General features: G+C 44.7%; 2 protein-coding genes, 1 long non-coding RNA gene and 2 pseudogenes across 4 annotated transcripts; 2 read left to right on the top strand and 3 right to left on the bottom strand.

Moving 5' to 3' along the window:
- The first annotated feature begins 7120 nt into the window (after nucleotides 1-7120).
- On the top strand, nucleotides 7121-10070 carry LOC124664204 (annotated as a pseudogene).
- A 19204-nt stretch (nucleotides 10071-29274) lies between these two features.
- On the bottom strand, nucleotides 29275-31362 carry LOC124666912 (fruit protein pKIWI502-like). The gene is made up of 5 exons (XM_047204243.1): nucleotides 30848-31362; nucleotides 30190-30289; nucleotides 30014-30109; nucleotides 29853-29933; nucleotides 29275-29374 (listed from the first exon to the last, which is right to left on the bottom strand). Exons 1-5 carry the CDS (start codon nucleotides 31360-31362, stop codon nucleotides 29312-29314), a joined length of 855 nt encoding a protein of 284 aa, XP_047060199.1. The 3' UTR covers nucleotides 29275-29311.
- A 7019-nt stretch (nucleotides 31363-38381) lies between these two features.
- On the top strand, nucleotides 38382-39504 carry LOC124664203. Its single transcript, XM_047201780.1, has 3 exons — nucleotides 38382-38600; nucleotides 38719-38961; nucleotides 39153-39504. Exons 1-3 carry the CDS (start codon nucleotides 38382-38384, stop codon nucleotides 39438-39440), a joined length of 750 nt encoding a protein of 249 aa, XP_047057736.1. The 3' UTR covers nucleotides 39441-39504.
- A 5196-nt stretch (nucleotides 39505-44700) lies between these two features.
- Nucleotides 44701-46791, bottom strand: LOC124664202 (annotated as a pseudogene).
- Nucleotides 46792-51173: 4382 nt separating this feature from the next.
- Nucleotides 51174-59455, bottom strand: LOC124667723. Of its 2 annotated transcripts, XR_006991384.1 has the most exons (7): nucleotides 57902-59455; nucleotides 57199-57471; nucleotides 56927-56974; nucleotides 55273-55334; nucleotides 54183-54244; nucleotides 52144-52302; nucleotides 51174-51535 (listed from the first exon to the last, which is right to left on the bottom strand). It is a non-coding gene; the product is annotated as an uncharacterized LOC124667723 (long non-coding RNA). The 2 variants fall into 2 exon arrangements; XR_006991383.1 differs by lacking the exon at nucleotides 56927-56974.
- Nucleotides 59456-72089: the final 12634 nt, after the last annotated feature.

The following is a 72089-nucleotide window of genomic DNA, read 5'->3' as shown; positions in this document are numbered from 1 at the left end:
TTTTCAAATTTCTTACTCGTTACACATGATATACATGATATAATACACGTGATTATTGCCGGTGAGGTGGACATGTGAACAAAGACGCATGTTAATGAATATCTTTCAATGTCAAAAACCATCCATACGAGCATGAGGTTTGGGTCTTTGTTCAAACTACAACCGTGCTCTTTAGCACCATAGAAGGACACAGGTATTTCACATTGCACCATCTTTCTCTACTCTTTTTTTTTTTTTTGAACCACACCATCTTTCTCTACTCCAGTGCTCTTTCCCTGGAAAAATTATAGGCACGTCAAACACAACAACGGTGGAGATCTTTCCATACCTGTTCATAAGTGGAGGCACGATCGTAATTTCAGTGTAACCGTCCGTGCAGCCCTGTACGGGCCCGTATGGCCCGCGTTGTGTTATAGCGCGTATAGCACCGCTAATAGCCGCTAATAGCGTGATTAGCATCATAGCGAGCAAAATGTACATAGCGTAGCGAGATTCACTTTCCAAATACGCTATAGCGCTGCTATAACGCCGAAATAGCGCTCTATTTTTTCGTTGGTTATACCTCATTTTTGTATGTATCTACGGTCTCCGTGCGTGTACCGAAATAGAAAGGTCCTATAAAAGGACGTTGGCGTCGGCGATGGCGGAGACGACCGGCGCGCGTAGCGATTCCGTCCTCTGGCGGCAGATCCCAGCAGAGGAAGAACCCTACCACCCATCACGATGGTTGATGTGCCGCCACTAGGGTTTCAAAACAAGGCGACGTACACATATCAATACAGACATGTATACATAGGCTGGATATGGGTTTCGATGGACCCAACACAACAACAACAACAAAAAACAACTATGACCCTTCAACTTCGTTTAGGGGGAGCACCGGAGCAAGCTCTACCTCCCCTATCTCTCTCATAAAACATAGAATCACAAAAGCACGAAAAGTATGCATATGTCACATATTTATCACTTCTCTTTTCCCATTAGGCCCTTAGTTTAATCTCTTTCACCATTACATCATTGGTGTTCTACAAATCATTGTTGTTCTACATATTGGGCAACTCGAATACCATGTCACTCGCCGCAACACGCCGGTGTTCTGTCCAACTCGAGGAATTCAACGTAGAGGCTCACATAGCCCATGACATTGGAGATATTGCATCAATCACCATCTCACTTTAAATAACATTAAATCATGGTGTGGTTTTTCCACAATTTCCTTAGAGTTTTAAAATATGTATATACAACCCTGGATAATATTTTCCAAGATTCCAAAGCATAATTTTGCAAGATTCAAAAGCACCAAATGAGGCTGGCTCTTCCAAGCTTAACAAAGTGTGTATTGCTATGTACACCGGCTCTGGCTCCGCACTAGGGCGATTGAGCTGAAACTGCCCGAGGTAAACCCGAAGCTTCAACACCCCTCGTGCGTTTGCTTGGGAGAGAGGAGCGGCAGGATGCTCCTCATGGACGGTGGTATCCGCTGCATGTACATGGTTGGTCTCGAGACTGGGGCATTGGAAGAGGTGACAAACCAGTTCGAGGGTCATGTCTATAATCGCATTGTGCCCGTGGAGTTAGATTGGCCCCGATTCACGGCTCGAATCGAATCTCTTAATGGATTGTACTTATAGCATTCCAAAATTACTAGTGTCACACTATTTTCTAAGAATTATTGTAGATCCAGGTTATTTATCTCAGACAAGTTGATTCGCTCATTTTACTCGCTTTATCATAACTCTATTGTTTCAAAAGGAAAAAAATGTCACTAGTGCATTGTACTGATTCTGTGTTCTCTTTTCTAATAAAGTTCAACTGATGAGGAGAGAATAGAGAAGCGAATGGAAGAGAACTCTGATGATTGGTTTGCTTGAATGTCACTCTTTGGTAATTCAAGTGCAAATTTTACACGGTTATCATAACACTGCCCTTATTATTTTGATTCGAAAGAAAAAAAAAATGCCACTACTGCACTACTGATTTTGCATTCATCGCATGTGTAATGGATTATACTTATAGAATTCCAAAATTACTAGTGTCACTATATTCTAAGAATTATTGTAGACCAAGGTTTTTCCTCTCGGACAAGTTGTTCTGCCAATTTTACTCTCTTATCATAACATTATTATTATTTTTGAACGGGACTACGGCAGGCTTACGCCGTCCTGAACTTTATAACCAGGGGAAACCAAAAATACAGCGGTTCTGTTACAAAGAGTAGAGGGAAGATAAGCTAGCTAAAACAGGTGTTTAAGTGGGATCATAGTTAATACACGGTTAGTTATCGAGAAGAAACGCCAAAGCAGAAGTGGTATAGCGAAACTCCCAGAGGCGGACATCTTCAACGCACCGTCGTTGTCGAAGACAATGGTGTTCCTCCTCTTCCAAATGCTCTAGGCAATGGCAGTGTGGATGGTAGCCTGCACGTAGTTGTAGCAGCGCGAGAGGAGGAAGTCGTCGAAGCAGAGGGCGGCGGGATCAGCGATGTCGAGGTGAAAGAAACTCCTGACCTCACGAGCTTGCGGGCAGGCGAGTAGCATTTATCATAACACTATTGTTTCAAGGAAAAAAATTTGTCACTAGTGCACTGTACTGATTATGTATTTATTTTTAATAAAGTTCATCTGACGAGGAAAGAATGGAGAAGCTAATGGAAGAGAACTCTGATAATTGGAATGATTGAATGTCACTCTTAGGTAATTCAAGTGCCAATTTTATTCGGTTATCATAACACTGCCCTGATTATTTTGATTTGAAAGAAGAAAAATGTCACTGCTTTTTTTGCATTCCTCTTAAATATAGCAAAAAAATCGAAACTTATGTGACCAGCCACATGTCTGTTCAACTATGCCATCTACTGCAACGATCTGAATCTTCTATTGACACTTTGTACAATTCTACTTTGCACACAACTGTCAAGGCTTGTTACCGCATTTCTGAACCTTGTTTACCTATTTTCTAGAAAACTTTCTCACCTTGCTTCATCAGGCACCCATCCCTGTACCGTAATATCATTTTTGTTTGTGTGACAAGCCGGGACCAAAAAACAGTTATCTCAGCCTCGGTGTCACCAAGGTTATTCCATTACGATGCTCATAATAGTTATATCCGTGCTTGACTCACTTCAGTCAAGAAGACACCATCCCACTGGAATCCCTTGTGGATCCTTACGATGCTCCTAACTTGTCGGCCGAGGTAATTTCATTGTCATCCGACGCATTATTTTTAACTTTAGATCTCTTGGTAACTTAGCAGGGCACTACTGTTGCAAGGTGCTACACTTCTCCGCCCGAAAGTGGGATAGTACCCGAAGACGACGAGGAGTTTGGGCAACCCCGGACAGTTCGGAGCGTCTTCTGTGCGCTCATCGACCCCAGCTGTTCATCCTCTCTGAAACTTGCCATATTAAAGCTATCTTAGAGCATCTCCAGCCGCGTCCCCCAAAGCGTCCCCCCAAAGGGCGCCGGATCGAGCCTTTGGGGGACGCGTTTTCTTCGTGCCGCGTTTGGGGGACGTCGCTTCTCAGTCGCGTCCCCCAAACACACCCCCAAATAAATAAAAGTGCACGAAAATAAAGATTTCCATTCAAATTTGATTATATATTACAAGTTTGAATGAAAACGGCTAGATTTTACCTAACCCTATCCTACTGGCCGCCCGACGGTGCGTTCGACGGCCCCGCCCCATCATCGCTCCCCCCTCCGCCGCAGCTACTGCTCCGCGCGCCGCCTCTCCCTACGGAGGGTGACGAGAAGACGCCGGTGCTCCATGAGCGCGTCGTTGCCTGCCCTCCCCTGCTGTGCCGCCTGGAGGGAGAGCTCGATGGAGCGGCGAATCTGGACGTCTTCGCGGGCACGAGCGTCGTCCTGGAGCTTCTTCTCCGACTCGAAGGACTCGACGAGCGCTCGTTGTTTATCCGCCGCCTCTTCTGAGTGCGACCCGTCGTTGTCGTACCACTTGAAGTCGTCGTCCTCCTCCTCCTCCTCCTCCTCCTCCTCCTCCGCCACCTCCTCCTACTCCATTTGCGCCGCGAACGCATCGGCCTCCGCCGCCAACGCATCCGCCCGCGTCCCCCCAAGCCACCACCGCTGCCGCCAGCGCCGCCTCCCACTACTGATGGTCCTACGCCGCCTCCTGCTGCTGACGCTCCGCCGCCTCTAGCCACCGCTGCTCGATCGCCTCCCACCGCTCACGGTACTAGAGATCCTGCTCCATGAGCAGGAGTTGCCGCTCTCCAGGCCACCGCTCGCCCATATCCTCCGCCCGGTGCCACCGCACCTCTTATGTCATGGCGGCGTCAAACGCCGCTATGGTGTCCACCAGCGCGCCTCCTCCCGCGCCTTGTTCACTGCAGCTTTCGGGTCGATGTCGAACTGCGGTGCTTGAGGTGGTGGTGGAGGTGGTGGTGGAGACTGTGGTGGAGGGAACTGGCCGGGGCAGTTCATCATTGCGCAGTGGTGTTTATGCGACGAGGGCTATGCTTGCGGCGGAGAAAGGGGTGCCGGCGGCTGTGGTGGCTACCATTGAGCGGGGGAGACCTTTTTTAGACGCCGGCGTCGCCAAAAGAGGCAGGAAGATAGCGTGGGAAGAGGCTAGAAGCGGTGGGAATAAAGCGCGGGAAAGTGCGGTGGCGTGCGCACGCCGACGACGCTTGGAGGGTGCGCAGTGCCGACGAGACGTCTCAACTGCCCCTCCGTCGCCATTAAGGCAAAGCTGTGACGCTTCGTTCGTGAGTCGCTAACGCATTGGCCCCGCCACTCCCGGCCTCGCATTTCATTGTGTCCGGCGTGCCCGGATCATCCCCTGTGTAGCGGGGACGGGCTCGGGACGCCGGACACCGTATTGGGCCGCGCCGGACGGAAAGGGCCTCTAGGGCACGCGGCTGACGACATTTTTTTGTCCGGCGCACCAAATCCCTTTGAGGGACGCGGCTGGAGATGCTCTTAGATAGTCTTTGTTTGAGATTAGGCCTTAAGCATTGTGTTTCATTTATTGACGAAGGAAAAGGTGGTGGTGTCGCGTTGTTCTGGGACGAGTCTATAGAGGTAGAGCTATTTAAAATAAATAGCAGAATTATTGATGTAATGATCCATGATCAACAAAATAATATGAAATGGAGGAGTTCCTTTATTTATGGTGAGCCTCGTAGGCATCAGAGATATCTGATGTGGGATTTGCTAAACAAAATGAAACCTATGCAAAATGGTCCATGGCTTATGTTGGGAGACTTCAATGAAGTCATGTGACAATCAGAGCACTTCTCTAGAAGAAAAAGAGGAGAAAAGCAGATGGCTGAGTTGAGGGAGATGTTTTCCTTTTGCAATCTCTTTGACCTTGGCTATTCTGGACTTTCTTGGACTTTTGATAACAAATAAAAAGGCCCTGAAAACGTTAGGGTCAGGCTTGATACAGTCGTTGCCTGCCCTGACTGGACCAACACCTTCCAAGATTTCTTTGTAAAGCATTTGGGTCAGGGACGAAGTTCACTAGGAAAGGGAGTGCTCGCTCCAGGAGGAAATCCAAACCTCTTGGAAAGGTCAGCCTCGTGTCAATAATCTTGCAAGACTGGAGAAAGACTGGAGAGTAAAAGAAAACTTGCAAGACTGGAGCAAGAAGACAGTGGAATTCATCCCTAGAAGAATTGAAAATCTAAGAAGAGATTTGGAAAGAGCCAGAAGATGTAGAAAATATCAGAACGGAAACAAAATAAAAAAAGATAGAAAGTGAGTTGGATGAGTTTCTACACAGAGGAGAGATCTTTTGGAAACAGAGATCCAAGATCATGTGGTTAAAAGAGGGTGATAGAAACACCAACTTTTTCACAGAAAAGCAACCTGGAGAACAAAAAAGAACAAGATTAATAATTCGAAAAAAGAGGATGGTTACCTGACTCAAGACCAACTCGAGATGGGGGTGCTGGGCATTAGAAACAATCTAGATGAGTACACCCAATTACAGCAAATAAAAATGAGTCTTTCTCTGCTCCTTCTCCCTCTATGTCCCCCTCTTTCTCTCAACCCTCTCCTCCTTCTGTGCACGAGCCTGGCACGGGCGAGCAGGGAGGAGGAGAAATAAAATGGGGAGAGGATGAGTGAGCAGTGGAGGCCACGAGAAACCATCGAGGCGTAGAGGCACCGCCAGCCGCTGGAGGAAAAGGTGGGATCCGAATTGGGAGAGGAGGAAGCGAGGGGATTGGAGGAGAAGGTGGGATTGGAATTGAGGGTGAGGAGAGACAACCGATTGGGTGGGCGGTGGCTAGGGTTTCATTGCATGCTGGCTCTTTATACGACGAGGTAACAAAAATGAATTGACGAGATGCAGCAACATGGAAGATCCGACGGCTGAGAATCTCAAATCATTGTGAGCTCCCCATGGAGGCGCGCCTATTATACTTTTAGAAACGTTAATATCTAATAGAAAATTGTTTGGGGGTCGGGTTGGGGAACGCGGCTGGAGAGGACGTACGCCCCTCAAGCGCGACATCAAGGTGCGATGTCCCAAACGACCGATCCAGCGCTTTGACCGAATACCATTTGGGAGACACGACTAGAGATGCTCTAAAGTTTTGGATAAAACATTTCATTTGAATGTGCACCCAAAATACTTTTACACTTGCAACTAGCTAGCATAGCCAACAGCCCACCTGCTTTGCATGCATGACAAGGATGCACCTGCTAGTTCAGCGGCCCTGCATGCATGCTGGGCGCTGGGCGAATGGATTCGCGGTGGTGGACAAAAGAAAGAGAAAATGTTTCGCGCAAGTGGTGGCCACGAAACAACGGAAGGAAAACAGCGATAGCACTATTCCCTACAGTTTCTTGACAGACTGGTACTGTGCAGACGTTGCAACTTGCGATAATTTAAGAGTTTTATTACTAGAAGGAACGATATCGCCCGTGACACTTAAGTCACCATCTGATGGCGCGTTCGAGAAGATCACGACGATGTCACGGGTGATGTGGGTTTTCTGCGTATACGACCACGTGCACGGCACCATTGAACCGAAGGCAGGACCGGTGACCTTGACCCACTTGACTTGAGTAGCTACCTAGGGGGTGAGGGGTAGCGGCGTCGCACTACTATTAATCGAGCTCACACGGCCAGTAAGTAAGTTCCAGCAAATATGTCTCCGACAAGCATCCTCCTCCTCTTCCACCTTTACACCACCTGCTGCTTCCTCTTCTCCTACAATGTTGTAGCGGAATCCGATGCCTCCGCCTTCTCCTTCAGCTTCGACTTCTCCAACGGATCCATCTACCGCTCAAATGACCTCCTGTTCGAGGGCAACGCCAGCCTCAACGGTAAGCTAGTCGACCTCACATGTAACACAGAGGGCGAGTCCAGGCAAGGTTGCCAGGGGCGGATGTCCTACAATCACCCGGTGCCCTTCTACGACACCCGCACTCGTGAGGTGGCGAGCTTTTCCACGCGTTTCAACTTCGTGATTAAGGGCTTCAATCAGTCCATTGCAGCCGATGGCATGGCTTTATTTCTCTCCAGTTTCCCATCCGTGTTGCCGCTGGACGCTGGCGGGAGCACCCTCGGCCTCCATGGCGGAGACGGGATGAACGCCAAGGGCGCTGACCGGATCATTGCCGTCGAGTTCGACAAATTCAGAAACTACTTTGACCCCTCATCCGATCACATAGCCATTGACATCAACACTGTTAAAGCCTCCGCCAACACTACAACCTTGCCCAACGGCAGTCTCAGAGGCGCCATGACGGCGACCATCACTTTCAACAGCACCACTCGCATGCTAGTGGCCACTCTTCAGTTTGATGACAATCCTTCTCTTGGCCCCGTGCAAGTCAGCACAGAGTTACCTGATCCCGTCACAGATTTGCTCCCGTCTGAGGTGGCGGTGGGGTTTTCTGCGGCCACCGGAAGATACTTCGAGCTTCATCGGATTATCTCCTGGTCCTTCAACTCAACACTTCCTTTCAAACAACAAGGTACTGACTATCTGCAAACCAGCTTTACAATTGTTGATTTTCAGTTTCTCCTTTTCAACTAAGATCATAGTGGTGGTGCCCGGCGTAGACGTGGGCGCCGCCATTGCTCCCTTATGGCATCATTAAATTTTGTCAAAGTTTAATATTTCAACACGCTTGGTCCAAGCTTATTTGTTCGCTCTCTTCAAAACAATTGTTCACCGCACTCCTTAATATTCTTTATATATCGTTTAACTACTATTTATTCAGTCTAGTCCTAAATTATATCGATTTTATTCACTTATCAAAAAGTTGAAAGCTACAAAATCTTTCACAGAACAGGTCACTAAAACAATAATAGAACACACGTCACAAAATTAAAAGCATAAACTATCGCTTCAGAGTTGTAATTTACCAAAGACCACCATTTTACGTTTGCATAACAAAAAACCACCGGATTTTGCCAGATTTTTAATAAAAAAACATAAACAAGAATTGATTCTATTTTTTGTATGGGTCTAATACGTTGATGTGGTTCATAACCCACTTGTCTGCTCAATTTTAAAAAAGTACAGTAAGAAATCCCCTTTATCCCCTACATGTTGACCACTGCCTTTCAGCCTAACTACTTGGATCACATTTAACCACTTCACGTGTCCGCCCGTTCGGCTTGTCACCCCTTGGACACATAGATAAGCCACACTTTACACTTTGTTGCTCATAGCTCCCCTATCTCTCCTATAAGAATATACCTTGGGTGCTCGCCCATGGGTCTCTTTTTTTTCCTTTTTTTTACAATGTATTTTGATACACCATTGAGTTTGATATAAATTGCTGACCAAAGAGCGTGTCAACTCACACCAATAATGATGTTTATGCAGAAAATCGGAAACAGCTGATTATTGGCGGAGCCCCTGTGTCCATCATAGTATTGGTTGGGATTTTCCTGGTTTGGTACATTCTGTCATATTTCAGGTGGTGCCGCACACGCGATTCCTTCTCGTCGGGAACAACCGTTAAGAGATTTGAGTACAGCGATTTGTGCGACGCGACAAGCAGATTCTCCAAGGAAAGCGTACTTGGAGAGGGTGCCTTTGGCACAGTATATAAGGGAAGGTATACAGATGACAACGGCAATACTCAAGACGTGGCTGTGAAGAAAAAAAAGAAGACTACAGTTGAAATTGAGGATTTCCTGGCCGAGCTGAGGATAATTAGTGAAACGAGGCACATGAATCTAGTCGAGCTGAAAGGGTGGTGCTGTAGCAGAAACATATGGGACTTGTTTGATTTTATGTGTTGGTGCAGGAAACAAAAGGTTAACCTCTTTCTTGTCTATGAATTGGTGCCGAATGGTACCCTTGAGGACCACCTACACCACAGGGAGGAAATTCTACCATGGGAAAAGAGGTACATTACAACATGTAACTTTTCATGTTTTGGAAAGTAAAATGAATTTCCACCAAGAGTAAAAACACGATCACATGTTATATGTATGGCTTGACATTTCACTGCACTCTTAATTTATTTCACAGGTATCAAATTGTAAAGGGCATAGGGTCTGCACTTCGTTATCTTCACCATGAATGCAATATATCCATCCTGCACAGAGATATCAAGCCAGGCAACATACTGTTGGATTTAGATTTCACTGCCAAGCTCGCTGACTTTGGGCTATCCAGGATCTTCGCCAGCAAAAACGATACAACACTGGTTACAACTGCAATAGGGACAGTGGGATACATTGATCCGGAGTGCATGAAAAATGGGGATGTCAAGTTCCAGCGTAAGTCCGACGTCTACAGCTTTGGAATTGTTCTGTTAGAGATTGCATGTAGAAAGACAAGGGAGGAAGTCTTGGAGCGTTACAGAAGCAAGGCTGAATCACGTATGGTGGAGGCCGCTGACGAGAAACTAAATGGTGCCTTCGACGAGACGCAGATGGAGCGTGTAATTGTGTTGGGCCTCAAGTGCTCTGACCCACAGGGGAAACAACGTCCTTTCATGCTGGATGCAATGAAATTTCTGGAGGACGGCATAGAGTTGCCTGCAATAACAGAAATACAGTGACAACAGGGTGCACCTGGCAGTAGTAACTCTGACGAGCATACACTTTTGACATCTAGGCTGCGCAGTTGATTCCTGGGTCAACACTTAATCATATCAACCATCTGTATTTCTACAGCTATCGATTCATTATCTATTATTCTTTTAGGGCTGTAATTAGACATCAATTCTATTGCTTCTATGCCTTGTTCACTATGGCGAGACATTTTTCAATTTTTTTTCTTTTGTTCTCTTGGCCATATATTCTTGATGCTTTGACTAGCTAGCTCCTGGTATTATGATGTTGGTGAGGCCGCATGTAATTGGTATATGATATTAATATATTTTCTTTCTCGAAAAAAGCATGCAATTGCTGATCACCCATTCCTAGGGCAATGCATAACAGTATATAAGTGCACCTAGTGATTAATGATTACTCACTATATATTATTAGACATGTACAACCATGATATTATTAGTCTTCTGTAGATAGCAATGATAATGATGCTAGCTACTCAGCGATATATTCTTGTGACAGTGCTCATCTGCAATGTAACTTTGGTTCTCTGCTCTTCCTGGTGAGCGGACGAAGGAAACCATAGAGGTCAAGGTCACCAGGCAAGTCCTCTTCACTCATCATGTAGACAACATGTTCTTTTTTGGGATATAGTCCAAGCTTATTTGTTCGCTCTCTTCAAAACAATTGTTCACTGCCTCCTTAATTTTCTTTATATATCGTGTAACTACTATTTATTCAGTCTAGTCCCAAATTCTATCAATTTTCTTCACTTATCGAAAAGTTGAAAGCTACAAAATCTTTCACAGAACAGGTCATTAAAATAATAATAGGACACACGTCACAGCGTTAATAACGTAAAACCATCGCTTTAGAGTTGCAATTTACCAAAGACCATCACTTTACGTTCGCATAACAAAAAAATCACCAGATTTTGCCAGGATTTTAATAAAAAAAACTAAACAAGAATTGATTCTATTTCTTTGTCTGGGGCTAATATGCTGATGTGACTATGACCCAGTTGTCTGCCCAATTTTTAAAAAGTACAGAAAGAAATCCCGTTATCCCCTATCTGTTGACCACCGCCCCTGTCTCCCCTGCTCCAACGGGCGTGGGCGCGACCGATGCCACCGAGCATCGCCGCTGCCGCGCTACTGCTCGCGGCTGAACGCCGATGCACGCCTCCTCCTCCCCTATTCCACTCGCGCTCGGGCGCCGCCACCGTGGTCCTACATGCCTCTTCCTCCCTGGTCCGCTCGCACGAAGGCACCACAGAACGCCGCCACCGCGTGGCTCCTGCTCACTCGCTAGCAAGCACCAGAGCGCCGCCACTGCACTTCTCCTCAATGCTGAGCGTTGTTGCACGCCCCCTCCCGGTCCACTCGCACGCGGGCGCCGCAGAACACCGCCGCTAACGCCTGGCTCCTGCTCGCGGGCGAGCACCGCTGCATGCGGCCACAGTAACATCCTAGGTTTAGAGGTTGTGTTGATCTTCTGCAAAGAATTTACGTGTAATTCTATAGACATGTCTTGGACTCGCATTTGTCACTCCGAGGGATGTAATACTAGTGGAACGGTGTTTTACTATTCTTCTGCAAAGAGCTCCTCCTCTCACACGACGGCGGCGACTGCTCATTGTTGTGCCACCAACAGGACGTGTTCTTCCCGCACGTTGCTCTGCTGGAAGCGAGGACAGAGACAAGGGGGATGAAAATGGGCTACGCCCCATGCGTGTCACATTCTTCATAACCTCACTTGGTCTGCTAATCTGAGATTTTTTCTGAATTTTGAAGCAAAGTGAACTTTCTAGGCCCATTCTGAATTTTGAGAGAAGTATACCTTTTTTCTTCTTTTGAACATGAGAAGTGAACTTCCTTGTGTGCTTCCAAATTTTCTAGGCTCACTGAAACCTCTTGGGCACAGTTATTTGCTTTCAAAGTTCTGTATTTTTATAAGGTAAAAAAGAGTTTTATTGATTATCTGAATGGGGGATTACACTCTAGATGTACCAGTTAAGAAGCATTGAGGGCTGATGCAGCAGCGATACTACAGAAAAAAAGAACACACAGAAACACATAAGCATTCGGAGAACTGAACATATGTAATTTGCAAAAGACAAAGAAACTTCTAAGCAGAACAGCTAGACCGCACGCTGAGCCAATGGGTCGAGAGCACCGGAAACAACATACACATGATGGATTTGTGGAATTGATCAGGAACTGAGGTCGATGTGCACCCGATGAGTCGATGACAACAAGGAAGACGAACGTGAAGCTGGAGTAATCAAAACCCAAAAAAAAACCCAGCTCGATAATCAACCCTACGGATGGGAAACTGCACACCTCGTTAAATCATCATGCACCGCATCCCACGATCCATCTCCTCTACCCCTCGTCAATCTCACGCGCTTGCCAAGTCCACGTCACCGATCTTGGTGTTTAAGAATGAAATGATTGAGAGAATCAAGTGATCTTTCATTGATGATTGTTGGAGGTATATATACCCACCGAACAGACCCCAATAAGGCGGTTACAAAGGCACCTCTTCGGAATTACAGCGTTTGGACAGAACTAACTAACTACTTAGCTTAGGACCTAAGCTAATCTTAATAACTGCCTAATTAGCTTAGTACCAAATCTATCCTACTTCTAACACTCCCCCTTGGACAACGCTGTTTCTTAAAAATATCTTGTGTAATCTTCAAGATCTTCTCGCATAGTCTTGAAAGTCTTCTTGCTTATATATGAGGATGTCCTTGTAAATAACGGTGCTCTTTGTAAATATTCTATCATCTTGAAAGTCATCATCTTTAAAATCTCTCCCCCAAAACCCTATGGGAAAAATATGAGGAAAGTTGTATTTGATATGTTGTTAAAACTCCTTTAAACCATGTTGGAAAAATAAGGAGAAAATAATACAACATATAAAGATTATTGTCTCTTGAGAACTCATATGAGCAAAACCTTGATAAGGAAAAATCTCATTAGTGAGTTTAGAGATCAATAAATATGCCTTATATACTTCCTTTAAAAACCCCAGTGGGGAAAATAGGAGGTACGGCATATAAATATTGCAAAGAGTGCAATATGATGTGCCACCGAAAACTCCTTTAAAATCCAATGGGAAAAAAAAACAAGGAGAAAGCAATGTGGCATATCTAGACACTTGTATTTATATTGTCTCATTAAAAACCTTTTATGAGAAACCATTAGGAAAACTCATTAAGGGAAAAAGAATACGATATATATGATCTAATGATCATCACCGGGTTATAATTTGGGAGTTTTTACTCCCCCTGAACTTTGCAAATCTAAAAGTTGTCTCACACCAATCCATGAACTTAAATTCATGAGTATGAGAATCTGTAAAACAATCTATTAGATTTTCACATGATATGTTTGCAAAGTGTTTATCTTCCTAGTTTGAAAAATATTAATTTAACCCTTATGCATTTGAGCAATACAAGTGGTATTATCTGATAGATAATGGTGGGTGATTCTGTTGAATCTTAACCACATGATCTTGAATGTGGTCAGTCGAGCCTATTTTGTTCTATTAGTTAGAAGGCTCTTTCATTGAATTCAGTCTATGATATGGCATTTTCGGGATCGATAATTATAGCCAATGTAGATTACATGATGGTCAAATCTTGATATTCTTAAGGGAATTAATTAAGATCATTTGAGCCTTAAATATATCGAAGGATATTACTTACACCAATCTTTTAGTTGGGGCTTGCACTTTAAAGAAGTTGACAACAAAACATTCACATTCATGATGTAGTTTGTATTGATATATGGAACAAGAGGTCCAATATCACTTCATCACTACTACAATGTATGAATGAATGTGTATCCCTGTTAGGGATAGTGTGACCATATGTATCTTTGATTTGATTTATCCATATTTAATTTCTCCAAAATTTTATGGACATGTAAAGACTGGTAGATATGTATTCCGAAGGTGTAGGATAACGTAGCATAGAAAACAAAAAATTTCCTACCGCGAACACGCAATCCAAGCCAAGATGCAATCTAGAAGACGGTAGCAACGAGGGGGTATCGAGTCTCACCCTTGAAGAGATTCCAAAGCCTACAAGATGAGGCTCTTGTTGCTGCGGTAGACGTTCACTTGCCGCTTGCAAAAGCGCGTAGAAGATCTTGATCACGATCGGTTCCGGCGCCACGAACGGGCAGCACCTCCGTACTCGGTCACACGTTCGGTTGTTGATGAAGACGACGTCCACCTCCCGTTCCAGCGGGCAGCGGAAGTAGTAGCTCCTCTTGAATCCGACAGCACGACGGCGTGGTGTCGGTGGCGGTGGAGAACTCCGGCGGAGCTTCGCTAAAGCACGCGGGAGCTATGGAGGAGAGGGGGCGGCTAGGGTTTGGGAGGGGGTGGCCGGCCACTCAAGGGGGCGGCCGGGTTGTGGTCTTGGGGTGGCCGGCCCCCTCCCTTGGCCCCTCATTATATAGGTGGATCCCCAAGAGTTGGTCTCCAAGTCTTCGAATAAGACCCGAACCAAAACCTTCCAAAAGGAGGGGAAACCTAGCCAAGCTAGGACTCCCACCAAAGGTGGGAGTTCCACCTCCCATATGGGGGGTGGCCGGCCCCCTAAGGGGAGTCCACTTGGGACTCCTCCCCCACAAGGGTTGGCCGGCCATGGAGGTGGAGTCCCATGTGGACTCCACCTTCCTTGGTGGTTTCTTCCGGACTTTTCTAGAACCTTCTAGAACCTTCCATAGAACCTTCCGCGACATTTTAATTCACATAAAATGACATCCTATATATGAATCTTATTCTCCGGACCATTCCGGAACTCCTCGTGATGTCCGGGATCTCATCCGGGACTTCGAACAAATATTCGAACTCCATTCCATATTCAAATACTACCATTTCAACATCCAACTTTAAGTGTGTCACCCTACGGTTCGTGAACTATGCGGACATGGTTGAGTACTCACTCCGTCCAATAACCAATAGCGGGATCTGGAGATCCATAATGGCTCCCACATATTCAACGATGACTTTAGTGATCGAATGAACCATTCACATACAATACCAATTCCCTTTGTCTCGCGATATTTTACTTGTCCGAGGTTTGATCTTCGGTATCACTCTATACCTTGTTCAACCTCGTCTCCGACAAGTACTCTTTACTCGTACCGTGGTATGTGGTCTCTTATGAACTTATTCATATGCTTGCAAGACATTAGACGACATTCCACCGAGAGGGCCCAGAGTATATCTATCCGTCATCGGGATGGACAAATCCCACTGTTGATCCATATGCCTCAACTCATACTTTCCGGATACTTAATCCCACCTTTATAACCACCCATTTACGCAGTGGCGTTTCGTGTAATCAAAGTACCTTTCCGGTATAAGTGATTTACATGATCTCATGGTCATAAGGACTAGGTAACTATGTATCGAAAGCTTATAGCAAATAACTTAATGACGAGATCTTATGCTACGCTTAATATGGGTGTATCCATTACATCATTCATACAATGATATAACCTTGTTATTAATAACATCCAATGTTCATGATTATGAAACTAATCATCCATTAATCAACAAGCTAGTTAAGAGGCATACTAGGGACTCTTTGTTGTTTACATATCACACATGTATCAATGTTTCGGTTAATACAATTATAGCATGGTATATAAACATTTATCATAAACATAAGATATATAATAACCACTTTTATTATTGCCTCTTGGGAATATCTCCAACAGTCTCCCACTTGCACTAGAGTCAATAATCTAGATTACATTGTAAGGAACCTAACACCCATGGCATTCTGGTGTTGGTCATGCTTTGCCCTAGGGAGAGCTTTAGTCAACGGATCTGCTACATTCGGATCAGTGTGTACTTTGCAAATCTTTACTTCTCCATCTTCGATGTACTCGCGAATCGAGTGGTAACGCAGCTTGATATGCTTCAGCCTCTTGTGTGACCTTGGTTCTTGTGCATTGGCGATGGCACCCATGTTGTCACAAGTATATGACTAGTGGGTCCAATGCACTAGGAACCACACCGAGCTTTACAATGAACCTCTTCATCCATACCGCTTCGATGAAGCCTCGAAGCCGCTATGTACTCCGATTCTGTTGAAGACTTCGCCACCGTGCACTGCTTCGAGCTTGCCCAGCTTACTGCAGCACCATTCAATATAAACACGTACCCAGACTGTGACTTAGAGTCATCAGGATCAGTGTTCCAACTTGCATCGGTGTATTTATTCTCGACAGCCTTTCGGCTATCAGGTAAGTCTACCAAAGTCCATACTTTGTTATCATACATGGATCCCATTTCGGATTTCATGGCTTCTTGCCATTTGTTGGAATCTGGGCTCATCATCGCTTCTTCATACGTCGCAGGGTCCTCATCATTGTTATCCACAATCATGACATTTAGACAAGGATCATACCAATCAGGAGTGGCATGTTCCCTTGTCGATCTGCGAGGTTCAGTAGTTTCCTCGTTCGAAGTTTCATGATCATTATCATTAGCTTCCTCCGTTGCCGGTGTAGGCGGTACAGGTACAACTTCCGGTACTGCGCTACTCTGATCAACGAGTATAGATTCATTAATCTCATCGAGTTCTACTTTTCTTCCAGTCACTTCTTTAGTGAGAAATTCTTTCTCAAGAAAGGTTCTGTTCTTAGCAACAAAGATTTTGCCTTCGGATCTGTGATAGAAAGTGTACCCTATAGTTTCCTTAGGGTATCCTATGAAGACGCATTTCTCCGCTTTGGGTTCTAGCTTGTCCGGTTGTAACTTTTTTACATAGGCTTCGCAACCCCAAACTTTAAGGAACGACAGATTAGGTTTCTTATTAAACCATAATTCATACGGTGTCGTTTCTACGGATTTTGATGGTGCTCTATTTAAAGTGAATGCGGCTATCTCTAATGCATAACTCCAAAATGATAACGGCAAATCAGTAAGAGACATCATAGAACGAACCATATCTAAGAGAGTTCGATTACGACGTTCGGACACACCGTTTCGTTGTGGTGTTCCCGGCGGTGTCAATTGTGAAAGTATTCCGCATTTCTTTAAATGCATGCCAAACTCATAACTCAGATATTCACCTCCGCGATCAGATCGTAGAAATTTAATCTTCTTGTTACGTTGATTTTCTACTTCACTTTGGAATTCCTTAAACTTCTCAAAAGTTCCGGATTTATGTTTCATGAAATAGATATACCCATATCTACTCAGATCATCTGTGAAGGTTAGAACATAACGATAACCACCGCGCGATGCTATACTCATTGGTCCGCACACATCGGTATGTATGATTTCCAATAAGTCAGTAGCTCGCTCCATCATACCGTAAAATGGAGTCTTAGTCATTTTTCCCATTAGACATGCTTCGCATCTATCAAGTGACTCAAAGTCAAGTGATTCAAGTAATCCATCAGTATGGAGTTTCTTCATGCGCTTCACTCCAATATGACCAAGACGACAATGCCACATATAAGTAGAATTATCATTCAATTTAATTCGCTTAGCATCAATGTTATGTATATGTGTATCACTACTATCGAGATCTAACAGAAATAAGCCATTCTTTTCAGGTGCTCGACCATAAAAGATATTATTCATAAAAATAGAACAACCATTATTCTCAGACTTGAATAAATAACCGTCTTGCATTAAACAAGATCCAGATATAATGTTCATGCTCAACGCGGGTACAAAATAACAATTATTTAGGCTTAAAACTAATCCCGAAGGTAGATGTAGAGGAAGTGTGCCGACAGCGATCACATCGACTTTGGATCCATTTCCAACGCGCATCGTCACTTCATCTTTCAGTAGTCTTCGTTTATTCTTTAGTTCCCGTTTCGAGTTACAAATATGAGCAACCGAACCAGTATCAAATACCCAGTGTACTAGAACGAGAACCGAGTGAGATAAACATCTATAACATGTATATCAGATATACCTTCTTTCTTCTTCTTGACAAGGCCGCTCTTCGGATCCGCCAAATACTTGGAGCAATTACGCTTCCAGTTGTCCCTTCTCCTTGCAGTAATAGCACTCAGCGATCAGTGCTTAGGGCCGTTCTTAGGTTTCATAGGAGGCGTGGCAGCTTTCTTGCCACCCTTCTTGAATTTTCCCTTAGATTTGCCCTGTTTCTTGAAACTGGTGGTCTTGTTGACCATCAACACTTGGTGCTCTTTCTTGATCTCAATCTCAGCAGCTTTTAGCATGCCAAAAAGTTCAGTAACTCCTTGTTCATGTTCTCGCATATTGTAGTTCATCACAAAGTTCTTGTAACTTGGTGGCAGTGATTGAAGGACACGATTAATCCCCGATCCGTTAGGAATCACTATTCCCAAGTCACCGAGTTTCTTCGCATGCCCGGTCATGGCGAGCATGTGCTCACTAATGGAGCTGCCTTCTTCCATCATACAACCGAAGAAATGTTTCGATGCTTCATAGCATTCCACGGCCGCATGAGTCTCAAAAATAGCTTTCAGCTCATTCATCAACTCATGAGGATCGTGGTGCTCAAAACGTTTTTGAAGATCGGATTCCGGATCGCACAGATGGCACACCGAACTTGAGAGTACCGAGTTTTCCGAGTCTCGTAAACAGCTTTTACTTCATCGGTTTCAGTTTCGCAGGAGGGTCACCTAGCGGTGCATCAAGCACATATTGCAGATTTCCGCCGCAGAGGAAGATCCTCACATGACGGAACCAGTCGGTGAAGTTGCTACCGTTGCTCTTAAGCTTTTCTTTCTCTAGGAACTCGGTTAAAATTGATTGGGGACGCCATCTCTACAACATATATTTGCAATAGTTTAGACTAAGTTTATGACAAATTGAGTTCAAATTTTAATTCAACATAATTAAAAATCTAGGTGAACTCCCACTCAAAACAATATCCCTCGCATTGTCTTAGTGATCACACGAACCAAATCCACTACACCATAGTCCGATCATCACGAGACAAGGTGTAATTTTAATGGCGAACACTCAAAGTGTTCATCATATCAATCATATGATTCATGCTCTACCTTTCGGTATCACGTGTTCCGAGACCATGTCTGTACATGCTAGGCTCGTCAAGGCCACCTTAGTATCCGCATGTGCAAATCGGCTTGCACCCGTTGTATGCACTTGTTGATTCTATCACACCCGATCATCACGAGATGCTTCGAAACGACAAGTCTTGGCAACGGTGCTACTAAGGATGAACACTTTATTATCTTGAGATTTTAGTGAGGGATCATCTTATAATGCTACCGTCGCGATCTAAGCAAAATAAGATGCATAAAAGGATTAACATCACATGCAGCTCATATGTGATATGATATGGCCCTTTTGTCTTTGCGCCTTTGATCTTCATCTCCAAAGCACGGACATGATCTCCATCATCTTCGGGCATGATCTCCATCATCGTCGGCGAAACACCAAGGTCAATGGCGCCGTCTTCATGATTGTCCTCCATGTAGCAACTATTACAACTACTTTGAAATACTACTCAACATGAAATTTAAAGACAACCATAAGGCTCCCGCCGGTTGCCACAATACAATAATGATCATCTCATACATATTCATCATCACATTATGGCCATATCACATCACCAAACCCTGCAAAAACAAGTTAGACGCTCTCTAATTTGGTTTGCATATTTTACGTGGTTTAGGGTTTTCGATATAGATCTAATCTACCTACGAACATGAACCACAACGTTGATACTAATGTTGTCAATAGAAGAGTAAATTGAATCTTTACTATAGTAGGAGAGACAGACACCCGCAAAGCCTCTTATGCAATACAAGTTGCATGTCGAACGAGGAACAAGTCTCATGAACGCGGTCATGTAAAGTTAGTCCGAGCCGCTTCATCCCACTATGCCATAAAGATGCAAAGTACTCAACTAAAGATAACAAGAGCATCAACGCCCACAAACCATTGTGTTCTACTCGTGCAACCATCTATGCATAGACACGGCTCGATACCACCGTAGGATAACGTAGCATAGAAAACAAAAATTTTCCTACCGCGAACACGCAATCCAAGCCAAGATGCAATCTAGAAGACGGTAGCAACGAGGGGGTATCGAGTCTCACCCTTGAAGAGATTCCAAAGCCTACAAGATGAGGCTCTTGTTGTTGTGGTAGACGTTCACTTGCCGCTTGCAAAAGTGCGTAGAAGATCTTGATCACGATCGGTTCCGGCGCCACGAACGGGCAGCACCTCCGTACTCGGTCACACGTTCGGTTGTTGATGAAGACGACGTCCACCTCCCGTTCCAGCGGGCAGCGGAAGTAGTAGCTCCTCTTGAATCCGACAGCACGACGGCGTGGTGTCGTTGGCGGTGGAGAACTCCGGCGGAGCTTCGCTAAAGCACGCGGGAGCTATGGAGGAGAGGGGCGGCTAGGGTTTGGGAGGGGTGGCCGGCCACTCAAGGGGGGCGGCCAGGTTGTGGTCTTGGGGTGGCCGGCCCCTCCCTTGGCCCCTCATTATATAGGTGGATCCCCAAGAGTTGGTCTCCAAGTCTTCGAATAAGATCCGAACCAAAACCTACCAAAAAGAGGGGAAACCTAGCCAAGCTAGGACTCCCACCAAAGGTGGGAGTTCCACCTCCCATATGGGGGTGGCCGGCCCCCTAAGGGGAGTCCACTTGGGACTCCTCCCCCACTAGGGTTGGCCGGCCATGGAGGTGGAGTCCCATGTGGACTCCACCTTCCTTGGTGGTTTCTTCCGGACTTTTCTAGAACCTTCTAGAACCTTCCATAGAACCTTCCGCGACATTTTAATTCACATAAAATGACATCCTATATATGAATCTTATTCTCCGGACCATTCCGGAACTCCTCGTGATGTCCGGATCTCATCCGGGACTTCGAACAAATATTCGAACTCCATTCCATATTCAAATACTACCATTTCAACATCCAACTTTAAGTGTGTCACCCTACGGTTCGTGAACTATGCGGACATGGTTGAGTACTCACTCCGTCCAATAACCAATAGCGGGATCTGGAGATCCATAATGGCTCCCACATATTCAACGATGACTTTAGTGATCGAATGAACCATTCACATACAATACCAATTCCCTTTGTCTCGCGATATTTTACTTGTCCGAGGTTTGATCTTCTGTATCACTCTATACCTTGTTCAACCTCGTCTCCTGACAAGTACTCTTTACTCGTACCGTGGTATGTGGTCTCTTATGAACTTATTCATATGCTTGCAAGACATTAGACGACATTCCACCGAGAGGGCCCAGAGTATATCTATCCGTCATCGGGATGGACAAATCCCACTGTTGATCCATATGCCTCAACTCATACTTCCCGGATACTTAATCCCACCTTTATAACCACCCATTTACGCAGTGGCGTTTCGTGTAATCAAAGTACCTTTCCGGTATAAGTGATTTACATGATCTCATGGTCATAAGGACTAGGTAACTATGTATCGAAAGCTTATAGCAAATAACTTAATGACGAGATCTTATGCTACGCTTAATATGGGTGTATCCATTACATCATTCATACAATGATATAACCTTGTTATTAATAACATCCAATGTTCATGATTATGAAACTAATCATCCATTAATCAACAAGCTAGTTAAGAGGCATACTAGGGACTCTTTGTTGTTTACATATCACACATGTATCAATGTTTCGGTTAATACAATTATAGCATGGTATATAAACATTTATCATAAACATAAGATATATAATAACCACTTTTATTATTGCCTCTTGGGCATATCTCCAACAGAAGGAATATACTCAAGTTATAAACTTGTTTAATACTTGGTTCAATACAAATCTCCGTCTTAATATGATTGTAAGGATCTTTCATGTATATTATAAACTTTGATGATAAAAGCATTGATATATACAAAGATCATGTAGAATTCAATTAGGGATTTTGGTTATGACTACATATAAGCAATCATCATTGTACGAGTAATCCTTTATAAGAAGGAGCTCTTATAGTCAATTGTACCACACAATTTGTGTTTGACTATTTTAAGTCATAGAGTGACTTTTGTATTATTACACATATGTTGCGATTTAATTTTGGATTTGGATTTATAAGCCTTAAGGACTTTAATATAGATATCCAAATTGAGTGACCCATATGATTATGTAATCACTACATCCATCAGCTACATGGATAATTTATTTATAATTGCCAATAATATTAGTATCGAAACATAATTCCACTTATACCAATAGGGTATGTTACATCATATATAATTGATATCGGGTCTCTGCGTGAACCCTTGAGCTACAAGCCTCACTTTATCACCACCTCATTGTTTTTTTTGTTGTTAACAAAAATTCATTTGTCTTCCAGAGGGAAGGTGCTTATGAGGAATAGGTATTACGATGGTAAATACCTCCCTTGTTGGGTGAGTGCTATTCTTATTCAATTTCATCCTTCTAGTTGAACCAATATATGAGTGCATTAGGCACTCTGCCATGGACTTTGGTTCAGGGCCCTAAAGGTTTTAGCAATTTTAAGAATAAATATATTTGTCGACAAAATGTAGTCTTTGTTGTATGATTCTGTTGAATCAATAATATTTGTGGAAATATGGTTAAATATTTGAACTCCTCATGATTTCCCATAACAATGGAGTCAACGTGTTTCGATGTCCCAACACTTAAAATTATGTGCACATTTGTGCTGGGTTTGGATGATGAGCATCCACTATGTGTTATTCAACTTGAGGTTGAACTACATTTACTTGTTGAGGATATAATTTCCTCTGTTCCGCGGAAGCATGTGAGAATTTATATCTCATGTGGCCAATTTTCTCCCTCTTTTGCTCTCATTTTGGAGGAAAGTGGTTACATTAGGTACCTTCACTCTTTTGGCACATTGGTTGCATGCATAATATGATTCTGTGACATTTTTGTCACGAGTAAATGTATGTGGCAGATTTGCAATGTGTTGCAAATTTATGACTGAACTTATCGTTCAGATTTTTCAAGTACGTGAATATAAGTACTGAAAGTCTATGACATTTATTATTTATTTATCGGCATTTTTGTGGTACTAATCTCCCCCTAATGCCGAAAAATATTTTTATTGCAAATGCAATCAGCGTACGGGCTATCAATAACTCCCTTGTTAGGGTTTAAGGTATTTGATGGATATTGGAAAATTATACCTTAGTTATTTATCACATAGATCCCAAATTGATGTGAGGGCCCATGATGTACGTTGGGGTGGTGATATCGGTATATAACCGAATTATCGCAGATGGGAAATACTTTTTTTTCACGTACTTACTGCAAGGGGAAGCAGTATGATAAGCAACTGTTGTGATCTGGAGTGATCTACGGTCTGTAAGACCGCATGTGTCCAACAATATGTTGGTGTATCAAATTTTGTTGGAGTGGTCATTTAATTAGTTTAATTCTTTTGACAAAGAATTTAGTTACACTATTCTGGGTATGTACACTTAGGTACTTAGTAAAATCATAAATGCTCATGAAGATCATAATTAAATTGGTCAAACCAATATACATTATGATAATTTCTCTTAATTTGAGAAATTAATTTAGTAATATCATGGGTTTGTGGAGATTAGAGACCCACATAAGACCATCAACTAGATGTTTCTATGAATACCATGAAATACTTATATCACCCAGATAGTTATTGAATAGTCCACAAGTATTGTCTTGAATAAGTTCAAGAAATTTGAGTGGAGTGTGAGAGACATAGAAAAAAATTCTCATGGCACATTAGGTGCTCATAAAATCTCATGATTTGAGAATTTCGCAACTTGTAAATTGTGACCAACAAAATTTCACTAAGTTTTCGCATTATGCCTATCATGGGTAACCAAGGCCATTATGACAAATCTTAAATTCATCAAGATCCGAAAAATTAGTTTGTACGCAACAAAGTTTAGTGTGAATTGAGTTCATACATTGAAATTTCATGTATGAGAAACATGATATTAATGGAAAACATACCATATTTAGTAGTATGATTATTGGCTAAATGACATATTGGAATAGTTATGAGACTAAACGAGGTTTTCCAAAATGTCATGGGAATTTCATTCCGCAATAAAACTATTATTGCAAAGGAGTGTAGCTCCAACCGGAGTAGACTTATGTTTTCTAATGATGAAGATTATAAGTACAATCCTTAACCAGATTATCTTGAAGTGAGCTTCAAAATTATCTCGTTTAACTCGTAGATGATCAACTTATGGAATAACCCAACCAAAAGTCTTGGGAATTGGGATTTCATATGTATAATGGTTCATACAATAACATCTTTGATAAACTTGAGAGTTATGTTATCCCCTTTTAACAGGTTCATTATGTTTCTGCTTGTCATTTTACCTCCACTTTACATTGATTCTCGTGGTTCTTTTTGTGACCATTGAGATTCTTAGTATTTTGAGTACTAATATGAATTTCAGGTATTGGTATATCACCCGTAGGGTGTATCACATGAGTCTTCATATGAAGATATGATATATTATTATCCTGAAATAAATATGATAATTTATTGTATTATCATAAAAAATGTAAAATGATTTTGAGGTTTTGAACTATATCTTCATATCAACTATGTGATCAACAAATATCAACTTGGAGTTGATTTTGTAGACACGAGAAAGAAAGAAAAAAACTACAATGTACTAGAAGTACTCAAAAGTGTTTGAGAAACTATTAACATTGCGTTTATACATCATACATCTCCTTGATGGAGATTTACGGGGAAATCAATATTTACTCAATTTCTCTCATATGATGTGAGTTTAATGAATTCCATTGATGGATATTCTAGACATGTCATGCATGATATTATCATGCAACATAATGATAGTAAATTAAAATTGATGACAATGCATTTCGTAATGACCATAGGGTAGACATTCAACGTTGAGACATTAAATGATACTTATGTCATTGCTTTGGACTTCATCCCCAAAGTGATGGGGGATGTTACATTCACCGCCAAAACATAGATGTCTATTTTGACATTGCTTATTCATGGTGAATATGATTATCACCATATGATGTTGAACCTATAGTAGTTTTGTGAGAAACTCAATCAATATTATGTATGCTGGACTTTGTCTTGATAGACATATCACACAACAATGTTATTCCATCATGCAGGCTCCATAGTTTTATCTAATACCAAAGTGAAAGAAGCAAGAACTAATCATGCATGAATTTTTTTTTTACTATGATAGCGAAATATATTTGGTAAACAAAAAAAATTGCTCTAGAGGAACAATTCGAATATTAAGCTGATGCTTTTCTGCCATATGCGTGTGTGATCTTAAATATATTGTAAGTTAACACATTGTAGCTACTTTCCATATTTATGGAGTACATTTCTTACTAGTAGGAAAAGTAGTGTGACATATGTCAATGGATGTCTTATTTTAATACTTTGTATTATACTTTGACATTATATATTTGAAAAAAAAAACACTCCAGAGATACTTTTCTTGTCAAAAAGACAAATAAGTACATCTCTTGGTAATGGATAATCTGCAGTTTATGTAAAATGGTGCAGAATTTATGTTTTTTTTAATGCAATTCAGGAAAGACCTTATGATCTTGCTTGTATTTTTAAAGCCAAGGGCTTAAAATACAAATTATAATAACCATGAGGGTGTCATTTTAAATTATATATGAGGAATATTAATCTGCATAACTACAACATGCCGGAGGGCATAAATGAATGTCTAGAGTGTTGTTACGTGAATTATGAATGTGCTGTCAGTATTGGAAAATAAGCCTCAGGGGTTAACAGTGAAAGCACATGATATTCACGTAATTATAACACCACAATGGGATTAAATAAGAAAAATCCATGAAGGGATAAGAGATGCCTTCTCTCCCGTGCGGTACGGATCGACTTATCCCAAATCACACCGCCGTTTGGGAGAGCAAGGTTGTGCTAATGCGCTGGCCGTCGGCCGTTGTCCTCCACCATTATAGTTGGCTTGGAGGGTGTTGCGCCGTTAGGAGCCGCATGCTTGGGTGCCGGCGTGCCTCGGTAGCCGCGCTCGGAGGAGCGCTGCCGCACGTTGGCAGAGAGCGTCGCCGTGCCGCAGCACCATGAAGGACGCTGTCTACGGCGCGGGCTGGTGCGCTCGAGGGTGCCGCCGCATCGGCCGTGGGCCGCTGTCCCTCTGAGTGTCTTAGGCGGCCGCGCTTCCGGGAACAGGAAAGGTCGCAGCAGCGGGCGCCGCCAGCCGTCGTCTCCTTCGCTGCGCCTAGGCGGCCACGCTGCCAGGAGTCGCTGCCGGAAGAAGCAGTGCCAGGGACGGTGGCCGTCTCCGCCACGGATACTTGCCCGGAGGAGCAGCGCCAGGTGTGTAGCCTCGTTCCGTTGTTGGGGCTGGGGGCGCCGCCGCGCCGTCCGTTTCCGACTGAGGTGGCAGTTCGTTGCCGCGGACGAACGACGGGTCGCGCTCCCCTTACCGTGCAGGTGTGTTGATTCCACCCCGCGAAGAGCTCGAAGCAATGCAAAGGCGAGGGCAAGTTCAGCTATTGCCTATTTCTTCTGTTCTTCTTGTCGCTGTGCTTCTTCTCTTCTGAAGGCCAGATGCTCCCGGTAGAGTCGAGTGCGTGATAACGTGTTTAAGAATGAAATGATTGAGAGAATCAAGTGATCTTTCATTGATGATTGTTGGGGTATATATAACCACCGAACAGATCTCAATAAGGCGGTTACAAAGGCACCTCTTCGGTATTACAGCGTTTGGACAAAACTAACTAACTACTTAGCTTAGGACCTAAGCTAATCTTAATCTATACCTAATAATAAAGGAAGTGGCGGCTTTCGCAAAAAGTTTCGTCAACGCTTTTTTGAGCGCTGATTTCCCTCCCACCAATGCACATAATACGATGACATGACATCGTACCGCTTCGGTCGCAAATAAACCCGGTACCCTCCGTGTGACCCTCGCTCACCTTCGCGCCGCCACGGCCTGCATGCGATGTCCACCCCACGCCGGCCGAGCGCACCCCCCGTGATGGCTGCTCCGCTGCCTCCATCGTTTACGTGGATTTCTGTTCCGTTCCACACATGAAGCCCCTCCAGGACTGCACCTGGAAAGCAATACGCTATATCGACCTTCCCCGGCCCTTCTCCGGCAGCAGCGACAACACGAGCCTGCGCTTGAGGCGAAGCCGGCGGCGAGCAGCGGCCAAGACGAAGACCCAACACCGTGTGCCTCTCTCCGGAATTCTCCACCACGCCCACTCCACAACGCCCTACCGATCTCAGGCGCGGGATGGCATCTAGGTGCATCCGCTACAAATTGAGGTGCTCCTCCATCGCGTCCAACTCCAGCAGGTTGTGCCACGCCCTGCTATGTCAAACCGACTCTCCTACACTCTGCTGTGGTGCGCTCTGTTCCTGGAGTTGTTCGGCGCTCCACCGCATACAACCTGCTCGGCAGAATGTCCGCACATGGGCCATGTGATGCTTACTTCTTAATTGCCCTCTGAACCGATACTCTCTATACTGCTTATAGCACTGATCGCTTTTATTGTTGCTATCCAATGCATATTGTTGTGATTGTATGAGAGATTAATACCATTTTCCTGTGTGCTAGCTAGAAACTAATAGATGATACTTGGTGCTTGTGTATGACCATCAGAACATACATGGAGCTATGGAGGTAGGCTGAGGTTTTCAGTTCACTGTGACCACATTAACCAAGTTCGAACAATCACAAAAAGGCAATGCTCTGTCTGGTAAGTTTTTTAAAATGTTTGTGCGTGTTTTTCCTGATGTGGTTGCACTAGAGGTGTCTTCTTGCCCATTTAGTTTTTTTTCCTACCTATTGACAAATTATGCTGCTTGTTCTTTTGAAGAGGCTAATTTTTTCCCCTTAGATAATTATGTGAATTCCAATGAGTATCTTAGGAAAATTCAAAAGGCTTTAGTGAGTTGATTGTGCCTGCGAGAGGTTTTCTTGATGTCCCGTGGCCAAGCTCATCACCTTGAAAACGTCCACATTCAGGCGCGTTGTCATCATGTCACCATGGCCACTGCCAGCGATGGCACGGAGGATAATCGATTGGCTAAAGACTAAAGTATTGAAATACAGGATACAAAACTAGGTGGGGAGAGGGTGACTTGAGCCATGCTTATTAGGGTTATATAAATTTATCCCAGTGCAACGCACGGGTATGTTTCCTAGAGTTGTCTCGTAAAAGAAGTATTTCCAGTAGTAAAATTCTTCAAGGTTTGATTGGATCCACTATGGGAAAAATTTAGGTCGTCGTATATTCGTCATCAATAGGAGAAAACATGAGCAACTTCCTTCATGGTGGCACAGACGGACGAGAAGTGTTTGTTTCATTGACACGATTGAGTTTTAGCTTATCCCAGTGCAACGCACGGGCACTTTTGCTATAACTGCCTAATTAGCTTAGTACCAAATCTATCCTACTTCTAACACTTGGCACTGATGATCCGTGCCGCGGAGCATCTCTCTTTTAGTAACCCAAAACCACTTCCATCTACTCCGTACGTGCTCTCTACAGCTAGTATACTTCCGTTCCTTCCCATTTCTGACGTTGTGGTGATAAAACCGTGCCTTGAAGACTTGAACACAAGAACAAAAAGTAGACAGAAAGCTGGGAACTGAGGTGTCAATGCAAACTCTAACACGCCCAAGAAGTTACTCCACATCAATGCAAACTAACATTCCGCCACGTAGTGAAGTGCATATTGTAGCATACAGCTCTTTGGTGACATCTAATTGCAGACAGTTGGATGAATGAAGAAGCCTTTTTATGTATTTCCTTTGTCTCATTCGGGAGAACCTACACATACATCCAAGCACGCTACTGCACTCAAACTATAACTCAATAAAAAAAAATACAACCTTCAAAAAAATCAAAATTTCACGGCACAATAACTTGTGACCGATCATATCTGAAGGTACACTACCTGAAAACTGGTAATTTTACTATTTTACAACCCATATCCCCTTTCGGTTTTCAAATACATCAGCACCTTCCAGGGGAGAACTGTCTCAAGATGCTACAAACCATTTTCTAGACTATGGGCTTTCAAATGCCCACCTGGTGCTTGGGATAAATACATCAGGTTATCATCATCCAGCAATAAGATGGTTGATGCTGCAACTCGCAAGGTGAAAGAAAATGAGTTGCCCTTATTTGTAATGTAGCTGTATCTCTGTTGCGATCTTTAAGTCCATCGCATTTGCTGTAAAGAAGAGCCACTAGATCGTAGTGGCAGGTGTACAACAGCCAGAAGGGCCGGAAACGTGTTCTAGTGGCAGTCAGATGTTTGTTAAGATTTTATCTTTCGACATACCATCAGCAACAAGAGCTCTAGTAATATCCTGCACATATGAATTAACATAGACAAAGATCAGGCTGTGAGTATTGAAACAAGCAACCAAGTTCAGAAGTAGGAAAATGGAGAGTACTACTCTTGAATGACAGCAATCCATCATATATTGAAAGAACTTGTCTTTCATTATTTTCTCCAAATGTAGAACAAATTGCTTGGTCTGGATAACAAATTTGTACTAGTACTCTGCTAGGCTAGTGATATGGCCTCAAATATAGAGTATCGACTACCAATCCAGAGCAAGAACAGTATGTCCCACAAAAGACAATGGCACACTTGTGTCTACATTAGATAAGTAGTTTCATTTGAACTGACAATGTGTTATTGATGTAAGCATGTCTAGAGTAACAGGATAAGTGCAGCCATCTTATGTAGAAAAAGCATTGGGAGACATGAAGAAGATCAGATGGCAACTTGTATCAACAGCTATAAATTCAGAAATGAGAACATAAGAAAGCTAGGCATACCTCAGTCATCTGTTTATGTCCACACAAAATCGCTCCCATCGAGGATGGATTTACAACCTTCTTCGTCCTTGAAAAAGCATTCTGAAAAACACAAAGTACATAAGAACACAAGGGAACAAGTGAGCTAAGAAAAACCCAAATGCCAAAAATGATTACAGTACCTGAACATAGCCTCTCTGACCAGTCCACTGATCGTCTGGTCTAGAGAGAACAGGTATAATTTTTATTCCTCTGGCCTCCCAGTCACTGAACCTCTCCTGCCAGAGCACACAGTCACAATCCATTTTATACACTGGTTAATACTTACAAAATATGTAGACCAAAGGCTGACACCTACTTGATATGCCATCCTCTGAAGGTTTCTAGCCCCATAAAAGAGGCTTACATCAACCTTCTCATTTTCACCAAAACCTGACTCAATGAGTGACCGGATTGGACTGCAACACACAAATGTAAAAAGGAAAGAAAGATGAATGATCAGAATTTACATTGCAATGAAAGATATATTTTCCAAATGTAATTTGCACATCAGTGGCATAATGGACAGAGCAATAAGGTTTGCTTAAAGTAAGTGTGAATTGGTGAGTTGACATAGATGCAGCATATGGAGAAAGCAGAATTCTAGATGCAACAAGGTTCCAGCTCAACAAATTAGATAGGACTACACACGGATGCTCATCCGATAAACGTGGCAGAACAGTTAAATCATGGAGAGATCATCACCCATCTACTGCATGGTATGTGGCAGATTAATACAGATTCTGCAGTTACCAACCAACACAGCACAATCGACTGTCTGATGACGCAAATATGGAAATAGCTGACGAAACATTGTACAATTGCCTATGCAGATCATTTACTCAGCCCTAAGATTTGGACAATTGTGCATCTCGTACTAGGCGCACAGTGTAACTGATGCGGGTTTGACAAGTTTACTTGATGAGTAAATAAACAAAGTGAACGACAACACAGAAGCAGAGGGCGAAATTAGGCACCTGATCCCGGATCCGGTGGCGAATACAAGCACCTCGCGGGCATCGCCGACCCTCGCGACCTCGAACCCGCGGCCGACGACGGTGCCGCCGACGCGGACGCGGTCGCCGGGGCGGAGGTCGCAGAGGCTCGCGGAGGGGGTGCCGGGGAGGCGCTTGACGAGGAATTCGAACGACCCTCGCGCCGAGGAGGAGGCCGGGGGAGGGGAGGAGATGGCGAGGAAGATGGGGTAGGGCGCGGAGGGGAGCCGGAAGGGGAGGAACTGGCCGGCGGCGACGTGGGAGGCGAGGAGGGGCCCGTGGGAGGAGAGGTCGAGCGAGACGTGGAAGAGGGACGCGTCGGAGGTGGCGGCGCGGACCGCGGAGACGGGCGCCTCCGTCCACTCGGCCGGCAAGGGGGGTGCCGGGGGCGGGGTCGGGGACGCGAGCGCCGCCGCGGCGGAGGCGTTGGAGAGGGCGCGAAGGAGGTGCGGGCGGAGGAGGTGGGGGAGGCTGCGCGGCGGCGATCGGAGGAGCATCGGGAAAGCTTCCGACGAGATGTGGGAGGCTGCCGGATCTCAAGGTCACGGTGGCCGCCCGCGAAGCAGCCAAGTTTTGTACAGGACGTGTACATGTTTGATTTCTCCTCAAGTCAAACAAGAAAACTCTGCCCCAACCAGAATCCCCAAAATAGAAGTGGTCTCTTTTGAGGGTGACTTTGCCACATGAGCATTAGTGCTCTCGGTTTTTAAAAAAACATATTTTTAAAATTTTAAAAAAATTAAGATTAAATATGCACATACATAGAAATCTTCTCAATGTAACAAATCTTCGTCCATAAGGCTGTCTCCAATGGCACGACGCAAATCAGACGCCAAAACGGACGCGAATAGTCCGTTTGTGTCGAGGCGAATGGTTAAAATCGACCGTTTGCATCCAGGGGTTTCCCCAATGGCCCGAAGCATTATTTTTTATTGAAAACCCATAATTTACATAATTGTAAAAATACATCAAAAGGCTTAGAAAATAAGAAGGGACAACAAGGCCTGCTAAAACCTAGCTACTCGTCGTTGTTGTCGAGGTCGATGAACTCCGACATCCTCATAGGAGCTGGTACACCGGCGGTGGAGGAAGAAGGGCAGCCTGCGGTGACAGCTGCCAGACCGTCGGCGGAGCAGAAGGTCGTGGTGAAGGTGGCCACGGATCCCAGGCCCTCGAAGGAGCAGCAGACGGCCTCCACTGCGCCAGCAACGACTCACGAAGCTAGATTGGTGAGGCTGTCCGATAATGCGAGCTGGTCGAGCTCGCTATTGGGCATTGCGATGACAATGGCCTCCTCGCCAATGTTCGGCGGCTGGGTCTCCGGCTCCCACGCCGAGCCGCCGCCGTCGTGGCCGTTGTCTCCGCCTTGGATATGGCCGTCCGACGAGGCCTCGTACTCGGCCTCGGCGGTGTCGTCGTCCTCAGCGTCCTCGCTCATGCCGCCGTCGTTTTACTCATGTAAGGGTATATTGCCCCTATGTGTGGTTTTGGTAATTAATGACAACCCCTATGGACTAATGTTTTCATTGAGTTTATATGAAGGAATATTCCATATGTACTACTTGTAGTCGATGTGTTGGATTCAAGTATGGATGCCATGAAGATAAATATATACCTTGAGTATTGGCATCAAGATCATCGATTTGAAGACATATATATGATATGATCAAAAAGAAGAAATGAAGATGGAGTTCCTATGTGGAACTCAATATTAGCCATGCTCTAGCTTATGTGTTAAGCAATGAACGATCAATATCTTGAATGTTTGATTCCAAGTGAAGAATTCAAGATATAGCTCTAAGTCGGTGTCATGATAGTCTCATGAGTTGAGCTATGGTTGACTAAGATTTAGAGCATGCAACCTAATGAAGAGTTCTTTATACACCTTAAGATAATATGATAAAGCATGAGAAGATACAAGGTTGACCAATACAAAGAGTGAAGAATAAGATTCAAGTTTGGTCAACACATGAAGCATGATGAATGTGCCACATGAAGTCATGTGGTATGGTAAGCCTTGTCAATTATGCTTTATGAACTAACCCAACATATATATACCATTATGTTGTCTATGTGGGTTAGGTATCTTTCCATGGGCATGCATCCAAAGTGAGATTTAATATAGCCCATCAAAGGATGACATCAAGTGGTGATCGTCATCAAGGTTGAGTTGGGCAAGTTCAAGTTGAGCATCTCAAGAGGATCATATACTTGAAGTTTGCCGTCCATTTGGTGATAATGGACATGTGAAGATGTGCATCAATGGAGATTTCCCATCATGATGTATGGGGGAGCATTTGTGAGTCTTCACGAAGTAACGATGATCAAGTGAGGCATTCCGGCTTGAGTGGAGCTTGAAGAGTTATCATCAAGATCAAGTGGGATGCGCAAGGCAAAGGTATGCCCTTGCTAGGTTTTTCTTTTACCGGTCTCAAGGTGGTTGTTGGGATACCGGGTTATAGGATACATAGCCGCACTATCAAGAGGGGCTTTCGGTTAGGTAACTTGATCACATTGTCTTAGGGAGCTCAACCCTTTGCATACTTTGCATATCCCTATTATTTCTTGGTGTTTCTCTGTGTGAGGTTCTTGAGCTTGTTGCTAGATTTACAACAAGCCCAAGTTCATCGAAAACGGAATCCGCATGCATCTTCTATTGCTTTTTCAAGTTTGGACGATTTCACCGTTTCTTAACGGTGGGAGACTCCCTCTCTAGAATCATCTAAAATATTCTGTGAGGAGTCTCCATATTTTTTGGGGTTTTATTTTTCGTTATCTTTCCAACAAAATTGGTTTCATGTCAATCGGAGTTCGGGAGCATTTTCTATTTTAAAGAAAAAGAAAAGGTTTTTGTGGGGTCCCGAAAACCGGTCTCTGGCCCAGCCTGCCGAGTGCTACTGTCGGCCAGTACGACACATAGCCTGGCATGCCGAGTGCTGCTACCGGGTGGGCCGGCATCTGGCTCGGCCCACCGGGTATGGTATCGACCATCCCAGCCTCCTGGTCAGCCCGGCCTGTGGCCAGGCCTACCGGGTGCTGCTGTCGGGTAGCCCGGCCGAAATTCCCGGCACCTGGTCCGGCCCTGCCGAGCTATTTGCTGGGTTGCTCGACTTTTCCTCAAACGACTAGTTTTCTCAGCCCGACCCAACGGTTATTTTTTCTTTTACACTATAAATAGGCCTTCTTCCACCTTCGGTTGGGCAAATTCTTTCACTCTCTCTCTCCTCTATTGTTGTCTTTGAAGAACTTGCTCTATCTCTTGATTCCCACCATGACTCTTGCTCATTCTTGAGGGATCTAAGAGAGGAGATCTAGATCTACAACTCCGCCAATCCATTCCTCCTCTTTGTGAGGGGAACTCTTGGGATCTAGATCTTGGAGTCATTTGTTGATTTTCTCTTTGTTCTTCCTCTCTAATCTCATGCTAGCATTTGTTGCTTTGGTGAGATTTGAGTGTGAAGGATTTGAACACCTCTAGTGTTCTTGTTTTGCATCATTGCATAGTGTTGAGCTCTCCACCACGATTAGTTCGAGTGAGAGACCGTGAGCTTGTTACTCTTGGAAGGAGACCTCCTAGTTGGCTTGGCGGTTGGTGCTCCGGTGATCTCTTCAAGGAAAATTGTGAAGAGGCTCGGGCTTCTCCTTCGTGGAGCTTGTGAAGTGTTTTTTGGAGCTTGCCATCTCCGGAGTGGAGGAAAAGCTAACCATAAGGAAAGGGCCATTATCCTTCGTGGTTTGGCTTGGAGAATAGGGTGAGCCTTCGTGGCGTTGGGGAATCCTTTGTGGGACCTCCACCCCTCCAAATGTGACGTACCTTCTTGCAAAGGAAGGGAACACGGGAATACATCCTCGTCTCCGCATGCCTCAGTTATTTCTACACCCAATCTTACTTTTCTTGTGATAGCCATCGTGCTTTAAGTACATATATCTTGCGATCACTTGTGCTACATATATCTTGTGTCTATTTTGCTTAGCTCTAGTTGTTGTTGTTGCACTTATGTGATCCTAGCATATTTAGGATTTGTGCTTGTAAAATAAACGTTAGTTTAATTTCGCATTCTTACAAGCCAAATCCGTAAGAGTTTTTAAACGCATATTCACCCCCCTCTAGGCGACATCTCGTCCTTTCAACTCGCCATCATCATCGTCGTCCACGGCGATCTTGCGATCGAAGTAGTCGACGTCCCCGAGGTATCCCGCTCGGGGCGCACATCGAAGTTCCGCGTCCCGAACGAGATCCAGATGTAGGAGTTGAGCGCGTACGTCGGACCTTCTCGAAGGTCGGCCGACAAGATGGCTCGGTGGCGGCACATCTCGTCACGACGCTCCCGGCCCTCGCGTGGCACGGGAGGGACCCCAACACGCCTAGAGTTGAGGTACCAGCCTCCTCCAGGCAGGCTCGCATCCGGCCATGGCACCGGCCGGTTCTCCTCCGAGAGGCGGCGCTCGAATTCGATGCGAATGTACCGCCCTACCCATGGCTTCTTATCGGACTGCGAGCTAGTCGCCTCGTGGCCATTATTCGTCTTTCGGCACGGCCAACCCTTCCACATGGCCTCGGTCTGGTGGATACGGCGGGCTCTGGCAATGGCATGGTCAAGAAATTGGGCGCCGCCAGCAGACCTTAAAAAGGCTCGGACGCCACCTAGACTTCAATGCCCATGCCATAAGCTATTGCAACGCCGCCCACTAGCACACGCGCGCGGAAGGCGAGGTGTGCCATTAACGCAGCGCAGAAAAACTGCAATGCGCCGCCCGTAAGTTATGCCGCGCTGAAGACGGAGCATCCATGTCGCTGCCAGGCGGGTTCGGGCGAGAAACGTGCGGACGACCGCGCTGTCGGCCGCATATTTGGGTCGTGTTTGCGTCTGAAAATAAAAGTTACTCCATATATGTCACAAAAATATGTACTTCATCCGTCCATAGGATGTGGGTAAATAATTGTTGATATAGAAGTGACACAATAAATACCCATCATGGAAAAATGATAAGATCGACTCGGTGAAGAGTCAGCTACATTATCGCCCTTCTTTATATCTCTTCTAAACATTTATCCTACATTTCAAATTTAAGACCTAAGGATTGTAGACATTTAAAGAAAATCTCTAACAGATGATGTATGATAGGGTATACAAAACATGTGATGCATATATTATGTGTGATCATGTGATGAACCAAAGGATCTCTTGATTCAAAAACCTAGTCGGTCCTTACACAACAGCAAATTATGGTTGTAAAATCGCAAATGCTCGCTCCACGTCTTTCTTAAATGCCACTTGAGCATTATATAATTGGAATTATTTCTTAACATAGAGGGCTTGAAGTGCTTCACAAATGCTACTCATTAGATAGATGCCATACGCACGGTAATAGTCCACGTGTAGGTGTGTCCGTTTGCTTGAAACTCCACCGATGTCTGATGGTGACTCATCATTGGCTAGCTTGACAAAAATAGGCGATCATAGGAGAATATTAGTGTTATTGCAAGAATCGGACATCCAAAAAAAAGCATGCCATATACATGGCTCATGACTGTCCACGTCCTCAAGAAATATGGCTTAATCCATTTTGTTCTCTCTGAAGTATCCATGCCACGTTGCGGGACTGCTTGCTACATTGTTCTCTAATATTCAATCCATGCCTTGAGCATTCGGCGTCTCAAGAACTAAGGCCCGAACACCTCAATGATCACCACTGCAAAAGTGCTTCATGCACTTGATGATTTAGCTCTCACTCATTGCCAAGAGATTATCGACAATATCTGCCGAAATACTATATGTCACCATGCGCAATGCAACAGTTACCTTTTTGTATATTCTATTCCCAAACTCTCTTGCATAAGTCTTCCTGAAGAACCAATCATGCAGCTTGACACACATTTCAATATGCATGAACAAATCGAGAGATATTCGTAACCGGCTACGAAAATATCTCTCGGGATACACCGGAAGCTCAATGAAGTAGTTGAACATAAGACTTTTATCCGCGTCAATTTATTTAACGGATTTGCTAATTCTTATGATTATACACGGAGATTTGTGTGAACCTTTTTTCTTTATGTTTTTTTTGCAAGAGCTTCATAGAGACGATTGACCGACCGATTATAGATGGCAAATAAAGTCAGATCGATCGACCGATCGATCATGCGTTCGTACCTGCATGGGGCTCCACCCATGTGTTATGGCAGGCATATATGGAAGAATTAATTTTCCTTCTTGCGATTGATATTGGTATAAAGGTACCTACAATTTAGGTCTCAGGCTACTACCATCAGGATAAAGATGTTACTCCCTCCGATTCATATTATTTAACGATAATATAAATATATCTAGATATATTTTAATTGTAGATACATCCATTTTACCATCAAGTATGGATCGAAGGGAGTATTTAATTTGTTAGGTAGTTGATCAAGGTTCCTTAAATATATTAAGTGTCGCGCTTTTTTTTGTTTTTGTTTTTCATTTTGTGCATAACTAACTACTCCACTTAAGTTTGTTGTGACATACAATAATAAAAAAAATTGCAATCGCAACTGAGATTTTATCTAGCTGCAGGGTCGTTGCAAGTAAGTATTTTTCAGTTACAAGTATGATTGCAATCAAGACTTTCTCGATTTGCAAGTGGTGGTTGCAGCTGAGATTTTTCAAGTTGCAAGCGTGATTGCATCCGAGATTTTTTCTTCACTTGCAACCAATTGCAACTGAGAATTTCTAGTTGCAACCGTGGTTACAACTAAGACTTTCTCCAGTTGCAAATATGGTTGCAATTGAGAATTTCAGTTGCAACTGCGGTTGCAACAGAGATTTTTTTTTTTAGTTTACAAACGGGATTGCAAGTGCGAATTTTTTAAAAAAATTTAAATTATAAAATGCTAAAGAATTTTTTTGTCCCGGGATTTTATTTTATCGAATATGAGAGAAAGAAAATTTAACTTATATGTTTTTGAAAAAATAGAATATAAAAATGGAAAATAAATAAAAAAAACCATTATAAAAGACCCTAATGTAATTCTAGTGACTAGTGAGCACTAAGCTAGTTCTTTTTTTTAGGAGTACTAAGAGCAAGTATAATAAGGTTCAGTTAGCTGGCTATAAGAGATAAAATATTATATGTTTACTTAGTTAGAGGAGAGAGATTAGGAGAGAGAAGGGAAGTGGGCTCTTATGTAATAGCCAGCTTTAGCACGTTCTTGAAGGCACTATGCGAGACTATGTGACAAACTGTTATAGCCGGCTACCGGTTACACTATTATTCGCTCGCTAATTCTTAGTAGATTAAACCCATATCATTTAATTAATTCTCATTAATGCATGTCTGACATGTGTTCTCTGGAGGAATGTGGCCAAGTGGCCGAAGTTGCAGTGGTGGCTTTCTCCACGTGTGCGCCCACAAATGTCCACTCGTCGTCCACACGGTCACACCCGTCGTCCCTTCACAGCCACAGACCATTAACTTGAGACTCCCTCGTTACCATCTCATCGCAGAACCACCGTGAAGCTGGAGCAAGAACAGGATGGCCTCGTCGACCTGCTTGCTCCACTCTTCCACCCTCGCTCCAGCCTTCTCGCCTCCTGAACTCCGACGCAGACTTCCCCCGACGCAGCTCGACCTCCGCAGCATCCACCGTCGCGCTCCCGGGGTTTCACTCGCAGCCTCATCCTCCGCCGCGTCGCCGGAGGTCGAGAAGCAGCCCTCGCCGTCCCCTTCGCCGCCCAATGAATCCGCCCTATCGGTGAGCGCTGCGCACTGCCATATCTTAAGTTGTATCTGAGTCACTGCGAGAAACTGCCCCCAATTTGGCTGGTAAGAATAAAACTGTTTTCTTGGTTGATTTGGGCTTTCTAGCGTAGGCTGTGGCGGAGAGCGTGAAGGTGCTCAAGGCGGCGGCCAAGACGAGGAAGGTTCCCTCCGACGACGTGCTGGCGGCGCTGGCCACCATCAAGAAGGCCAAGCTCGACACCTCCGCCTTCTTCGAGACGCTCGGCGGGACGGAGTCCCCCGGCAGGACGTGGATGCTCATCTTCACTGCTAAAGGCAAGCTGGAGAAAGGGAGCTACTTCCCGGTGACCGCCGTCCAGCGATTCGACGCCGCGGTGAGCTTCTCGTGCTCGTTCCACTGACTGGTTGCCATGGACTGAAAATGCTGCAAGAAATGCTTGATGCATCTTCAGTGATGGCTGCTGAGCGCATCCTCGTACTTAGTTTCAGAGATTTGACAAAACTTAGTTTGTATGTACAAATGAACGGTTAAATTCATCTGTTGCTGCGAATTTTGGGTGACCAGGGCCAGAGGATCGAGAACGGGGTGTACCTGGGCCCTGTGGGCAGCCTGACGTTCGAGGGGAGGCTGTCGTGGAAGAAGAAGATGCTGGCCTTCGTCTTCGAGCGCCTCCGCGTGAAGGTCGGGCCGCTTGGTCCCCTCGAGATCGGGCTCGGCGGCGATGCGAGCAGGGAGCCGAGCACCAAGGACCCGTTCTTCCTGTGGTTCTACGTGGACGAGGAGATCGCCGTGGCGCAGGGCAAGGGCGGGGGCACCGCATTCTGGTGCAGGTGCAAGCGTGTCCCTGCATGATGAAAACTTCAGTTCGGTTCAGTTCAGCGTTTGTACGATCAGGATAGCTAATGTTTGTTCTTCGCCTTAGTACTGTACACGATTATTATGTGCACGGCTGATGATGGATGAAACAGATGATGGTACTACCTGTGTTGCGTGTAGCTTTTCTGGTGGATGATCTCTGTATGTAAATACCTGTCAAGGATCGAGCAGCTGCTCAATTTCAGATGCAGGAATGAATGGTAGGAAATATTTAGTGCGTCAAACACATGTTCAGAGGTGACACGCTGTGCATCGAACATTTGACAGAAGCGGGAATGACCGACCCAACAAGATGAACAGTTTCCTTTCTAGCACACGTGTAAATACCTGTCAAGAATCAAGCAGCTGCTCGAACTCAGATGCAGAAATGAATTGTGATATCAACCACCTGTCAGGGGTGACAGGCTGCTTCCTGGTGGAATGTTTTTATTTCTTTTGCGACTTAAAGAGAATGTGATTACAATCACTACCAACAAGTAATTATCAATGAAATCTGGGTTATAATTTATCCACAAGCACATTTTTCTATCAGACCTAGACCTAGAATGCTTAGCACAAAGATGAAAAAAAAAAAAGATGAGCGGCTTGAATTGCCTTAATCTTCCCTAGCGAGTGCTTGATCTTCTTATGAAGCCCTCTGGTTTTGTGCCCTCGTCATCAACGCTTTGCATGAAGTCGTCGATGTAGTCCTCCATGGCATAGGACAGCTCGCGCACCTCGTTCATCCAAACTTTATCATGCACATCGGGATCCTCCTCCTCCGACATCTTAATCAGAAAGGCATCCATTGCAGCGAGTTCATGAGTGAGTGACTTGATATCCTTGCGCAACTCCTTGAAACGCTGGTACCTGTCGCCGAGCAGAGCGTCCAGCTTGGGCCCCCGTCGCCACACTAACCAGCACTGCCTCCATCGCCCGCCATGCTAGCTCAGCGCTGTCTTTGCACAAACAACAAGAAGTTGATTACACCATATATCTGACTAAACCTTGGTTAAATATGAACAAGGACACTAGCTAGCTACCACAACAAAAGTGGGTGTCATCCTAACACCGCAAGTTCACCATCACATGAGGGTTAGTATATACCACCTCATCATACTTACAAAAGAGGGTCATCAAATGTTTTTCATCCTAGCTACTGCCAGAATTTACATCATCATCATCATCATCATCATCATCACAATGCGAGGAAGAGCGCGTACACTGACCATAGGAAATTTTAATTCCCAATCAGGATCCATCAGTACGCGATCAAGTTTCTCATATGTAGGCTCGGGAAGATTATTCGCCCAAGTGAACTATCGACCAACCATCCCTACCTCTCTCAAATCCAGACTGTCAATAACAGCATTGAATAAGAAAGGCCAATGGCTATCGAACCGACCCCTGCTCTTCTCGTGAGAAAACCTTAGCAACTTAAAATCCCCCTATGATTATAGGATACGGATTATCTTTCGCTAGGTTAACCAATTCACGTAGAAAGGCAGCCTTGAACTCATCTTGGGCGGCACCATACACCGCGACTAGACTCCATATGAAGTTGTCGGCCTTGTTGCGGATATGGGTTTTATATGAAAATCTCCTTCTGAACAAGCCAACACTTCCATAGTAGAAGTCCTGACGCCCAGTAAAATGCCACCCGAGCGACCACGAGGAGGACGAGAGAACCATGAAAAAAGTCAACCTCACCAGAGATGCGGTTTAAAAGACTCCCAGAGAGATCTCGTTTCCCGGTCTCGGAAATACCCAGAAAATCTAAACAATGATCCGTTATACAATCCGCGATATGTAAATGTTTAGCCAAGTCTTTAAGACCTCTGCTATTCGAGAACATACCATTCATTGCACAACCATTGTAAATTTTGGGGATTTAACCTTAGAAGAAAATTTAGATTTCTTAGAAGCAGATTTAGCTTTGGATTTCCGACTAGATGCTTTAAGATCATAAACATAACATAGCATCATCTCATCCAAATCTACCCCCGCTACCTCTCCGACTAGATGAGCAAGAAGCTGACCATCTAATGTGGCACTCAGCTCTTCCTCATCCCGTGTAGAGAATTCCGACTTAGCTGAAACTTTGGAGTTGATCTTTAATCTGTCAAATTCCATATGTCTCAAAGCTGTAGCTGAAATGGATATATCATTTTTATTAGACCCTAAACTGACCTCTACACTAGCAAGTTTAGACGATATCACATTATCCGAAAACGGTAAAAAAGATTTAGAACTTGATTTCATACCACATGGGTCGAGATTTATCGCCGCCTTGCGACGCATAGCCTTCGTCGTGGTATCTTCATCCGTCGCCTTCGCCCTATCAGCTTCCATAGCATGGCGTGAGCTACGCCTATGGATGGCCGGTGGCCCCCGACACCTCCTTCACCTTGTGAACCCTCCTCAGGTGAACCGTGGCAGCATGAGTCGTCACCGCCGCCGGCATCACCGTGGAAGAAGAAGATGCAGCTGCGCCGGCAAACACTATTATCTGCAGCGTGTTATTGTTGACAAACACGTCGGGTCTCATTTAATGATGGTGACAGTACTCAACTTCTACTTGGAAACAATTAACTCGATCAACTAAACCACAACGAAGAAATATACATTTGGACTATTTTACCTAGCGGCTCAATCGGTTTTACAGGTGAAATTGACGCAGTAAAACACCTGTCAATATATACATGAAAAATTCGGAGTTCAGTTCGGCTCAGTTTAGCTTTTTGAAGATCAGCATATCCAATGTGTGTTATTCACCGTATTGTAGTACACGGACGATGATGCTACTTTACTTTTTTGTTTTTTTAGATGCTACTTTACAGTGGATGATTTCTGTGTGTATATATAACTGTTGAAAAGAATCAAATTAAGATGATGCAACACAATCAGCATGATAGTATTGAAAAACACATGTTCAAAGGTGAGGCCTGGAGTCTGGAGGCTGTTGCTTCCTGGAAATTTCTTACTCCAACCTTGAAAGGGCGTCTCCAACGGGCCGACACATTTCAGCGTCCGAAAATGTCCGCGCTCATCCATTTGTGTCATCTTAAATGGTCGAAATTGACCGTGCGTCCGTTTGCGTCCGGGGTGACTCCAGCGGCACGACGCATTTTTCTCTCGAATTTCCATTTTTTATAACATGAAAACATAATTTAAATAGTAAAAGAAAGAGAAAAAAACCCTAAGAACGCCTGCACCTACTGGTTCTCCTCGTCGCTGTCGATCACGATGACCTCCGGTATCACCCACGGCCAGTTGGGAACCGGCAGAACATACGCCTAACGCGCTGACGGTGCTGGAGGCGGAGGAGCCCAGGCCTATGGCGGAGGTGGCCCAAGATAACAGAAAAATCGAGCCCAATTCGTGAAGTTAAGCTACCCACAAAAAACTGGCCGATCGGTTATGTCTAGCTATGGTATTTTTACTAAGAAGTTCCACCTCGCTCTGTTACATTGGATCTAGCGTATTTATATACTCCGTACGCCCGTGAGTTGCCTGGAAAATATCCTCATCAACCTCTCAAAAATCAAGAAGCAATATAATAGCACCGTTGTTTGGTCCAAAACCAAATGACCAAGAAGGAAGCAACTTTTTCATATGCTGACTGATGTGGCTTCATGGACAGACTTGGACTTCAACTAGAAAGGACTTACGAACAAATATGGTGGTTAGGTCCCTTGTGGTGGAACCAGCCCACCCAGGTTCAAGTCCTAGACTTGACATGGGTGTTTGCATTTACCTGGATTTATTCCAGGATTTAACCGGCGCTATGCTTTCAGTGGTAGGTGACGTGCCCGTCAACAGCGAGGCGCCAGTGGTGACTTCGTCGACCTCAAGATATGCCGGCTCAGTCCCTCGGAGGTGCTCATAGGGGTAGGGTGTGCGTGCGTGCGTTCATAGGGGTGTTTGTACGTGCGTGTTTGTGAGCGTGTGCGTTGTACTGTGTTCTCAAAAAAAAAAAAAAAATAGATGTTGCCCCGCAAAAAAAAAATATGCCGATGTGTTAAATCAGCCCGTCTATTTAACGCTCTGCTATATGGCACCCATCAAACAACCGACTGGTATTGCCATTCACTTTTTAATGCGTTTTATGCAAATTTGGGAGACTAATTTATTATCCGTGTATATACGCCTAATCTTTTTCGGCCGTAGCAACGCACGTGCATTTTCTCTAGTCATCCTAAAATCCGACAAACAGTTCATTGCAACGGTGAATAGCACAAACCATACGAACAATCATCCTAAAATCAGACAAGCAGTTCATTGCAACGGTGAATAGCAGAAACCATTGCAAGATCATGGCACGTGAGCACACTTGGGATAAAGTAGTAATCGGAAATGTCGAATCCCAGCAAGATCATGATATCTCACCACAATCCGAACTAACCCCTGCTACAAGACCAAACCCTAGAAAAGATCTGACTACTCCTAACCTAGATCTAAGCATTACCGAGATACCAGGATAAGGGATGCCTTACAGTCATCACCGAAGGTGAAGATGCGCTGAACCAGGAAGGAGATGACGCAGCCCAGAAGTACTTGCCGCTACCGTCACCGACCGGTGCGTGCGCCTCTTACCTGCTTGCCGACGGGAGGAGGAGCTCGAAAATTGGAGGGAGGGTGGAGGAGGGGTACAAATAGGCCATGGGGCGCGGCAGGAGGTGGCGGAATCCTTCCCGCCCCCCTTTTCGCTTTTCGCCGAGGCGCAGCGCAACTCCCGCCATCTCCCTTCGTGCGTCGAAGATGCCCTTTTGCATCAACCGGCGTGGAGATTTGTCTGCATCGCTGAAAACTGCCATTTCGGGCGTTCCTCCAGGGTCTGGCCCAACGCTGCTTTGAGAACCGTGCGATGCAACAACGCGGCTCGGCCTAGGCAACCAAATGTGCCAAAAATTGCTGACCCGATACGAGCCAAGTCGCATGCAGCCTACCAAATTTGCCCTGTGTGTTCTTCACCTAGCTTACCATACATAATTACGTACACGGTTTGAAATTGACGTGGTACATCACTAGAAGGACTAGAGCATTGCCACGACAATCCAACAATGGGACGTTTCACTGTCTAAGTGATAGTACTATACTGTATATTCTTCTGAGACCATAACATGAAAAATACCACTCCAAAAGTATCATTTATAGGAAATGACATTGTTTACGGCCCATAATTTCTCTCACATGAAAAAGAAGAGCGAATCATTCCTAGCATATCGTGTTCATCCCGTTCTCTGTAATGAGTCACCTATCGCGATAAGAAAAACTGGACGCAGTAATCCTCGAGCTTTGAGCAGCTGTGTTGGCGTGCCAGACTGAGCGTGCTCTCTACGTTCTCTTTCTTGATAGACTCCGCTAGCAAGGTCTCGCACTTGGCCTTCATCATGTCCAGACTGAACTTGCATGCCGCAGCTATTATGTCTCCGACAATCAACAAGCCACCCTCTACGGAAGAACTACTAGCAAGGGTTATTTCTTTCATAGCAAAGGATATATCCTTGGTGCCACTACTGGTGGCAAGGGCTAAGTGTTCCATAGGTGGCAGCTCACCAGCGTAGATGAAGTGCAGCATGGCCTCAAAGACTGCAACCTTCATATCATCGACTGGTACAAAGTGATCTGCCTTGTTGGCCACCCCCACAACCATCTCGTATAGGACGGGAGACCTCACAGCAATGAGGAGCTTGTGCGCTCGAATCACTCTGTTTTCGATAAGGAATGTCACATCCGACCCCTTCTCGCTCGCTAGTAGCTCCTTGAGGTGCCGAACAATGCTGGGCGGCGGCGCTCCGACACCACAAGCCGTGGGGGTGCCAGTAGCAATGCAGGAGTTGTTGGTGACTATGATGCTGCATCGTATGGTTAGAGAGCCATCATGCGCTAGGAAACGCTGCTCTGCGTCCTTGGTGGCGATGACATCGTTCCCATGTGACTGTGCGTACCTTGTAAATATGTGTTGCTCATAGTCTTTTTCTGTTGGCTCGTCTTGCCCATTAGGGCCATCCATCCAGAAACATACGGACGCCCTGACACCAGCAGTTCCTGGATCAGTTAACAACTCAGCGGCCACATAGACACACTCTTCATTTTCCGGATTCTTCCCGGCTGGGTCTACCACCAGCTTCCAGTCATAACCATCGATCTCGAAAGTGTTGGACTGTATTTCTCTACCAACACCATAGGTCCTTTTTTTCCGATAAAGAGCAACAAAGTTGGGAATCGTCATCTCATGTGTTCCGCTGACCACCTTGGACGCATCATACGTCGAAACACTCATCTTCTTTACCCGTCTGGCGTTTCTGGCGGTGTCGAAGGAGGAGGAGCTGTCGGCTAATTTTTGTGTGTCGACTTTGGTCATGACCTCTACTACCAAGGAGTTGCAGCTCTCTTCTAGCTCCCTGTACTCATCTGTTGCTCTGACGACGGAGGCGTACACGTCCGCATCAGACGCCAGGTAACCGATGCAAGAGGCCTCGAGTTGTCGACAGTTGTACCGGCCATGCGCCACCAGCAGAGTCGGCATGACAGAAGCGGCATCCATGCTTTCATACAGTACCTCTTCGCACATGAGCCGGAGCTTCTCGAGGTCGTAGCGATCCGCGGCCGCGCGCGAGCAGGTCGCACGCCATGGCCACGCGGCGCTTTGCTGCACACCTGTCTTTGCAAGCACGCTGGGTCGTTGCATCGTTTGTGATTGCTTTGATGGGCAGCTTGTCGGTGTAGATGAAGCGGATCATGGCCCTGAAGGTGGACGCGCGCGCGCATGTCGTCGACCCTGACACGGCGCGCGCGTGGTGCTCTCTCTCATTTCGCCGAGGAGCTCGGCGGCGAACACCGGCGACCGCAGGGCGAGCACGAGCCTGTGCGCCGGGATCTCGGTCTGCTCCACGACGAAGGTCACGTCGGGCAACATGCATGCGTGCCTCCTCCTCTCGGGCTCTGACTTTGGCTCCGGCTCCGACGGAAGTAAAAGAAGTTTGCGGATATCGTCAGCAATGGTAGAGTCGTGCTCCTCCTGGAGGACCTCCACGGTGCAGAGGATGGTGAGCCGGTCGTCCTGCACGTAGCGGCCGGCCTTGGCAACGACGAGGTCCTCGGCGATGTAGGGTGTGAGCAGTTCGAGGAATACCAAGACGAGGTGCTCTCCCATGTTGAAACCGCAGTCGAGGGCCCAGGTGTGGCCGCCGATCTGAAAGGCGCCGGAGAGGATGGAGTAGTGATTCTCGCTGGCCGTGCTGTAACCAACGATGCGGAACTCGTGCTCGGCTCGGACGAACGACGACGGCGGAGGCGGCGTGGCGGCCGGCCGTCCCTTCTTCCATGGACACCGACGAGTCATCGATCGATGATGCTGGCTGTTGGAGTGTCTGGCTTGCCTATGATCAAGTCTCCAACAATCTACCGCCGTGTATTTATATAGGCGCAGGTCTTGCAAGGCACGCAGTTCGATTCGGTATGCGTATCAGGCGTCAATCTCGATCGGAGTCCGAAACTTGCACAATCCGATCGATCATGTCTGTAGTTTGTTAGAACTACTCTCCGGGCAACTTGATTGATGCTTAATTCCGTTCTACATGTTCTTGAGCTTTCTCTCTGCTCAATGTTGATCTACTTATAAACTGCATTAGATCCTACCCCTAGAGTCTTGTTTGGCACTATTTTTGTGAGAATCAGTGGGATAATTCACTAGACTATTGGGTGAAACTCCTACATTCACCTAATCTTTTATCTCTAAATAGGAGAACCCTACTAAGACCATCCATAATGGGAGTATCATAGGTTGTATCATGCATCTTATGCATGCAAAAAACTGATGTGGTAGTGCAATTAAAGATGAGAGAGATGATTGTAGTATCATAGGTAGATACTGTATCATAGCACGTAGTACTAAAAAACTTAATGTCAAATACATCTTGTACATAGCTTTGTATTGAGATTCTACACCAATTAGTATAAAAAACTATAATATTAACACATGATACTATGCATTGTGGAGATAATAATTGTTGAAATATTGGGCCCATTTTTAGTGGCCCAAATTAGATTTCAGTTTTTCCTATAAATCTCAAAGCCCACATAGTGGCAGCCTTGTGAGTTTGAGCCCAAGTTGGTGGCAGCTCACTAGGGAGTGGCAAGAGGTGGGAAGTTTAGTCCCACATGGAAAGTTGGGAGGAAGTTAGACCACCTTATAAGGTGGGTTGTTCCACCACTAGTAAGTGAGTGAGAATAGGAGTGCTACACGCGCGCTCCTCCTCCTCCTCGCTCGCTCGTCTCGACTCGACACGTCACGTCACGACGCGCGCCGCGCTCGTGGTGAGTGGATTGAGCCTCGAGCCGAGACTTTCCTTACTTTTTGCAGCTCAGGAAAACGAACAGAGTTCTAGACGGACGCGTCGCAGTTAGTCGGTTCGGGTCGCTCCCGGATCGTGGGCTATACGTAACCGACTCGAAACGTTCGTGCGACGTGGGCGTGGCCCACGTTGCCCTAGGGTTTCCCGAGCCTATATAATCTCCTCGCCCGGCTACCGCAGAAATACATCTAATACACGAGTTAGGGTTTCCACCTCTCTCGCTTGCGCCGCCATCGTAGCCTACTCCATCCCGCGCGCCGACGTGCATCGGCGAACGGGAGAGCAGGTCTCCGGAACCGCTCGTCCTTGCGATCTCGTACGGGAGAGGGCGAATTAGGTTTTTGGGAAGCGCTCCGCGCGACCGCTCAAGCTCTTCATCACGGGTCGCCTTCCGTCCAAGTCGGGCGGTGCTGCCTACCGTCGTCTTCAACGCCGTCTACTTCGACCCATCGTCCCCGTCGTCAACAACGTTGTCATCAACAACGTTACTGCTGCGACATCGTCTGCTACACCTCCATCGCCACCTCCACCGCCGTGCCAGCCATGTCCACCGGCTCGTCCGCCCAAGCAGCCTTGTTGACGTTGCCGCATCCTGCCAGCCAGATGAAACAGTCGCCATTGCTATTTTCACATGCTATGAACGGAAAACAGAAGAGAATATGGTGTGCTGAATGAGATGAGTGAGCTCTCTTCTCCGTGTGCTTTGAATTCTTTTGGTGTGTTTGTCTTCCTACCTGAATGCTACTACTGCTACTGAACCCAATCAATCAAATTAATTAAGGACCCAGGATGGAAACAACAACAGCAAGGAGCATCCAAAAATTAAAGATGGGGAAATGAAGAACTAGCTAGGGTCGGTCGGTAAAATATATAATCCCCCAATTAAGATGCATCGATCCAGAATGATCTCACGCGCACGGATCCATCCACTCATGCATGGACCGACGGAACCACAACAGATCCACATACATGACACAAGCATGGTTACCTTCCTTGCTCGCCCGCCCGACCGATGGATGGATCAAGATGCTGGCAAGGAGCTCGCTCCACCGCCACGGCGACTCCAGCAGCTAGCCTTCCGGATGCAGCCGGCCTTCTTCCACCACCATGGCCGAGCGGCGTGGACGACGATGAAGCATGGCGGCCTCCTCTCCTCTCCTCTCCTCGCCGAGCAAGAGTCAAAGTCTAAGTCACAAAAGTCACGCGCACCCGACACGCGGTGTCTTGCTAGGGGGCTTCTACTTATAGAGAACAAAGGCTGATGTTTTGGAACAGTTTGAATTTCCAGAGAGGCAAAACACTACGGCGGGAAGAAGATGAAATTTCAGTTTGGGTATCTCTAGTTTGTACGTCCAATCTCTAATTTTCTCGTCGGATGGAAAGATGGATGGCCCAGATACATAATCCCACGGATCGGTGACGTGGAATGTCAACTAATCACACGAAAATTGATTGTTCTACTATATATGATGGATCTACTGCCCCGAAATAAATGCTATGGCTGAATATTAGGAAATTACTATATGTCCAGAGTTGCGTAATTTGGTTGGAGGTAATTAATACTTACTCGGAAATGGAGGTAATTAGTACCCCGTAATTCAACTGGAGATTCGGAATTGACGGAAAACAAATATTAGGCTCCAATGAATTTTCTCTAGGACAAAGACGGACTTGCATTGGGGTGATATTTTATAATATACCACACTGTTTCTGTTCGGTTAATGGAGTTACTCATCCCTGTTTATTAGGGGATGCCTACGGAGGGCAGGAGTCAGGAGACCCATCCATTTGAGCAGAAATCGATTTCATCCTCATGCAAAGGGAAAACTACCAAGCAGAACATAGTAGAAAAACGCGCAAGTTAGGAGCGGTGGAGACGAATTAGCTGGAGTGAGCAGTTAATCCAAATTTAATGCTAACCGTGTTTTAAGGATGGGAATAAAAGGGTAGTACGAGTCTCTCACGTTTGTTTAAAGGATGGAAAGTTGAGGTGAGAAGAAGGAATGGAATTAATTTGTCATAGTATTCCGTGATTCAAGTGGAAGTGGAGATTGGGAATTGATAGAAAAATATTGAAACTCCTTCGTTCGCACTAGTCTCTCATGTACATATTAACGGACACACACCTAACTTCTTTCCTTTGAATTTCTCTTCTTTTTGGAAACTTTGGGATCTAGTCAATTGCTGATTTGGAGAGTAGCGCTAATTTTACTCTGGTTGTTACACACACCTCTCAGCCAATGATCTTTTTGCGATAGAATGTCAATAAATCCCGATATTTTCGTGCATGCATATTATGCGGTAGAACTCTAGAAGGCTGAGGGAGGAGAGCGATTAGCCCCTAATTAAACGGAACATTTAATGAAATCAAGCAAGTACCATTGAACTCCCATTCCCCTTCCTGAACAACAGAAACCTCATGCACAGGTGGTTGTTACCTGCTAAAATCCCGGAATTTTAGGATAGGAATCCGGTAAATCCCTCCACGATTTTGGAGGAAAATTGTTCTGTGCTATACTGTTTTACAATCAACACAAAAGTTGAAATTTTGACAGCTCCTTCCCTCATTCTTTGGACATTTTGATCACGCAGCAAAAAGTTAACAGTCAAAATGTGTAGAGCACAACAATTATGATATCCAAATACACACTTCAACAAGGACAGAATGCAAGTTATGAACTATATATTATGACTGTTTATATCATGCATGCACTTGCATTCACATATAGCATGCAAACGCGGGAGAAGATTGCTGGAGGAGAGCGGTTAGCTCCTACTTAAACGGACAATTAACGCAAATGTGCCTCAGGCCGACTGGGTTTTATAACTGCATGCCTTTTCCAGCATGTTGGTTAATCCGGCCCGTATCTGAAGGAGTAGCAATTGTTGTTGTAAACCAAACAAGGGAATGCCACAACGAATCAATTTTCCTCGACTAATCCTACCAAACTCCTACTATTAGTCATCATGCACTGGTGGTCGGTCCCGTTAAAATCTCAGAATTCTAGGATAGGAATCCAGTGTGTCACTCCTTACATGTATTTTGGAGGAAATTGTACTATGCAATATGACCGATGGAGATCTGCATCCTACCACAAGGTATCAGCAGCTAGAACACACCCGATTCCACATACTTGAACCAGTAGTCGGTTAAAGCCCATTTCTATGCTGCTATTGACACACGAGTACTGGACAGGGAATTTTCTCTATATGCAAGACATGGCTAAGATCATTAACCAATTATGGTACGTTAATTTTGATAGTACCTACCCATATTGTATGGAAATTTTGATCACACAGCAAAATAATTGATACTAAAATTGTGTAGAGCACAGCCCTAGTGACATCCAAACACACAATTCAACTAGACTCAGAAGTTGAATCGAGGACATAATGAATCATGAACAGCTGTATATTATGAATGTATATTACAACTTCAGATCATTCAAACTTTATTTGTAGCCACTGAATACTAATACCTCTGGTCATGTTTAATTGACGCGCAATACGTCCGTGTCCCTAGGCTACTTTTTATGCACCACTCGCGTCATTTTTTTCTGAATGGAGGGAGTACAACTGTACAAGAATCCTTTCAAACAATATCACACGGGCAAAAGCCAGCGCAGAAGGAGCACCGCGAGAGCATGCTGGGTGATGATGGTAGGACAGGCCGCTCCGTCCTCCTCAATGCCGATACACATCATGAAATGCAGCTGACGCAAGCGGCGGAACCTGCAGGTCACAAGGAAAATGATATTATTATCGACATGTTTAGTCAATGCCGAAACTCAATCAAACACAAGAGTCAAAGAAGACAGACACCGCTCCCAGGAATAACCAAAGACTATATAGATCAAACTGGGAGCATTCTGCCTTCAATTCAATTCCAATCTATACTACTAGACCATCAAAAGGAAGCATAAAAAATATATACTCCTAGATCATCAAAGGGAGGCACAAAAGCAATGTGAGAACAGGACAGCCATTTTTGTTCGTATGCTATATTCTTAACAAGAACTAGAAAAATGTAAAATAATGGAGCTATACTCCCAAAGCAGGACCTAATAAAACCCCACAGTACGAAACATTTGGATTGAGAGGAGAGCTATAGAACAACAAGTTCAGGCCACTAACACAAAATCATCAAGTCCATTAGCTTTCCAAGCATACAAGCATCGGGACCACAAATAACCAGGCATATATATTAGATTCCTAGCAACATAATTTAGATGGCAAGGTAACCATCACAGACATAATTCCAAGCCTTTTGATGGCCAGAGAATAACATAGCCACGGTGAGTACAAGAGAGCTGAAGATCAGGGGTGAACCAGGAGCTCACCATAAAGGTTTAACCAAGGCCAGGCCACGACATCCTCGAGACCATGCTGGATGACGACGGACCCAAAAAGGTCGACGAGGGAGGCGGTAGGCCAGGCCGCGCCATCCTCCTCAAGGATGATACAAATCAGGAACATGCACAAGACCCAAGCAGCAGAACCTACATGTCACATAAAGAAGATATTACTATTGACTAGTTTAGTCGATACTGAAACTCAACATCATTCGAAGAAAGACAGACACCACTATCCATGGCCACGATAATCAGGATGCCCTGACAGCTCCCAGGAATAACCCAACTTTACAATGGGATAACATATGTTAATTGCTAGTAAAAAGAACCAAGTAACAAAAGACTACATAGATCAAACTTGAGCATTCCGCCTTCAGTGAAATTCCAATCTATATTACTAGACCATCAAAGGGAAGCATAAAAAATCTATACTCCTAGACCATCAAAGGGAAGCATAAAAGCAAAGTGAGAACACGATTAGCATTGAGAACATTCTTTCATGTAGGAATCAAAAAAATTGTAATCTGCATTTAGTAGCCAAATTTGTTCTTACCCCATTTTCTCAACCAAAAATAGAACAATGTAAAATAATGGAGCTATACTCCCAAAACAGGACCTGATCAAGACCAGAGCTATAGAATAGCAAGCTGAGGCTACTAACACAAAATCATCAAGTCCATTAGCTTTCCAAGCATAAAAGCATGAGGACCTCAAATAACCATGCATATATATTAGATTCCTAGCAACTGAACTTAGAATGCTACTCCCTCTGTTCACAAATATAAGACGTTTTATACATTTCAAAGTGAGCTAGATTCACATCATAATGAGTGAATCTATACACTAAGGGCGTGTTCGGCAGCCCTCTGGCTTCTGGCTTCACAAAACTCCTATCCGGAGCAGCACCGAACACAACTGCTCCGCGAAGCTAGATCCGCGGATCTGGGCTATTTTCATGCACAAAACGCGAAGCAGGGGTTTGGTAGTTCCGTGGAGTTGCAAAACGCGGAGCAGCTCATTTTACAGCAAAATGCCACCGCCAAGTGAAAGTTAACGGTTCGTTCGCTCTGAACCCATCACCCCTCCGCTCAACTCACGTAAAGAAATTTCCCCAATCCATAGCTGTACTTGGCACATCAAGCCCGCCGCCACACTCCCGTCGCTGCCCCTGTCGCCACCGTGCCCCAGCACCGTTGTCGACAACCCTGAGCCAACTTTTCCCATCTTCCTCGCGCTCCCCATGCCCATCCCTGAGGTCACCCGCCGCCTACTCCGCGCGACCGTCCGACCGTCGTCCGCTCTCGTCAGCGGCAGCCGCAACGGCAACTCACTCGATGTCCTCGTCGCGCCGTCGTTAGCCGCAGAAATCATGCCGCCGCTCCCCCCGAATCCGTCCAGCAGCAGCTCCCCCGACCTCCTTGGACCTATAGCTGCTCCTGGGAGAGGCCGCCGTGGCGACGGGATCCGTCCGTACGTGTTCCTCGCAGATGTAGGGCGGTGGAGGGTGCCGGGTGGGGGGAATCGACTGGGAGGGTCTGCGCGGGGACGGGAATCGGCGGGGAGGGTCTGGGTGGCGAGGGGAATCTGCGGGGAAGACAACCATGAAAGAAAAGAAAAAGGTCAACGAGGAGCTGCATCGAGCTGGTCTTGTGGTTGTGGGCTCAATTACCTCCCATCCAAACTGGGCTTTGGCTGGACCAGCTGTGAGAAACGGTCTTTTAGCATAGTAGGAAAGCAGGAGCTGCAACAAACGTTTGCAGCTCCAGTAGCGATGCTGGAACTGGCTTTAAGAAGCTGGATTTGCAGATTTCGTGAATCTAGACCGTTTCCGAACACGCCCTAAGAGTAGACAAGATACATACCAAAATAGATGAATCCAATTAAACTAAAACATTTTATATTAGTGAACAGAGGTAACAGATGGCAAGATAGCAATCAAATCCATAATTCTAAGCCTGGCCAGAGAATAACATAGCCATGGTAAGTGCAAGGGAACCGAAGATCAAAGGGGTGAACCAAGAGCTCACCATAGAGGCTTTAACCTAGGGCCGGCCACGATGTCCTTGAGACGAAGCCGAAACACCTACACCTGACCAAGTGGAACAAGCAGATAACAGAAACAACATCATTAAAATGTTTACCAGTACTATTTGGTTGCGAACAGAACGAACTAAGCAACTAAGCACCAGGCAAAGAGGCGACACATTTAATAGCCAATAGCACCCAGCCATCAACAACGAAGCAACAATTGACCCCTCTAAACTAGAAAGATAGCTCCATGCTACAAAAAGGGAACCCACTAAAACATGCTATACCAAGATGCTAAAATTTTGAATTTGTATGAACATCCCAGCCACAAGGCAATAATGTCATTAATCATGTGAAATCAACCCAGCCAACAAAGCCACTGGGCATACCAAAATAAAGCCATTAGCAGCTTGAAACATATAAGCAACTATGATCGGAACTAATTATGCATGTGGGTCAAACAAAGACCAATAAGTGAAAGCGGTTCAACATCACATTAGTGTACTATGCAAGTGACTCCTTGATTAAATGACTCAGAGTTTCCTGTACACAACATTAAAATGAAATCTCCTGGCTCGTAAATGGCAATCGCGTGCAGCGATCAGGAATTGGCAAACGCAAGTCAAAAAAGCACCCTTTGCACTGGATCAGTTACTACCATCAAAAGGAAGCATAAAAATCTATACTCCTAGACCATGAAAGGGAAGCATAAAAGTTAAGTGAGAACAGGATAGCCAATTTTGTTCGTATGCTATTTTCTTAGCAAGAACTAGAACTATGTAAAATAATGGAGCTACACTCCCAAAATAGGACCTGATCAAAACCACACAGTACTAAACATTAGGATTGAGAGTAGAGCTATAGAACAGCAAGATGAGATTACTAACACAAACTCATCAAGTCCATTAGCTTTACAAGCATACAAGCATGAGGACCTCAAATAAAATATATATTAGATTCCTAGCGATAGAATTTAGACGGCAATATAGCCACCCTAGACATAATTCCAAGCATTTGATGGCCAGAGAATAACATAGCCACGGTGAGTACAAGGGAGCCGAAGATCAAAGGGCTGAACCAGGAGCTCACCATAAAGGTTTTAACCAAGACCAGGCCACGACGTCCTCGAGGCCTTTCTGAAGCACCTCCACCTGCACCAGACCAAGCAAATAACAAAAACGACATCATTAAAATATTCATTACCAGTACTATTCGATAGGGCACAAAACTAACTAAGCAACTAAGCACGAGACAAAGAGGCAACACATTTAGTAGCAAATATCATCCAACCATCAACAACTAAGCAACCAATGGCCCTCTAAACTAAAAAGAAAGCTCCATACTAAAAAAAAAGGGAACCCACTGAAATATGATATGCCAAGATGCTAAAAAATCAACACAAACAGCCCAGCCACAAGGCAATAATGTAATTTCCTGCTGATCATCATGTGAAATCAACCCAGCCAACAAAGCCACTTGGCATACCAAAATAAAGCCATTAGGAGCTAAAATACGATATCCAACCAGACTATCAACGCTACTGTACATCAGATGAAAATGTTGATTAAAGATGTTCTTTTGCTTCTGTACATCAGCTAAATATGATATTCACGGCCAAGTTTTGGAATAAATGAACAATCCGTAAAGACAACATGGAGTTAACAAGTGACTAAGCAAAAGAATCCCATGAGAAAGACAAACCTCAAGACAAGCATAAGAAGAAAGCCTAAAGTTACAGGAAACCGCGGAAAGATACAGGTACCGTCGCCATATAACGCACATAGAACCATGCAAGGTGAATTTCGCTATTTGGTTCCGCTATAGTTTGGTTCAATCCATAGTTAGGTAAAAAATCAAGCATATGGCGGCAACCAATAAAAGAAGAAACGGAAGCAAAGTAACATAGGAAGCAGGATCAAGTATTATTACAAAGTGTAGAAAATCACCGAGAAATTGTATTGGCATACATTTCTCTGAGTACGAGGTATCGACCAGTCTAATACATATATGGGATGCATTTTCGAACTGCAGAAACACAAATAGCTATGTACAACCTGGAAGATAAACATAAGCACAATATTTCTAGTTAGTATTTCGTCAGTATTTTTACCCCAAAAAAAAAACAGAAAATTGCAGCAAAACTGCAGTTGTATTTATTAGCCATTTTTCACCAGCAACCGAAATCATATTCAATATGAGAATTAAAATACCAATCTAAATCCAATGATCCGGCCTGACGTAGTATTTTTTTTCCTATAACAAACTACTAAAAGTGCCAGGTAATCTTATATGGAATAAGGAATGAGGTAGCCAATTAGCTTTGGAAACGCCAAGTTTGTAACTTAAGGCAGAAGCTTAACTCAAACAAAGACTTCACTAAGGAAAAGACAAATAGCAGAAGTTAACAACAAAGTCTCTTCTTTCCCAGACATATCCGCATGATCATTGTAGAGTAGGTATCACTATGTAAAACAAGTACCATAAGTAGAAACAATTTCGGTGAGATGATATCACGTAGTAGACAAAACCAGTTCACCTCCTTCAAGCCTCCGACAAAACACAATTCTGAACCCAAAGCACATGACATCCTCTATGGCGAAAGAGAAAATCCATGCATGCAAATCAACATGATAAGAGCTCACATGCTATTTTTATCCTATGAAGCAGACCTTGGTATATTCTTCACTTCATATTCAGTACATAACTAATATTCTTCAAGTTGAAGTTGACAGTTATGTCTCACCTGCCTTGTGGACTCCTTAACATTATTTGAAGCCTCACTTGTTGATAACTATTGGAAAAAAAGTATCCCATGTTTGTTGTTAATGTTAAATAGTGTGCATTTAAGGTATACAACTATACAAGGCATACACAGAAACAACAGATGGCATTGTCAAACAAAACTGTTATGCGAAAGAAAATAGTACATCAAAATACTCCAGGACACGCATCCAAGAATCTTAAGTGTCAGCAATAAAATCCACACAAGAAGTTGATGCGGTAACAAGTGTATACCTCTAAAACCATACATGATTGCTGAGGTTGGACTCAGCAGGATCTCCTTGGAAAGATGATCAACATTAGGTTCCAAGATGATCAACATTAGGTTCCAATTTCCCTGGTAATTAGCACAACACATGCCCAAACAGATCACAAAACAAAGTTCAATCTGAACTCTGTTTGCGCAGAAGGGAAGCAAGACTAGAAGCCTGCTGAAATTGCCTCGATGGACATGACCTTCGCCTCCTTTATGCATTGTAGCTCTCCTCGGTCACCTCGATCGATGAACTGCCAAAGGAAGTTTGCCACATTTCAGTCATTATATACCAATCATAAATACCCTAGTGTTCGCATCCAAGAATCTAAAGTGTGAGCAATAAAATCCACACAAGCCGTTGTTAACAAGTTGTAAAGAATCACCTCAATGACACTCTTATTACAGTCTTCAAACATAACAGAAAATAATGCTAGCACAGTATAAACGAGAAATTTGACTACTCATAATACCCTATTCCTACTATGACCACAGAATGTTAAAAGGTTGAACGAAACAAAAAAAGAATGTGCAGAATGGCTTGGGAGGGCAGACTGTATCCCCCTTAGAACTGGAAAACACTTAACCACACGTCATAGCAGAGTAACTACTTATTGTCCCTCACAAACTAAAAAATACAAGAATATATAAGGGTTCGGGTGTAAACATCTGAAAAGAATTCACCTACACCTGCTTCTGCGGCAGCGGCTTCAGAGCATGGGCGAGCACCGCCATCTATCTCTCAGTAACCGGTAGCAGGCAGCTGGGAAGCTTGAAGAGGGAGCAGAGACGAAGGGCACCACAACTCGGTCCTCGTCACAGTCGTCATTTAGGCCAAGTCGAGCAACCAATAGGGTTTTAACCTGAAAAATATACAGGTTTCAACATTGAATATACATAAGCAACAAGCAAATAAAAAAAGTTTCATATAAACAAGTAGTAATTTGTAGTTAATTGAGCTAGCACACACATTTTACTGTAGATAGTGAAAAAATATCATGTTTGATTACAAATAGAGCTTATTTGATTAGTTGTAACCTCTTAATCAATTATGCATCCCGCTCAAAAAAAAATGCATCTAGAAAGATACTATAAAACACATGTTAATGAGCAAATAAAATAACTATATGTACCCCTTTTTTGAGGCTTTGTGTACACCAATTGGAGTCAATAACAACAAGAGGGACTACTATTATCACAAGTGATGCATAAAGAAATGGAAGAGACAAGCATTCACAAGTAAATTGGGTTAAAAAAACATAGCAAAATCAGGAGCAACTTCATTGTCTCAACCTCCAATGACCACTGATATAAACAATCTAAGAACTTCCACAGAGGGAATAGAAATTAGACACATACTTGATGCACTATTAGCAATGTTTCCATTCAAAAAACAAATAGCAGTGTAAAAAAGGAAATCCTTGGAGAAAATGCGCAGAACAATTACTTCGGAATTCCAAATTCGAAAATAGCACCATGTGTATTCTTGAGCTCCTCAATGTATGGTCCAAGCTCCAGTATCAACTGCAAAAGTGGAACATAAAGTCAGAATAACAAGGATAATCAAAAAAATTAAGAAATTCTGAACCTGTAGCAGTCTGAATAATAACAAGCAGAAATTCAGAATAACAACAGGGTGGATGTAGCAGACTGAACTTGTAGGTTCAGAATTCTGAATATTCAAAAAAAGGGAACAGTATGAAACTACAACTCAAGGCAAACAGGACGCACAGAAACTCCAAGCAATGCACAGCCGATACCTAAATAAATAAAAACTAAACCATTGAACACATATGAAATTATCACAAACTAAAACATGCTCAGACCAATGTTGTATTGATTGACAAAACTTTCTACCCACAAATGCATATCATTTTCACTACTGACTACATATTCAAAAGGAGAAAAGCTACAATTTTTAGAAAGAACGGATGGAGGAGAGAGACCTCATCAGGCATCAGAAGCAGCTTGGAGTGGTGGACGTTAGCAGCAACTAAGGGACGTATACGGCAGCATGAGCGGGTGGTCGAAACTGTGGCCGGAGCAGAAGCTCGAGGGCATGGTTGCTGGCAGCAGCGGCCTGGGCAGGTGACCACAAGCTCGACCTCTGTGCCTCCCCTATGCCAGGGCGAACTCCTACCATCAGCACCGGCAGTTTGCCCGTGTAGCAGCGCTTTGATCTGTGGTCGTGAAGGGTTCATGGCATGATTCGTATCCATTTTAGTGCCTCCTAGAAACATCATGCGAAAAAAGGAGGGGTGTAAAGGGGATTTTATTGTTGTTACCACTGGATTAATTAGAAAGCTTGAGACCCAAATGCAAACAGTATATATAAACTGTTTTCCTGACCCACGTCTTCACAAATATTCAGAGCTATAACTCTGCATCTAGCTAAGACATGTCAAGAAAGGAGCATGATTGATTAAATAATGGATGAATCACATAACGTGAAGTGTCAAGAATCTGTACTACCAAAAAATACATGAAAGAGTTTGCAATACTTTGGACAAAGAGAATCGACTAGAAAGAAGTCACAGCAAGGTATGTATGCATCTTAAAAGCAGAGGAGTTAATTGCTGTTTGCTAGGTTGCTAGCTAGGGACAGAAACGCATTACCTACCTAGCATCAAAGCATATACCGATATACGTATCTATTATGTTGTACAAACACCGGCCAGCGGTATCATCCGAAGCAAACAACACCTATACATAATTCAACTGAAACCACACTCCACCAAATAGCCATCATCAACAAGTAGTATGTCTAGTAAGTACCGCGCCTGGCAATCACATTCAGGCCACACACATTAGGAGAGGAACCTCTAGATATATGGCTGCAAGTTACAAACTGATACAACAAATCCGAACAACAACGGCGACTAGCCATTATCATCGAGCCACAGACCAACCAACCAACATACATAGCCGACGCAGCGGTAATTTAGGACAGAGAAAAAGGCGGCAGCGGACAGGATTTCACCTTCCTAACAGCAAGCCATACCTGTATCCGTTCCTGCCATCGTCCGAGCGGTAGAGCAAAGCTGTCGCCGCTCCCAAACCCGCCGCCGCCTCCTCGAGCAGCACCACCATCAATCCATCCATCCCAAGCATTTCTAGGGTTTTCACCCCACACATGCATACACTTAGAGAGAAACAAAAACGCAGCACTCCATTAGCACAAGAGGAAACAGAAACAAAAACCAAGATGGGCCACCGTTGAGATCACCTCACTGGCTTGTGGAGGACGGCCGGCAGGGGTCCGGACAGTAGCCGGTCGTCGGAGTAGGATAGCGGTGTGATGGCTGGGTGAATTGAAGCGGCTTTTATCCTTCTCCGGATGGGCGCCGGAGCAGGAGCTCGTCGATGGAGGCGTGCTCAGGTGATGAACGTCTTCCCGGAGCGCGGCGCCGAGGGTCGGAATCCGCGCCGTGAAGGACCTCCAGAGGACGGCGGAGATGGAGTTGGCCTCCGGGCGACAGGACGCGAGGGTGTAGGTCGCCGGTTCTTGACGGTGCGGAGGTGGGTCGCATCAGCCGGCGAGGGTCAAGGAGAAGAGATCGCGTCGGTGGTGGAGGGTGCGGCCGCCGTTGGGGGTTCTGGATGGAGAGGAGGGGGTGCGTTGCGGAGGAGGAGCCGGAGCTGCGGTGGCCGGCGGCGGCGAGGGAGGGAGAGAGGAAGGGGGATTCGAGGGAAATCGAAGGAGAGCCAAAGACGTGCTTAATTTGCGTGATTTTCATTCTCCTTTTCCTTAATTTTCCTGTGCTGGTCTTGCTCCGCGATCATTGGAAATTAAGTGGGAGAGCCAAAGGAGTTAAGTGAGAGCGTGATTTGCGTGATTTTCCTTTCCTTTTTTCTTTTACACATAAATACGCATGCGTGAGGTGAGCCAAAGTAATTCAGTGGAAGTTTTGATTCATGATTTGCTGGAATCGAGGAGGCTGTTCATCCCACACGACCCGCTCTTTCCCTCATTTAATTTGGATCCAAAATTATGCGTGGAATTAAATTACTTACCTTGTGCATGATTTTGGATTAGTACGTGTGCAAATTTATTGTGCATGTATGCCAGAAACGTACAAACCATGAGCACCTACTCCTTCAGCTTCATATATGACCATCTAAAGCCATCTTTGGTATATGTACATTTGCTCTCTCTCTTTCTCTCTCACACCAAGTTGCCGAAGACGACGACTAACTCACCGGCGGTCGTTTCACTAATGAGTCCGCTGTTGTGCACGTGTCCCGTCAACACCGCCATGCTAGCCGATGAAGAGGGATAAGCGCGCCGAGGTCTAGTGAGCATCTTCTCGCCCTCGTTAGTGGAGTATGTACAAATCATCGACATCGGCTTCCGAGTTGCCCTTGTCTTCATCAAGACAATGGCATGCATATCTGGTGTTCCACCGTCATTCATGCTAGCTCGCTTCGTGCTAAACACACACACACCAATGGAAGTCCATTTGCCGGCCATCACACGTCGTTGTCTCAAACCGTCGGGGGCTGCTACCTCGACAACTAAAGAAAGGAAACTATGTTACGATGTCGACGTCTTACTTGTCACCTCGACGAGAAGTGTGACATCAGCGTTGGAGGATGTCGCGAAAGTTCTTCTCGCCTCGTAGGATAGTTGGCCATAGGATAAAGATCGTGAGAAGGTGGCCTCTGACCAGTCCAACTCTTGTAATATGTTGGCCTCTTATTGGTGTATAAGTGTGGTCTAAAGATGAAAATCAAAGTGTAAAGTCACATGAAATAACATCTTTTGATGAAAAATTAGGCCCCACCAAACACATTCCCCTATATCAAGTATATAGGTGTGGTGTAAAGATGAAAATCAAAGAAACAAGTTTAAAGTGACCTTTGCTTCATAAAATAAGATACCTTTCACCCACTTAGAGTCCGCCGACCCAACTCTTCTAATAAATTGGCCCATTATTATTTGCTTTGTGAGGTTCCTATGAACTTTCTAACACAAAGAAAGAGTAAAGTGACATGGAATCACCACTTCGATGAAAAGCTAGGGGTGTACGACATGAGGCCCATGTAACACGGTTTTCGCATGAAATCACGTGAGGAAGGGTAAATAGCACTTCCCTTTTGCATGGGTCCTAATAAGGGTATATGATGTTGTCTAAAGAGTAAAAGTCAATACGCAACTTTTAACCCATGGCACATCCTTCGCAGACAATACTATCTCATAGGAAGTTTCTTGATTTATAGTCGAAAAGTCCCACTTCGAAGGAAAGTCATTTTCATGTTTTTCATGCCTGTTTTTTTTGGGTCTACTATATCTCTGGTGAAAATCTAGGGCGTTTCTGTTCCGGAGGTCGTAGAATAGGGGCAACACTCATGAAATCATGCTAAAAACCATCATAAACCCCAACTCCTTAGCATGTAGTAGGGGCAAGCCCACAATTTTGAGTATGAGTATTCAAAATTATAATATTTTATTTATTTATTATTTAAAATAAAGTTTATAAACTAATTATATATGAGCTAATGATCACACATATATAATATGTGCTTGAGAAACCCACACAATGAAGGATAGTTATGCTTGAGAAACATACGAATTTACAAAAATTACAAGTAAAAGAAACAACATTTGAATTTTGAATAAAAAATAGATTATTTTTTAAAATAAGAAAGTGAGGTACATAATCCTTTATGGCATCATAGGAAGGTTTATTTATTTGTATATCACTACCACATAGAACATTCACATACGTGTTTTTTTATAAAATATTTGGGTGTGTACTTGGGTATTCGTCTAAATACAACTAAATTGAAGCCCCCCCCCCCCGTGTGGTAAGAACTTGGGTATCGTAAATAGGAAAAAAATACACAAATTACTTCAGCACGGAGACCTAGATCATAGTTGTAGATCACTATCCTAGACTCCTACATCTTAACCCTAATCCCGACCTAAACCCTAAACTTACACCCTAATCCCTATCTTAGACACTAACTTGTATACCTAGTAACAGAAAAAATATCTCACAACTAGTGACCGTATGCACACTATTATGGAAAGGTCTTTCGATGTTTCCCGCCTATTCTCGGGGGCTACAAAGGGAGTTGTTTTGGGATTCACTTGTATTCACTTGTCATGAAATGACAGATAGCTATTACCTATCACTTCATGTGTCGTCCCATCGTAGTGGCGGCGTGCTATGAATTTTAGTTGTTCGGAGATATCTCCATGAATTTCTTTTTCGGCGAGCTGTAACTTGCGAATATGATCTTCGGTTGAGGCGGTCCTCAAGGCAGTGGAAACCTCCCTTGGAGTTGGGGTTTTAAGTGTGGCACATCCTTTTTTGACCATGGATAGCCTATTTTTCGAGTAGTAGAAAGAAAATGCTTCGCTCACGCTCGCTCTCCCTAGCGCTGCCGCCCGTCCTCCCTTCTCCTCCCCTCCGATCTGCTACCGTCGGCGTGTGCCGTTGGGCGTTGCTCGTGCGGTGCCGGCGGTGGCGGCCAGCCATTTCCCGCGCGCGTGGCAAGGAGGCGCGGAGCTCGGTGCCCACGGCGGTGTCCCTAGGCTAAGTGTTGGTCCGGCGCGGCCGGGTGGCTCTCGAGGCGGCGGTGCTGCTCCTTGGCAGCGGGGCAGCGAGGTGGCTTGGCGGCAGATGGCCGGTCGCAGACGAGCGGCTGGCTGCGCCCTCCCGGCCTAGATCTAGGTCCTCTGGGCCCCATCTAGGTTAGGGTAGGCTGCCTCAGGCCCGATTGCAGCTCCCTGGAGGTGGACATGGGGCGTCGGCGGGGATGGGTGATGGCGGCGCTACGGCGTGGCGGCGGAAACTTTACGGGCCTGGCGGGCCTGGCCGGGCCAGTAGGGGCTCGGTGTGTTTTTGTTGGCACGTTCGGTCTGCTACCGCGATGGCGGTGGAGGATGTTCCCTCCCGCGTGGCGGCGGTGGTGCTTCCCCTGACCCTGTTGTTGTGCCCTCCCTTCCCTCGAGGCCTCGTGTCTGGCACCACAGTGAGACGGCGAGGATGGCTTCTAGATCGTGGTGGCACATGCTGGTTGGTGGCAGTTGGGTGGAGTACTTCGAGTTGTCTGGGGTGATGGTGGTTTAGGGGATCGGGAGAAATCCCTTTCGTCGTGTTCGAAGCTGACACGGTGACGCCTGCGGGTGTCGTCTTTCCTTCCTGAAGGGCATCGGGGGTACCCCTACCCTATCCTCTCCACATACAGGGGAAACCCTAGGATGAGTCCGGGCAGCAGCGGCGACATCGTCGCTTCCTTGTTGAAGGTGTTGCTTCGTATGTGATGACTCGATGTGCTAGGAAGCAGTGGGACTTTCCGGAGGGCACAACGAGTGCGGGCTATCTTCGTTTTCGTCAATCTATCGGTGTCGGCATTAGTTTCTTTTATATTTTCTCAATCTTTTTTTTCTTTTGGGCTTGATGTGTTGTTTGTCCCAGCGGTGGTTGCTATCTTGTATCGGTTGGTTGCTATATTAATATAACGGGGCGAAAGCCTATTTCGAGGAGTGTGGCACATCCTTCACGAACAATACTATCTCGTAGGAAGTTTCTCGACTTATAGTCAAAAAGTCCCACTTTGAAGGAGAAGTCATTTTCATTTTTTTCATGCCTGTTTTTGGGGTCTCCTTGTAACTCCTTTGTGAATCTCTTGTTTTTACTATATGCATGAAATGACTGACCCTATAGATTCATGTGCCGGTTCAATAGGGGCGCCACTCATGAAATCATGCCAAAAACCATCAGAAACCCCAACTCCTTAGCATGTAGTAGGGGCAAGCCCAAAATTTGTGTATGAGTATTCAAAATTATAATATTTATATATTATACAAAATAAAGTTTATGAAAAGAATTATATATGGACTAATGATCACACATATATTACATGTTTGAGAAACCCACACAATGAAGGATACTTGTGCTTGAGAAACATACGAATTTACAAAAATTACAAGTAAAAGAAACAATATTTGAATTTTCAATAACAAAAGGACATGCAAAAAAAGATATGTTGAAAAATAAGAAAGTGAGATAAATAATCCTTTATGATATCAAAGGAAGGTTTATTTATTACTGTATATCACTATCACATAGAACATTCACATGCGTGTGTTTTTTAAAATATTTGGGTGTTCAGCTAGGTATTATTCTAAATACAGCTGAATTGAAGTACCCCCCGCCCCCCACCGTTGTGGTAAGAACTTGGGTATACAAGGTTGTCGTAAATAGGAAAATGCACAAATTACTTTGGCATGGAGATCTAGACCATTATTGTAGATCAATATCCTAGACTCCTACATCTTAACCCTAATCCCGACCTTAACCCTTAACTTACACCCTAAGCCCTAGCTTAGACACTAAACCGTATACCCAAGTAACAAAGAAAATCTCGCAACAAGTGAACATGGGCACACTATTGTGGAAAGGTCTTTTGACGTTTCCCGCCTATTTTCGGGGGCTAGAGGGAGTTGTTTTGGGATTCACTTGTTTTCATTTATGCATGAAATGACATGTAGCTATTGTGTCGTCCCATCGTAGTGGCGGCGTGGTAGGAATATGTGGTGTTTAAAGATTTCTCCATGAATTTATACTTCGGCGAGCCGTAACTTGTGAATATGATCTTCGGTTGAGGCGGTCCTCAAGGCAATGGAAACCTCTCTTCGAGTTAGGGTTTCTCATACTTCTACTTTTTAGATCTTGTTGCTCCATCGATCTCTACTTTGTCGGACATCGTGGTCGAGGTTGACATATCAGGCCTCTCGCGACTGAGCGAAGGATGTTAATACACAGAACATGATAATGGCGACGACTATATATATAGAAGCCATTCCTACAGAAGATGAGGTTGAACCCTTCTACACCAAGTCGACGTTGTAGAGTTCCATAGCCATAAACCCTAGATCACATACCTAAACCTCATCGGGTCCATCTATGTGACCGTTGAGTCCATCTTCTAGTCTTCAGGTCGTGTATTGTTTATGATCACACCAATAAGAAAAGTTTGAGATCATCCGCATCATCATCATCATCACCATCATCATCATCATCATCATCATCATCATCATCATCATCATCATCATCATCATCATCACCATCATCATCATCATCATCATCATCATCATCATCATTATCATCATCACCGTGTCTTTGATCCAAACTTGTTGACACGAGCCCCTTGCCAAACAAATAAATATGTCTCCAACCCGCGGAGAAGAATTGACTTTGGATCATGAAAACATTCCTTCATCTGGATGTCTTGAGAAAGTGGCGGGTAAGGGAGGCATAAAATCAACTCAAAAGGCCATGGTACACAAAAACATATATGGACACTCGAGAAACACTCAACAATGGAGAGGATTGGCAAATATTTCGGGCGCAAAAGGGACCTCTCCATCGGCGGCGGCGAGCTCGAACAAATGTCCACCATTGTAAGTGAAATTTAGGTGTATTGCTATCTCTCGGTGACGTGTTATTGACACAACAAGATCAAATTAGCAATATAAACGGGAGGACGCCCCATGTGCCCTTTGTCGGCCGATCTCGTCTTGATTGGGCATAGTACACAGTACGTCGAGGGAATCACATCTTATAACTAAGCACAAGAAGATATTTTAAGCACACGCTAATTAACTTAGTAGCGGTAGTAATAAAAATAAGTAAACCTTATAGCACATATAATATTGGTGATGGTGTCTGATGGCTTATTTGGCGATTATATTCAAAGTGGACTCACATCGCTTACAGCTAACAATCACTCAAATTAATCTGCAGTTGCACTCGTTTGTTTGATAAAAAAAAGTAGATGTCTTTTATCTTTATTTTGCTGAAACACAGATGCTAATCTGCTTATTCATGGGCACCACGTCTACTCGCGCGGGAAGTCCAGCAGCGAAAACTCCGTCGAAATTCGTATCTGGAGTATTCTCCCAAGTGGCCCAGCAGCCCATTGTCGCAGCCCGTTTTGCGCTCACTACGCACCCAATCCCTAACCTACGCACTCCCCGTTCTTTCCTCTCCTGCGATCACAGAGGCGGCGCCATGGTCGCCCACCCACCACGCCGGCGCGGCCGGGCTTGCTCGCCGGAGCGCGCACGCGTGCGTGCATGGACGCGAGCGGCTCCGTCGATCTCGCCTTGCCGGCGTCGTGCGCGTGGCCGCGGCGGCTGCTGAACGCGGGTGAGGGTGCGCCGGCAACCAGGACGCGCCGACGACGATGCGTGCCGCGGAGATCCGTCGCCCACACAAGCCATCCTCGTTCCCTCCGCCGGCAAGGAATCACGGAAGAGTCGGCCACCAGGAAGAGATGGCGGCCAGGGGACTGCGTTGTGCTGCCGCACGCCGGCCACCAGCACCGGGCCCTTCTCCACATCGCCGGCGGCGACATCGTCCGCGATGAGCTCGCGTCCACCGGCCAGCTTGCCCTGCAGGTGAGGATCCCTGTTTCTTCACTTCTGGTTCCTGGTTCGGTGCGCTGTGGATATGCCAAGGCTGAGATTTGTATTCAGAATTTGCGATCGTGTGTGTGAGCTAGCAACTAACAGATCAGTAGAGTACTTTGGGTGAAAAGTTCATATTTTTAGGTGTCTATTTCCGTGTGAGCTGGATAACGCCCATACGCTTTAGTTTTGTCTTGCCCTAAACATGGACTCGTGGTGTGCAGACTTAGCTTGTCCGAGCTGTCAGGATGGATGTATACACAGTACTATTGCTGCCCATTTGCTCTTGATTGCATACTTACAAAATAAATTCGAAATGCTACTTGTTTATATGAATCTGCTGAATCAATACTTGAGATCAATTTCCGCTGATTGCTATTTCATTCTAATTGGAAAAATGTAGCGCTATTTTAATGAATGAATCTGTTCAGAATTGTTATTATTCTTGCCCCAGGATTGTAAGTTCTCTTTATCTGTTCACTTTAGGATCTGAATTTACCTGTTATTTGTTTCCATACCTGCAATGGCCACCATGGGCACTGTGATATTAGAGTACAACTGCTGCAAGCCGGGAAAGGCAGTAGTGTTATTGCGCTTTAGTTATAGGTGTAGTGGTTTATTATTCTGTTTTGGATAAAAACATACCCATCATATACACAATCGGCAGGTTCCTTGACGGGAGCTGCAGCTCGCAGGGGTCTAGGCTCGCAATGATGCCCATCGCCTGCAAATACGAGGAGATATAGGTGCCCCAGGTATGAAGACCAGTGCCTTGAATATGCTCATATCATTGATATAGTGTGTCGTTTCTTTTCTAATATGAGCATATTCAGGACACGCCGGTGAGGGTAGGCCGGCAACCAGGACACACCCGTCGACTACGCGTGCCGCGAAGATCCGTCGCCCACACAAGCCATCCTCGTTCCCTCCGCCGGCAAGGAAACACGGGAGAGCCGACCAGCAAGAAGAGATGGTGGCCAGGGGACTGCGGTGTGCTGCTGTTCGCCGGCCACCAGTTCTGGGCCCTTCTCCACATCGCCGCCGGCGACCTCGTCCGCGATGAGCTCGCGTACACTGGCCAGCTTGCCCTGCAGGCGAGGATCCCTGTTTTCTCACTTCTGGTTCCTGGTTCGGTGCACTGTGGATCTGCCAAGAGCTGGCATTCGTATGCTGAATTTAACCTCCTGTGTGTGCTAACAAGTCCAGATTTTTAGGTGTCTATTTCCGTGTGAGCTAGATCACACCATACGCTTTAGTTTAGGCTTGATATAAAACATTGACTCTTGTTGTGCAGAATTAGCTTGTCCGAGCTGTCAAGATGCAATTGCTGCCCATTTGCTCTTGATTGTATAATAATAGAAAAAGTTCGAAATGCTACATGTTTATATGAATCTGACTGAAATTATGGTAGTGTTCATTAACACACCAACTCAGTAGCTTAATCCAGCTTATTTGTGTTGTACATTAACACACCAGTTATGGTAGTGTTCACGTGATTTTGATGTGCAATTTTCTGTTAACAAGAAGAGATTCTTATCTTTTAGATTCTCCGGTGCATCCATTTTAAGGGCTGAAATTCTCCTTTTTTGCCAAACTAAGATTCAATGACAGCAGCCATTAAATTACTTTAGTCTGGCACTAGTAAAAATTTGGTAATGTTGCCAGTTCAAATTTAGTGGTGTTGCTCAGTGAAGCAAAGCTAGTTTATGTGGTTTGTGTGATTTAGAGCAGATCTTGTTTAGTTCTTTTGACCTCTGTGGTAATTATTGTTATAAGATATATAAGAACAGGGTGTGTTGTACTAACCCTGAATTGTTTTTCTTCAAGGGCAAAGAGACCGACTAAATGACAGAGAAGATGGAACCATTAGGTGTAGTACTTAAGCTGGACTACCTAGGGACAAATGAGACATGTATCAGTTCTTCTTTGCTTATAAGCATCAGCTGAACAATGGTAAGCTTCCTCTAGCTTCTGAAAGGCGATTTGAACGTCTGAGACATGTTTAATGTGCATGAAATTCTTTGTTTGGTGCATCTACCATATTAACCTGTAGAATTTGGTCTTGACTAGATCCTTATTTCTGCTTGTTAGTAATGTCAGTTCGTATGGAATCTTGATCTGTTATTTTTTTTAAAGAAAGCTGTCTTAAAGTTCGGGTCTGTACAAGTCTTTTCTCGCTTTGTTTCTCTTTGGGATGTCTTTGTTTGTTCCCAATGTGGTGAATAATCAACTCGTTCTAGTTCAAGCTGTGTGAGACCAATCTCAAAACGAGCATTGTTGAATCACTATGCTAGTTTTACTGGCTGTATATATTGCGTCATGGTCCTTGCTATTCACATGAAACAATCTGGTAGTGTGCATAGTACTTGTTTCCGCCACGATATTTATGGCTATTTTGCAACCTTTCATCTCAGTGCCACAAGGTGTCAGTAGCTACCCCCGTGCCGATTCATTCTAGAAGAATCTGATGCTCATTTGGTGTTTTTTTTTTTATATCAATTGCACTTTTATCTTGAATAGCCATCGTAGCTGTTTATCTGTTTGCATCTTGTTTCTGTCTATGTATGTGCGGTGTACTAACCATGATTTGTTTTTCTTCAAGGGCAAGGAGGACAACTTAATGGCAGACAGGATGGAACCAGTACTTAATCCGGAGTACCCAAAGACAACTGAGAGTTGTATTGGTTCTTCTTCGGTGCTTATAAGCATCAGCTGTACAATGGTAAGCTTCTTGTAGCTTCTTAAAGACAATTTGAACCTCTGAAACATTTTTAATGTGAACGAAATTTTTTGTTTGGTGCAGCTGCCAACTTAATCTTGGAAAGCATTTAGAATATGGTCTTAACTAGAATCCTTGTTTCTGCTTGTTAGTAATGTCAGTCTGTATAGAATCTTTATCTGTTATTGTTTCAAAAAGAAAGAAAAAAAGCCGTCTTAAAGTTTTTGTCTGTACGGGTCTTTTCTCGCATTTGTTTCTCTTTGAGCTGTTTTGTTCATTCCCAAATGTTGTGAATAAAGTTTTTCTTTATATATTCTGTGCGGATTCATTTCTTGATTGTTTGTAGCTGCTGCCGCTGATGGAGGACGGATGGCTAGCGGCTCGGCATGGACTTGGTCACCGGCACCAGTACCCTGCTGCTCCAGGAGCCCACAAGCAGAGGACGGATGGCAAGCGTCGCTGTTAAGCAAGGATGACGTGGTGTTCCTCGAACCCACCAGCAAAGGACGGAGGAGCTGGCTGGTCTGCAGCATGGTGCACCCTTTTGTTGTTGCTGCATGTTGAGAAGCTATGCTGGATCGATCTGTGAGCGGATGATGAGTCGAGTGGTGGTGTTTTTGATGTCTGACAGTGAAGTCAAGACTTGTCATATAGTTCCATGGTTTTGCTGTGTGACGTGGAGCTCCAAAAAAAGGGCAAAGGAAATTGGAAGATTTCAAGTTTTGAATTTCTTTCTTGAAAGAGAAATCTGAAAGTTTGCATGGTTTTGCTTAGCTCGCTAGGAAGTTTGGTACTTGGTCAGCCTATGATTGTGGGTCAGTGGTTGTCGGTGTTTTTTTTCTATGTCCAAGGAGAAGGACCGTTTGATGTGTGTCCCAGTTATTGAAGATAGTCCGGCCCACTTATTGAATATAATCAAAACCTGGGTGGCTTCTTTTACGGTTTGTTGTATTTGTGGTGGTAGTTGCTTGCAGAGCATTGTTTAGCTCGTCCTTTAGATTAGAAGTTGTCCAGTTTGTCTGTGTGGCGTGGTGTGTTACTGGAATAATTTATTTGGTACAGATATGTCTAGATGGTATATACAGTAAAACGTGTGTAGATATATGTGAATGCAGAAAAAAATCAAAGGCATCCATGAATTTGAACCGGAGGAGGAATTACCACCGTGACAAGGAGAGAAGAAGCAGTAATCTGAGTCGGAGGAATTACCGCCCAGTTATTAGTTGATTCCGATGTATAGTCGTCAAATGCATGGCCGGTTGCTTGAGAATTGCAATAAAATTGAATTCAGATGAGATGAGATGAGATGCGTACGTACGAGGCAAAGGGAGTCGTTGCTGTTTCGCATTTTTGTTTAATAATTCAGAGGAGCGTGCACCTGGATGGGTCCATGGAGTCATTTTTTTTTTGTTTTACTATTGAACTTGGCAAGGAATGCAAAGAAATCGTTGCTGTTTTCCTAACGTGCGATATGATGGATGTGTGTGAAACTAGCTAGGCTCAACGGAGTCGCTGCTGCTTTACCCATGCATCAATTGGGTTGCTGCTGTATGAAGCGAATCCAGATGAAGGAGTACATGAGATCGAGTGTGGAGGAAGAAAAAAAAAAAGAGAAGACGTATTTGCGCGGAACGGTGAAGCATGGGAAGCTCCTTCCGCGGGAGCACGCGCGCTCCAATCAAGGAAGGAACCAATTAATGCACGCGCGGTCCGTGCGCCGCTTTCTCTGC

The sequence above is a fragment of the Lolium rigidum genome, chromosome 6, assembly GCF_022539505.1.
Source record: "Lolium rigidum isolate FL_2022 chromosome 6, APGP_CSIRO_Lrig_0.1, whole genome shotgun sequence".
NCBI classification, from domain to species: Eukaryota; Viridiplantae; Streptophyta; class Magnoliopsida; order Poales; family Poaceae; genus Lolium; species Lolium rigidum.
The sequence above is the reverse complement of the archived record's forward strand: the minus strand, read 5'-3'. Positions and strand labels throughout refer to the sequence as shown.

Bases quoted from the DNA above. Each gene is read 5' to 3' on its own strand.
- LOC124666912 (XM_047204243.1), bottom strand. From the start codon at position 31,362: ATGCTCCTCCGATCGCCGCCGCGCAGCCTCCCCCACCTCCTCCGCCCG. The intron at 30,110-30,189 runs GTAGGTGTCAGC...GTGCTCTGGCAG, and splicing joins TTCAGAGGATGGCATATCAA to GAGAGGTTCAGTGACTGGGA. The intron at 29,934-30,013 runs GTACTGTAATCA...TGTGTTTTTCAG, and splicing joins GTCAGAGAGGCTATGTTCAG to AATGCTTTTTCAAGGACGAA.
- LOC124664203 (XM_047201780.1), top strand. From the start codon at position 38,382: ATGGCCTCGTCGACCTGCTTGCTCCACTCTTCCACCCTCGCTCCAGCC. The intron at 38,601-38,718 runs GTGAGCGCTGCG...TTTCTAGCGTAG, and splicing joins CCAATGAATCCGCCCTATCG to GCTGTGGCGGAGAGCGTGAA. The intron at 38,962-39,152 runs GTGAGCTTCTCG...TTGGGTGACCAG, and splicing joins TCCAGCGATTCGACGCCGCG to GGCCAGAGGATCGAGAACGG.